General features: G+C 38.2%; 2 protein-coding genes across 4 annotated transcripts in view; both read right to left on the reverse strand.

The window, feature by feature from the left end:
* Nucleotides 1–6160: 6160 nt before the first annotated feature.
* On the reverse strand, nt 6161–47842 carry traf4a (tnf receptor-associated factor 4a). The gene is made up of 7 exons (XM_056243130.1): nt 47336–47842; nt 21610–21661; nt 16305–16409; nt 13695–13856; nt 11406–11567; nt 9891–10046; nt 6161–8525 (listed from the first exon to the last, which is right to left on the reverse strand). Exons 1-7 carry the CDS (start codon nt 47476–47478, stop codon nt 7893–7895), a joined length of 1413 nt encoding a protein of 470 aa, XP_056099105.1. The 5' UTR covers nt 47479–47842; the 3' UTR covers nt 6161–7892.
* Nucleotides 47843–49268: 1426 nt separating this feature from the next.
* The window catches only part of nek8 (NIMA-related kinase 8), a 23685-nt gene continuing 864 nt past the window's right edge, over nt 49269–72089 (reverse strand). The window contains exons 1-15 of one of the 3 annotated variants that reach the window (XM_056243174.1): nt 60086–60231; nt 58193–58398; nt 57621–57853; nt 57399–57530; nt 57084–57292; nt 56894–56973; nt 56511–56698; nt 56284–56431; nt 55626–55702; nt 54295–54412; nt 53973–54123; nt 51463–51626; nt 51216–51368; nt 49915–50073; nt 49269–49734 (exon numbers count right to left, since the gene is read on the reverse strand). In XM_056243174.1, the coding sequence (XP_056099149.1) occupies nt 49706–49734; nt 49915–50073; nt 51216–51368; nt 51463–51626; nt 53973–54123; nt 54295–54412; nt 55626–55702; nt 56284–56431; nt 56511–56698; nt 56894–56973; nt 57084–57292; nt 57399–57530; nt 57621–57853; nt 58193–58398; nt 60086–60132 (2094 nt within the window). In that variant the 5' untranslated portion in view covers nt 60133–60231 and the 3' untranslated portion in view covers nt 49269–49705. Of the gene's footprint in view, nt 49735–49914; nt 50074–51215; nt 51369–51462; nt 51627–53972; nt 54124–54294; nt 54413–55625; nt 55703–56283; nt 56432–56510; nt 56699–56893; nt 56974–57083; nt 57293–57398; nt 57531–57620; nt 57854–58192; nt 58399–60085; nt 60232–72089 lie in introns of those variants that run through there. The other 2 variants (XM_056243175.1, XM_056243176.1) reach the window with 2 other exon arrangements.

Below are 72089 nucleotides of genomic sequence, written 5' to 3' on the forward strand. Positions count from 1 at the left end.
AGTGTTGACTCTCTGCACTGTTTGGTAAAACCCAACAAAATGTAATTATTATACAGTATATAATTATATAGTTCAGGAACAACTTGCACAGCAAAGACTTAGGGCCCATTCACACAGCCAGCGCAATACGGCGTAACGCAAGTGCTAGTTTCAGCCCGACGTAGTTAAGTCAATGACGTATAAGGATTTTCAACAGGCCAATTTTAAAATACAAAAAAAATAATACCTGTTGCAATTGTTCAAACAGTAAGAATGTTGTGTACACATAAATTCATATAACAAATTTAATTTAAGTGATTTTAGTGTTTTTTCATCAAGATGAATTGGCCATAGCCTTAAAAAAATGTCATGTGGTGCGACAGCCTAAACAAAACAAGCTATCTTCCTGAAAAAGGTCACTATAAAATTTATAATAAAAATATATATTGTAGAAATAACTTTAATATACATTTTTTTAAGATCAAACCACATGACATCCAACTTTGGTAACTACATACCAACCATTACAAAGGTTTATTTTTTTTAAACCTGAAATGGGTTGTCTTCACTCGGACGCGCGCTTCAATCCGTTGCGGAGATTCTATTCGTTCCGGTGAAATCACAAATCAAAATGCACACAAGTTTACGTGTCCCTGCTTCTCTGGGTTCTAATCCGCACTCGTAGGCCTATAGTTTTTTTCCCCTCGTCAAACCCGATAATGTTTATGAGTGATAAAGTATATCAAGATTCGTGATATACAACCACTGATAAACATTATCGGTTTTGATGAGGGAAAAAAACTATACGAGTGCAGATTAGAACCCAGAACCTCCGACACGCTTGGCAAAAATTCTGCCACTGGACCATTACAGCACATACGCAACACAGGCGGACTAACAACATATATTAGATCTCATTGTAGGCTACGACCAATTAAACCCAAAGTACCATCACATTTTTGGTCGGACATCACATCTTTGTATACATTTTTATTTATTTACATCAGTAAGCAACAGGACATCGTCTTTCAAAACATGACCTGCGCGAAAGAGAAAAAAGAATGAATGCGTCATTGTACCCAGCACTTTTGAAAATGCCCTTCCGAATGCGTCTCTGTCCCCAGCACATTTCAAACCAAACTGACGCCCATGGCACGAGCTGATCCGTTTTCTCGCTAGAGAAGCATTCAGTCTTTCCACTTGCAAATTCCGCCATGTAAATAACAATCCGCCATGGCGCAAGTGCAACTGGCTTTTAAAGGGAACAGGAGATGAGACTCTGATTGGTTTATTGCACGTAACGCCCAAAACACCCATTACTCATTAAGAGAATAGAGACAACCCTTTTAGACCATGCGCCGGGCGTGCCGACCATTTTTCCGGTCATTAAATTAGCAAAAGTGGACTCGGACACGCCCTAAGTGCACTTGCGCCCTGTGTTTAGACCATGCGCTTAGATCGTTAAAATAGGGCCCATTAAGTGCCATAATTTTAAATCAGCTGCACATGGACCTCAACAACGGAGACAACTGACAAACATCAAGTAACTGACAACAAATTAACAGTGACAACAAAACAACAACAACATAAATAAAGCAAAACAACAATCCTATTATAGTAACAGCATCATTTATTCATGCTGCAATGCATGTTTGGGGCTCACAAACCCTTAACAAATCAGCAACATTCTATAATATGATATTGTTTGTTTAGAGAACTCTTTTAGGATAGTCTGTATATTTTGAAAGTAGGCCTATTTCAAGTTTATGCTGAATGAAATGTACCAGTTTGACGTCAAAAGACATTGAGAGTTGAACTGTTCTGTTTAGAAACACACCTCCTTCAGACCGTGTTTATCTGTGAGCTAGTGGTAACTCTGACATGCATGTTAAATACTGGCACCTTTGGTGAACGAGAAAAAGGATAAATTGAGCGAGGGAGAGAGAAAGAGATGGAGAAAGGGAAACTGAAATAGAAAGAGATCTTGACCCCCTGTTACTGTCACACTACAGGACGTCAACTTTGATTTGAACATCCTTTGAACTTCTATTTCAAAGCGTTTTACATCCAAGGACAGCAGCAAACCATGACCCTTCTGAAAGCATCCATTTTTGGAAGCAGATGAAACTCCAATTATATGCTTAATTTACATATTACACAGTCGGCCCAATGAAAACATTTCTGTTACCGAGATGAATGGAGTGCCGTCAGGTCAATCTCCCATCCACCATCTAGCAACCATATAGAACACCATTGGAACCACTTAGTAACCCCCTAGCAACAATCCAGAACAGCCTATAGCAACTGCACAGCAACATGCTAAAAACCACACATAATACCTTAGCAAATGCATGGCAAGACCCCGGCAACTATGCAGAACATGCATTTTGACGTTGAGTGTTCCACAGACAAGCACCACTCACTTTTTTTTTCTCCAAAAATGTAAAAACTGTAGGCTAGTAGCATCTTTTGCTTTTTCAGTGATTGTAGGGAAGGGGAAAGAGCGTGTATTTTGGCTCTGTAAAAAGGAGAAAAAATATCAATATAACAGCTTCCTAAATATACCAAAATAATCCACAACCAGGATATGCCCAGGATGACAACATTAACAGAAAGAAAGTGATAAATAATGTTAGGAAGTCTGTTTCTCCCTCAACCTTAAAAAAAAAAAGAAAAAAAAAGTGACTTCATATGCAGTGTTACTTGAGAATTATTTATATAGCCTATTATTATAATACTTATTCATGTTTTATTCAAATTGTTATTTTTTTTTGTTGTAATTTTGTTCTGTTGTCATCTTTTGTAACGAAACTGCATGTATTTTGTGGAAGAAAATAAACTCACAACAACCATAACAAACAACAACAGCCTTCAGAATAGATTAGGCTAATGCTTTACACTGACTGAACACTGTTAAAGAGCTACTAATGGCAATTTATATGTTCAATAAAATACCTTACTCACCTGTTGAGTGATAAAAACACCATCTCTGCGTCACTTTCACAACATTTCAAATCCCTCAGTTCATGCCATCTCCGAAAAGCCAAGCCAATGTTGATTCTTGTTTTACTACCAGCTCTGTCTAGTTGTATTTTTCTTCTTCTTCTTCTTTTTTTTCTTTCGTTTTCGTTTTTTAAAACAGGTGATTTCCGGAGGTTCGAGATTTGCGCAACTTTTCTGTATTCACGGACATGATGAGACATGCACGGGCGAATGACGTAGCCTATGTATTTCCCGCGAAAACCGCCGTCAGAAAAAAAAATCCCGTCAGGTCTAAAATAGAAATAGGCCTACTTGTAACAGGCTTATCATAGCAAATCAGGGTAGGACAAAAAAATAAACATGGAAGAAGGATTGATGATGTATTGATTTATTATTATTTTAAATAAGTTACATAACAGGCCTACACAATGTGGGCTATGTGTACCTAACTTATTTTATTTCAGTTAGTTGCTATGACAACATTTCATTTTTTTATTTATTGTAAGTTTTTCATCTAATATTTATATTTTATTTTATTTCAGATTTATTTCAATTGATAAAAGCAATTAATAGTTTTAGTGTACAATATCAAAATAGTTAACAATAACAACATTTATAAATATTTTACAATGTGACTTTATTTCTCCCTTTAAACTTTATCTTACAATCACTTTTTAAGTTTTTAAATTTTTACCTGAGAAAAAAAATGGCTTCTACAAACAATGTGCAGAAAACGGACACAAGTCGTTGATTGAACAGTCAATACCAAAGTATATTTTTGTTAGGCTAGGCCTATATACAATAAATATACAATAAATAAGAATATATTTGGAACCATTTTAATTGTGTGGGAAACAAAAAAACTAAACAATTAGGTGTTTATTTGGTGTCTCTCCAAATAAGCTAACATAATTACTCAAATCAATATTCAATTTAGTTCTTTGATCTGCCATTAATAAACACTATTTGTATATGATTCTCAGAACACTCTGCTGTTAGCTTATGTGCTAAGTTAATATTTTCAATATTCTTTCGAATATTTGTCATTATTATAAATACCCATTGACAGTGAGTCAGAAAACAGACATCCCATCCCTCTCCACACAGGGCTCAAGGGACTCATTCAAGCTAGCACACATCACTCATTGACATGCCGAGAGTCTCACCTAGGAAAACGTAAACAGAGTTTAGTCCTTGAATTTGAGAGAGAGGCGCTTTATTGTTGACTTATTGCATCAGTGACACACAGAAAGAGCGCTGAACAGTCTATAGCTGGGCTCTGTGCCACACGTGACTGTTCCACTCCGAATGGGGAACATGTATGAGCTAATGTGTAATTAGATGTTACTATTTTCACTGAACTCTGCCCTAGATGAGCGCAGGGCTACTCTTTGAACTCCCTGTGCCAGGAAACTTAGGGGCCATCAGTACGGCTTTGGGTTATTGCAGTTAACTTTAAATAACTCTGTGTTCAGCATTGCTGTGGAAAACGATACGGCTGGAGAAACTTACTCAGAAACATTATGAATGTCTTTACTGTCACGTTTGATCCATTTATTTGCTGACTAAAAGTATTGATTTCTTTAAAAAAATCTTACTGACCCCAAACTTTTGAATGGTATAGTGTATACATGACCCTTCCACACATTTCAAACAAACTTTTAGGTCTCAACACAAAGTTTGTAAAGCCTGTTTCAGGGTTGGCCTGTCTTAACTGCACAGCTTTTCTCCTCTGGGGGACTTGTGAGAAGCCTTTATATGCCTTCTTTTCTCCAAAAACTCCCATACACCCGTACAGAGTCCAGAGAAAACCTCTGGCACAACATCAAAGTTGAGCACGCGTCTGCTTCACTTCCTCCCCTTCATCTCTGGGGGAGATCAGCACATGTGAGGGTAGTAATGAGATACAGCCCCCTTTCACTTATTGCTAAAACAAAGCAATAAAAAAAAAACTGTGCAGACTTGGCACTCATCGTGACTGCTTGCAAATGGAGTGAATGAAATAAAAGCTGTGACATTGTGAGCCATTTCAGCCAAACTGTATTTGTAAAGACCTTTAGGGTTTCCACACCTTTTCACCAATGCATTTCCAGCGGTTTGTGATCGCTGAATTTAGTTTTTCTGAATCATTTCATAGAGATTGCACTCCAAAGGAGCAGCTGATGCAATATTTCAGAGCTAAGTGCAACAAGACAACGTATATTCACAATAGAAGTTTCCATTTTATAACTTTCCAGACCCAACTCTCTGTTATACCCAATCCCAAACGTGGGAACTTTGGCTGTACATCACTTTATTGGATCTTACTGTGGACACTACTGTATGTTCTATCAGTCCAAATCAGATTATTTATGTATCCGATTGGAATCTGAGCTCAATTATTGTATCGCACCTGTTCAAATGGTGCTCTTTTGTTTTTCGGAATATCTGAATTGGTGTCTATGGCAAAGACGTTGTGTTGATAGGCTAGTGTTGATATCTGTATTTCAATCAGATATGCACATAGACTAAATTGGATTTGAACTGACAGTCTGAACGAGGCTTATGGACAGTTTCTAAAGTTATTTAGCCTAGTTCAGACTGTGTCCAAATACGATTTTTGTGCATATCCGACTGAAATCTGATCAGATTTGTGATCAGAAGTGTGAACGGCAAAAAAAAAAAAAATCACATGAAATGCGTTTCGAGCTACATTCATATTTGAAATCGGATTTCACGTGGTTCATGTGACTTTCTCAAGCCACGACATAAACATGTCAGATGTTTTAGGAAACCCAGACAGCAACATGGTGTCGGCCCAGATCCGGCCCACATCTGGTTAGAGTGGTCAGACTAAAACAGAATTCCAGAAATCTGAATGTAGCACAAAATGGATTTGCATTTGCCGTTCACACTTGCATATGATTGGATTCCAATCAGATTTGCACCAAAATTGGATTTGGACTGACAGTCTGAACAAGGCTTATCGAAGTTAGTTGAGACTAAATTGAAGAATATGCAGTTCTTTTTTGGTCAACTGTGGGCTGTTTCTTCTACAAAAGCTTTGTGTCGCTGGTCTTGTGTGCGGCTCCTGAGGGATTGGTAAACATTTGCCACTGCGGGCCATGTAAACTTTGAGATGCCGACTGTCAGGTGAGACAAACCGAGAGCTCAGAGGGGTTTCCCAGCAACATTTAAGAGACGAAACCTGATCAGAGCAGACCTTGTAGACATTGTTTTATTTCAAGTGATATTTGACAAGCAATCATCAAATCAACATATAAAAACATCTGCACCATTTCTTGTCAAGCTTATGTCATGGCGCTTTAAAATAAATACTTCTTCAAGAGGAAATAATACAGACATAATATGCAAAATCCAAACCAGACAAAACAAAATGACTGAGAAAATGCCACAGAGGTGAAACATAAAAAGGGTCCATAAAACGTCAACGTACAGCCCCCGAAACTCATCGTCAAAAAGAGTTGTAGAAAACATCTGAAGTACTTTGTAAAATACAGAATCTTAGCAAAAATGTCTTTCGTTTTTGTTTTTTTTTCTCCCAGGTTTTCTCAAAATCATTGCAAAATATTAGCTGGTATCATAGCGAGATTAAATGTGAAGAAGAATGTGCTTTTTGCATGTTTTTTTTTTTTATTAGTATTCACATATAATATATAATAAGTATCGACAAAGTCCTCCACTGGTCTGTATGGAGCAATGGCAGCCATATTGCACAAGGCTCATCTTCCTCAGGCACATGGAAGAACTCTCCTCTCGTTCACATGCTGCTTTAACAGGCACGGGTAACCATGGCTGCCAGCGCCACTCGAATATGACGCCCTCGCACTCGACGCGCTTTTGGGCGGCCGTTGCGAGTGCCCGCACCTTTCTATTCATCATCTGCCAGCGTCCGACAGAGTGAGACAAAGAACAGAAAGAGTCAACTGAGCATGCGAGTCCAGAGTTCACATTCGAAATCCCCCTCTGTTTATGACACAAACGCAACAGGTTGCTCACATTTATTTTTTTCACATATTAAAAAAATTTGGTTCCTTATGCTCGTCTGTCAAGCCCTCACACGCTGGTTAAGAATACAGGTATACAGTACAAAAAACTGGTCCACGTCATAGATCATGTGACCTGTGAATGCAACCCTCACAAACACCCACAGACTGAATGTAAACAATCTCTCGCATGGCTTTCGATCCGAACCGAAGTGCATGAGCTTGAAAAATGTGTCGTTTTTCCACTGTACAATAACGAAAAAGCTTGCCACCATGCTTTAGCACCTCTGTATTTGTCCCAAATGTTATATAGTATTGAAAAAACATAACGTATCATCAAATACTACTATGCACCGTTGTGTCGAAGAAGTCTCGAACCGCTAGAGCGAGTTAAGCTACATTTAGTTCACAGCTGTTGTTAGTTTACTTGAAACGAGTTAAACAGGAAATCAACGCTTTTTTGAGTTTCTCATCAATGACCGGTGCTGGGCAAAAGCGTGTACACAACAGGGTAAAAAGAGGGTTAGTGTGTGTGTGTGTGTGTGTGTGTGTGTGTACGCCGAATGCCTGCCACCGTGTCGCAGAGCTCCGTTGCCTTGCCTCCGAAGAACATTCTCAAAGTGCAAAGGTTACGAATAGCCTTTCACAGTCCGCTTCAATCGTTCACTTGACATTTGCGAGAGAAATGACATAAAAATAACATTTAAATTAAAATAAATGTTCTAGGCACTACTGAATGTCCAAAGGCGTTGCTGTAAATTGAGGAAGAGAGTGTTAGAAAGCAAATCCAAAACGTTTTAAAGTGATGATTTTGCGAAACACTTCTACACGTGGATACCTCAAAACCAGCCAAATAACCAGATAGACGAGCTCTGAGTCTTTCGGTAGAGTTTCTGAGAGGAAGAAGGGTCCATAAAGATGTACGTCAAGACAAAACGTCCTGGCTCAGGCCATGATTTTTTGTGGGATCTCTATGGAAGCTTTGAGGAAGATGGAGTTGTCGCGGATGTAGTTCCTCTTCTTGATCTCCTCGTGCGAGATGAACTTGGGGTAGCCGAAACCCAGCGTGCTCTCGTCCAGCGAGTTCCGGCTGCTGCACGGTTTCTGGAAGTTCTTCCAGTTGGGATCAGGGTTGAAGGTCTCCGTGATATGCTGAGGTTTGGACAGCGACGGGTCGCTCTGGTCCAAAATGGAGAAGGTCACCTTGTAGGAGAAGGGCCATTCCAGCAGGTTGTCGTACTCGCCGGGAAGCACGCGGATGTAGATGGACAGGTGCGAGCCCTCTCCGCTGCCGTTGCCGTTCAGGAACGCGGACACCTGCAGCTTGTAGCCGTAGCGGTGCGTGTAGAAGGGCGGACTGAAGAACTCGTGGTTGTTGCGGAGTTTGGCCTCCTGCAGCTTGCGCGAGTAGTCGGTCAGTTTCCAGATGAGAACGCCGTCGTGACTCACCGACAGCTCCTCCATTTCACGTCTCAGCTCCATGATTTCCTGCCGCTGCCGCCCCACCAGATTACACATCATGGTTAGGTGGGATTTTGTGCTCTCCTCCAGGTGTCGTCCGATTGCCATCTTTGGGCACTATAAACCAGAGCGCAGAACATTTGCATAAGTATAATATGAATTTGAGTGCTGACTAAAATGTGCTCATCTTGTTTTGATCTGCACAATGCTATTAACATAACTATAGACCTTGATTATCACTGTAGACATCATATTTAATTTGACACGAATCAATGCATCAATGAATCAATGTATCAGTCTATTAATTCAAAAATATAAATGTAAATAAATAATGTTTTCAAGCTAACAAATAAACTGACATATTTAAAAATAATTAATGATTAAAAAAACTGTAGTTAAATAACGATAGATAAATAGATAATTAATGCAACATTTAAAAATAAAAAACATTTACAAATGACCTTTTCTGATTCATTAAATAAACAGTTTAAAATATCTACTTATTTGTCAATTTGAAATGAGATTAATTATTTTACATCGAACTAAAATTTGAAACATGAACTATATAAACAGTTGTAATATGTCTATTTATTTGCCCATTTCAAAAAGTAAGTATTTTACTGCTCCATTTACCTACAATTTTAAAACTATCAATGAACAAAAAATTAATAAATCACTTTTTAAACTGATAAATAAACAGACATATTTAAAATTAATTACTCAAAACATTATTCATTAATTATAATTAATTAATTAATTAATGCAACATTTAAGAATATAAAGTATTTACAAATGGCTTTTTTTTATTATTATTGGTCATTAATAAATTATTTTACTGTTACTTTTAAACTAATTCAAGTACTTAAACTTGAATTATATAAACAAATTGCAATACGCCTCTGTATTTGTCAATTTGAAAAGTGATTATTTAATTATTTTACTGTTACATTTACTTATATTTTTCAACGGATCAATAAAAAATAAACTTGTAAATAAATTATTTATTATTTTACTGTTACGTTTAACACAATGCTTTAAGAATAATTAATGAAATAAGTTTTACATTTATTTTTTCATTTGAAAAGTGCTTTATTCATATTTTTTAAGTTTTTTTATTTTTTCAATTAATAAATTGATCATTTCTTTTAGTTTTTTGTAGTTTTTTAACTAGCACTGCTAGTCCTCCATACTCTCGGGTCTATATACTGCAAGTAAAAACAGGAGACCAGAAACATGTTACAGTAAAGTTGTTGACAGTGATGCCTGCAAAGTGCAAAAAACGTATTTCCCCGAACTCCCTTGATCTCAAAAACTAGCAAATATGATATCTCACAGCAGACAGCCCATCCTTAAAAACAGTCTTCTACGATAAGCATCAAAGGAATTTTTTACTGACTCAGAAACATAGTTTTACAGGTGTGGAGGAAGGAAAACTGCATTGGGCAGCATATGAATGCGGTGAAGTTACAGCGGAGGACTCACTCTGTGTTTGCAGCCGGCCTCCTTGAAGGGGCAAAGGATCAGCGCGCTGCCACAGCTCTCCTTCACGTGGTTCGCCAGATCCTCACGTGCAATGTTCGGGGTGCCGCATTGATTAGGACACTGCACAGGAAAGCGAGGGCAGTGGTACTGGTGGTTCTGCGGGATGAAAGGCAACAGTCAGCATTGACGTGAATCAGTAGGTTGTGCTGTGATATCTTGAGCAATAACAGCTTGAGCTCTGAGATGCGAGAACTAAAATATGCATGGATTCATGAAATCATCATGAGATCATCTAAAGAGTCGTTGCACTCGTGCTCTTGTAGCGTGACACTAGAAACGCCAAAGTCATGGGTTCAGTTCACATACTGATAAATGTTCAGGCTTTGGATTGAAGTGTAGGCCAAATGTTAGTCATAAAGTAAGAAATGATGCAACAAAAGAAAAACGAAATATGAATCCTCCTCTGTATAAGGAAATTAAAAGACCAGTTTTTCGGTTCCAAAACCTACGGGTGCCTACAGAGACAGTATTTTAAGGCATCATAGGCGTTCACAACACGAAGTGCTGTGCAAAAAGGTAGGCGACTTAATTACGCCGCCTCCTATTATCCCTCGTTTGAACCAAATTCTGAGGCAGCATTAAATGTATCCATTTAAATGCACTGTGGCAAAGTCTTTTTAAGACAAGTCATTTCACTTGGCGGCCATCTTTGAAACGCCTCTCGGGCACAGGTCGAGTGCAGCTCCTATCTCTTTGAATGGGGAAACATCAAATTTGCCAATATATGCTATCAATGGAGGGAAATAAAGCTCTCAGATTTCATTAAATACGTAGATCTCCATTTGTGCTCTGAAGATGAACAAAAGACTTAGGGGTTTGGAACGACATGAGGGTGAGAATTAATTTCATTTTTGGGTGAACTAACCCTATATATAGGCTATCATCGTGTTCGCTTAGCAACATGCTAACATCAAAATGTATTTAAATCACCTGCAAATCTAGTCTTTCCTGCGGAGCGCTATTTGTTTCATTTGCTGCTTAAAAACACTCCCATTTTGGTCACTTATGAAGTTCCATGACAGATGTAGCGAGGCAGCGCACCACGTTTTGGAACAGAGCTAGTGTGTGTGTTAGCTGGGCTGCTGAATCTCACTGTGTTTTTCAGAATGTATATCTCTATGTGTGTGAACGCAGGTGTTATGAAAAGAAGCAAGGCCAGTCCAAGCTGTGGTTGGCACCAAACCTAGAATCTAGAATGAAAGCCAGCATTTATGTAGTCACAGGCCCACTGCCATCCCACCCTGTGGAGCCTCAAAACCCTTTTAATTCACCACTGAGCGGCTACTGTTCCATTAACACCAGGCGTTGGACGTGCGCACAGAAAAGTCAATAAGCAAACACTATTTGTATCCATTTTTCTGTCGTACATGTAAGACCACAGCTGAAGGCCGTCCCAGTCCAAGTCAAAGCACTGAATGATTTGGGTGTAGAGGTTCGCTGTGCCGTGTCACTCACCTGGATGGTGTCGTAGACAAACTCTTTTCCGCAGTACTTGCAGGGCTGTGTGCGTTTGGGGCATTCTGTCATGGTGTGCTGGGATAATAGTCTCCTCATCATTCTTGCGCCACACTTGTTCTCGCAGTACACGCTCTCCTGCGGACAGATGCCCTGGTGGTTCTGAAAGGAGATGGAGATGTGAGAGGAAGAAAAGAAACTAGATTTGCATTTTCTGAAGATATTGCCAGAGCTTGCAAAGAAAACCACTGCTGAAGATTTAGGTTCGTTTCGGTTTTGCATAAATGAAATGATCTGCTTTGTCGCTGTCGTGGCACTCTTTTTTGTCGGCTGAAACATAAACACCCATCCCGACACAGTCTTCACAGTGTAGAGGGGGCATATAGATGGTACATCAATGATTCCATGAAGAACCCCATTTATTGAATATTTCCATTGCACAAAAGGTTGTTTATAGTGGAATTCTTAAAAATGGTTTCAATTTTTTTAAAACATTGACGCCATAGAAGAACCAATTTTGGTTTCCCCAAAAAACTTTATGGGAATAGATCTTTAAAGTGTGAAGAACATTTGAATAATCTGAAGAACCCTTTTCCACTATAAAGAAACTTTTGTGCAATGGAAATGTTCTATGGATGTTAAAGGTTCTTCATGGAACAATACATGCCAATAAAAGAACCTTTATTTTTTTAAGAGTGATAAGAAAAAATGGTTCTTTTAAGAACTGTTCCATGAAAGGTTCTTTGTGGAACCCAATTTGTTCTTTAATGACACATCTGTTAAGAGTATATAATTAATGTCAAAAAGTAAGAACTCTAGGAATCATACACTTATTGATTTTTCTAAATGCGTACAGAGAAAAACTGAGCATTATACATTAAACGCCTCACTAACAGACCTTCCAAGTCATTCCAAACACAAACTCATGCAGAAACATGCAACAACGTACTAGGAGAGGAATGACAGATGCTTGAAATGACATTTTTTTTAAATCCTTTGACTAGATGGATTCATAGTCTGAAGCAAAAAACATCAGAGTCTGTGTCCGTCATACATTATGCGATTCTCTGTGAAATTTGTCAACTATGACTGCACAAAATCTGCAGACTGGCTTTGAATTTACTCTTTAGGCAACTAGTTTCGACTCTCTCAAACCTCAAATCGGGGCAATAGTCATGTGGTGTATTCTAGCCCTACCTAGAATGTTTGTTTAATATCATATCTGCCTTGCAAGCAATTTCATAGCGCAAAGAGACAGACAAATTTCGCCACAAATTTCGCCACAATTTCGCTATAAAGTGGCAAATCCCAAATAAAATAGTTCTTTAATCATAAACTGTAACAATTTAGTGCAATTTTGCAGCCTACCCACGACACACAAAAGAAAGATTCCCATAAAATGCAAATAAAAATGCTTAAATGCCACTTTTATACATTGTGAGGTTTGTATTACATGTATAAAAATAGGAGTGGCACTATATTAGCGAACAACCCTGGTCCTTGTGCTACTACGATAGCAAGCTGCCAATTTGCTAATTACGAATTCTTTCTTCACACATTGCAGAATTACACCATGGTGAGAAGCACACAGGCCTCTTCCTTCATGTAGCAATCCATATTATAGAGCAAAAACTCACAGTAATCAAATAAGAAAGCTAATACCCTAATGCATCCAAAAGGCTAATATTCCAAACAATAGAGTGCTGCAGGAATGAAGTTAGCATCACCCTGGTTCTCTCAACATTTTTTTTCCATTGACATTTGGATCGTTGAAGAAAATAAGCTCTGTGACTAACAAAATGTTATGATTTTTACACATTTTGTTCATCAAGATAATCTTCGCAAATGAAATTTACTGTAAATGCAACTGGCAAAATAACTAGTAAATAACTCTTTCAATCTTCCAAAAACTCGTTCAATCTAAACTTAAAATCTATAAGTTGAAAAGTTTGAGTAAGAATAGAGCGGAAGTATAAACACAGCAAGGTTAGTTGTGACAACCTCTGTAGTCCCATTCAGCCACTTGTTAGCATGTGTCTTTTTCAAGACATGTAAAAGCTTGAATTCAGTGTAAGCTATTACTAATGTATTTTGTCATGGTATAAAATGTGAAAATATCTTGAGCTTGTGTTAACCACAGACCTTATTTCAGGCATTTAACCCAAAGCACATTTTCAGAACGATGGAACCGGAAGTGCTAAAAGGATGAAACCGGAAGTGCTTAGGACTCTACAACATGCCTGCAGCACTCTATAACAATGTGTCTCTGATGTGGTTGGACCTCGGTACCTCATAGGCCTCTCCTGTGAACTCGCTCCCGCAGAACTCGCACTTGACCTTGCGTTTGGGGCAGTCGTGCTGCAGGTGTTCGGGCAGGTCTCTGCGCGTCAGCTTGACGGAGCAGCGGTTGGGGCAGGGGATCACGTTGAAGGCGCAGGTCGAGAAGTGGCTCTGGAAAAAAAACAGACAAGTATGCTTTGTAGTGTACATTTATGGTGACATCATTTTTAATTTAGGGTGAAATATCACTTTAACACAACAACACATTTTAAACAAATCAGCACTAGCAGATACTAATAGACACAATACAAGCAGATGCTATGTTACAGGGTTTATGCAGGAATCATAGAGATGAATTTACTACCTTTTACTACCTTTTTTACTACCTCCAGAATATTTTTTACTACCAACACGACATCAAGCAGCAGCCCTTTTTTGGGGGGTGTGGGAGGGGTATGCAAAGCACCACTTACTACTTACTATAAGGTATAAGTGTGACACTGTCACACACATCATACATATTAGGTACACTAATGTTTAATTGTGATCATTACAAAAAAAAAAAAACATAATTGACAATGACAATATTAGTGTCGAGTTGAGTTTCAGTTGTCCTTATCTTAACCCTAGCCCTCGAGTTATCCTAACCATAACGTTAGCCCTTAGCCCTAATAAGGTGAAGAAAAACCTTGGCACTTCTTAAAAACGAATGACACTTAACAACAATAAACATTAAAAAAAAAATTATAATAAAGTGTGTCACATCACACACACTTACCCACAAACACACATTCTCACACACGCAGACTTAAGCAGTGAAATTACTATCCCAAAACAGCAATTTATTTCATCACATCTCTAAATGTGCTTCAAATATTGCACTGGTTTGCTGCTGAGATGGTGCGACGACAGCTAACCTTAAGTTGGCATGATTTGCCGTGATCTGTGTAGTGCTGCTAGCATCAAAATAGGGAGCTGCTCCCCCCTCACCCTCACCCGTTAAATATTTTCAATTAGGGATGCACCGATACCACTTTTTGCAGAACGAAAACGAGACCGATACCAACACTTTCATTTGTGGTACTCGCCGATATCGATACCGTAACCGATCCCTGAATTTTCACTGCATTTGTAATTTTTAAATGTATTAGTAGATAAACCAAAAGAATATAAATCATATTAGTTGGCTTAATTTGTTCATCAAATATATATTTCCTTTAGATATTTTCATGCTTAATTAATCCTTCTAAAAAGCATGCTTCTGTTTCTGTCACTGTTCATTCTATTACTCTATCATATTTTATCTTGCATTTAATAGCACAGCACATATTTAGAGCTGCTCCAGCAGGGCTCAGCGCTGAGATTGGGTCAGTGGTACAAATGTTTAGACACCAGTGAAATACCAGTTATTTAATCCAATTTTGATACTACAACAAAAACTACCAGCCCAATAAAAGTAAGCAGTCAGTAACAAAATAAGAAAAAATAATCGAATTACAAATAGGACAAATAAATACAATAGAACAAAGAAAAGCTACAAATGAAATAAACAGTGTTTTTAGAGTTTTTCGGGTAGATTGGTACATACATTTGAATACAGTAATCAAATGTCCAAAAATTGCAATTCATTATTGTATAAATTAAATATAGATGGATATTTTTGTAAAGTTGAAAAGGGTAGACCATTTAGTCAAGAGCAGTGAGTAATTTATTTGTCCTTTGTTTGATTAACATTAAAACACAGTAGCAGGTATATTAAAGTGCTGCCCCTTTAAGACCGAACGCACATTTGAACATGGCTACGTTCACATGAGATATAACCAACTTTGTTTACTAGGATACTCGCCAAGACGGGCGTTTTTACATAATTTTGTGACGTGAAAGACAATTTTCAGTATTCGAGCGCTGAGGCGATGGTTTGCGGAGCGCGCGCTTTGGATGTTTGCGTTCATGGAACTTCTTGACCTGCACACGTCCAGTAATAATGTAGGGAACCATTTGTTATACATAAATCAGGTAACAGGTCATGTTTTACTTTACTTACATATACGATTTAGTTTTCATTCAAATAACACGTGCTGAGTGAACGATCAGGAGCATTCAACAGAAGTGCGCGCGCGCGCTCTCTCTCGTCAGTTAACGTAAATAATAAGCTAGATGACTCGTTTTAATCTTCTTTGCCATTGACATCCGACTGAACTACAAACTTTCCACTGATGTCTGTTTGAAGGGATGTGCTCGAGCTCGACCAGCTCGCGCGTCTGTGCCGCTGCGCGCTCAATCCACTGCTCGCGCACCACAGCTAATGTTACTATATTGCGTTTAATATTCCACTAATAAGACACATTTACGTCATAGACAGCCTTATTTTTTTGGAAAAAAAATGGAAACTCATATTGAGGTGGTGATGAAAAATTTACTACCAAGTCAAATTGCATTTATTACCTTTTACTACCTTTCAAGGGCCTTAATTTTGGTAGATTATTTTTACTACCTTTTACTACCTTTTACTACCGCGCGGAAACCCTGTGTTAGGAGACTAGTATTTTCACAAAGCATCAGAAACAAAAAACGACTGAACAAAGAGAATGCATCATAAAAAGAGAAAAGCATCATTACCTGTAGCTGTTTCATCTGGCCGGTCCAGCGGCAGCCCTCTTCACTGTGAATACAGCGGATGGCCAGCGCCAGTATCTGCTGCTCCAGCTCAGGGTCAGGATAGATCTATAACACACCATTACACCAAGGACACATTAATCAACGCTGTCTCCTCTCTTAGAACACACTCATACATTAACCACTCAAGGACAGGACAGAGGTCTGGATTTAAATGTTCACTTATTAACTATGGCACAGTATACGCCTGTGGCGTCTCCCATGCTAAAAGGGATTGTCTGTTGATATAATTTCAGTTATAGTCACGTCATTCATTAGGATAGGTGTGAGTAATTGAGTACTCGGAAATGACAGACATGATTGACCATAAAACACAATAAATGTGTAACTTGACTGAGTATTTCATAAAACTTCACACCAATCAAAATCTTGTTAATCACATTATTTGCAGTGGTATCTAGCGATTCTGACAGATAATTTGAGTTTCAGGGTTATGTTGTGTTTAGTTTTTGTTTTGATTGTTCCCTGTCACTGTTTGCCTGAGTTCTTGTTACTAGTTTATTTCCATGGTTTCTGATCGAGTTACACACACCCGTTTCTTGTTCCGTTAATTATCCCTGTGTGTATTCAAACCCTCTGTTCTTTCTGTTCATTGTACAGTTTTTGTCTTTGTTAATGTGTGGAAAGCCTACGTTTTTCTCCTGAGTGTTCGTCTAGTTAAAGGTGGGGTAAGCTATATTTGAAAAATACTGTTTGAAAGTTGGTCGGACCGACACAACCAAACACAACAACAAACGTGTAGCCAATCAGCATTAGGGGGAGTATGAAGGTGGACGAGGAAAGAGAGATGCAGATTTTGGGAAATTCTGCATGAAAACTAAAATGCAAATAAATATATAATAATTAAAAACATACAATAATAATAAAATAAGTAATCTAAATAAATTTGATTGAGGTACATACGTTTTCATCTGTCATTTTAACTTAGATTTTCATTTCTATTTTGCGGCAATTTTCCTGGTGAAGTAGTTACATTAATATCACTTAGTAACTTATTTGAGTTAGTACAATTAACTACATGTAGGCCTACCTACTATAGAGTTTTGGTTAGTCTTTGGTTTTTGGTTTAGTTACTTGTAATTATGCATAATTTACTTTTATTACTATAGTAAATACATGTAGTAATGTGTTACTACGTCGCCTTAAAATAAAGTGTTACCTTTTCCTGGAAGTCGCAATATTGTTCACTTGGGATGAAAACTGATCAATTTAACTGAAGTTAAATTAAATTCACAGCCAGCTTTTGTAATTCTGACACAATTTGAATCCATACTGACACTGTGGTGAAAATTCACTAATAATGAATTGTTCCTGTTGTTTTAGCGCTTTATTTAGTAATTAAATTATTCAAATTAGGTAACAAAATGTAACAAATATACTCACAAAATCTGTGCTGAATGAAGAGCAAGATTGCATACCACATACCTGAATTGGTAGCCTGGTAATACCAGACTCTGCTACTTCACTTTGCTTCGTACACAGAGTCTGGGATAGCATAATAGAGAAGTGTTTTCTCTCTCGCTAGGGGGCGCGTACTGAAGTTTAAAATCATTGGTTACCCGTAAGCCAATCAGATAAGTTTGTTTATGACGTATGTTATGCTCCGACACAGCCGCATCGAACCACAGACATCATGCATCGAACTCAAATCTATGATCGAACTTCCACTGTAAACACTTGATGATGCGAGCGAAATACCTGAGTGAACATGGCTGTAAACGACTTTTTTGATCTGTGAGTGATGTAATAGAATGACTGCTGCGCTTGACAGGGCACAAACGAGCAGAGAGAGAGAGAGAGAGAGAGAGAGAGAGAGAGAGAGAGAGAGAGAGAGCCCCGGCCGCGCGCGCGCACTCCCACGTCTACAAACAACACGAGCGCTGTCTTGCTCTCTCTCCCTCGCGCATATTCATAAAAATCATTCGACAAGATAGTAAGAGGTCGGAAGACCGCGGTTTCACGTGGAGCATTTGGAGATTTTTAGAGATTATAGACTCTAGGAACAACATCTCAATGAACAACATCTCAACTATAAAGGCCTGTCTCATATAAGTTAGACGCCTATCTCAAGTACAAGCCGGTGCAGTTCGACGATTTGGGCAAATAAAAGCCCGGGCTATTATTTGAAGTTTTACGGTATTTAAGACCTGGAAAAGAAAAGAGACACTGACCTGTCAAAAGGCTCCCCAGTTTCTCGCTGACGATCGGTAATAGTTGATAAATTAAACTTTTCCCAAAGGGAGTAGGGCCACAACATCACCTCCATTCAAAATGTTTAATACACACTCTTCGTGTTCGGGCTTCAGTTTGCTAATGCCGGGAATATTCTCCACAACAGAGCGAATTGCATCCGCGTCTCCATATCAGCGGTCGTTTTCGATTTCCCTGACCTAATCTTAAACACGGCGCTTACCGACTACGTCACGGCTTTCAGCCCGCCCTCTGTTCGTTGATTGGCCAGGCTGTTTTCAGGCCGGTGGAAAACAGAAAGATAGGCTGCTATCTCAGACTGACTACAGGAGCGAAATGAAATTAGCGGAAGTAGGAACTGTCTGACGTAGTCAGGCTACTGAATTGGCTCAACAACGTCTAAATTGAAGATAAACGTCTAGTTATAAAGCTCTTTCCATATAAGTTTATTATAATTTGATGAATTACTGCTGCCATAATAATTTTCAAGTGAAATTTCAGATATAATCATCTATAACGAGCCTAATTTCTAAAGAAAGATGACCATCTTGATTTCTAAATTTAAGTTAAAGAAATTCTTCAATATCTTTTTTTTTTATATATATATATATATATATATATATATATATGTTTAAATTGCACTTTTGTAGTCATTCATAGTCAGTTGTACATTGATGCTTTTATATTGTTATTTTACATAAACAACAATGATGCACCATGAAAAAAATAGCAAAGCGTACCGTAAAACGGATTTTGAAAGACAGGGAAAAGAATAATGTTTTGTCAAAAACACAAATGCAATGCCGCACGATCAAATTCAATTTCACGGAGACGGATGGCCTCAACTAGAGCCCCGTGAAACGAGTGTGTACACGTGCGTCTGTGTGTGTACGTCACATTCAGCGGCTATTGCATCTTGCCTTCAGCCATAAAGTCGATGAAGGATGAGACGGTACTCCATCCAATCAGCCCAAATCCGCTGCAGGCAGGATTTACATACACACACACACACACACACACACACACACACAGATCTGCTGTGTTAAGACAGCACGTGAGGCAGCACTGAAGACGTGGCCGTTCGCCACCCATGTCATCCCATACGGAGCCGCCCCCCCAACCCTCCCAACCACACACACACACACACACAAATTAATTTTCATTGACAGCTTTTCTGGCATACTAAGATAAACAACTGTGCCATGCTGTCATACACACAACAACTGATAATTGTTGGAGGATTTGTAGATTAAAAATAAATAAATAAATACAATACAATCCAATACATATAAGGCGGCAAATCTTCAGTATAAAAAATGCGGAATTGTGCTGCCGCTAATTTTCATAAGTTGGATAACTTCAGGGCGCTTTGTCACTGTAAACCATTATCAATATCGAGGTTCCAAATTTAACGCATCTTTTCTGAATAAAAGTATTCAATTCTTTCAAAATTACATCGCAGCACTGACCCCAAACTTTTCAATGGTACTTATTCACTTGATAGCTTTGACAGAGTAATACCAAATGAGACATGAGACGTGTGGTGAACCCAACCTCAAACAGGCAAAGACAGGCACTGAACAACAGCCCTGCGGAGGTGGATGGGTAATCTGTGGGCGACTGGACGGCTGTCGGGTCTTTAGAAATTACTGCTTGTGCTATAATTGTGTGTGTTTAGGCCTCATGAGCATCAGACACCCCTCTTGCAGCAGTCCAGGCTTTCCAGGATGAGTAGAGTTATCCCCCTGACTTCATGCAAATCACAGTTTCAATGGATTAGTGCGCTAAAGCTCTTTCCAACACAGAACAGGTTTAACTTCGTGCATGTGCCCTTCCAGAAGCGTGTCAAACACACTGCATGAGAAGATGACTCAGATGTTAGGAGTAATAGGGCTGAAAGTTGGAGATGAATTATTTATGCCACAAAAAAAAAACCCACAGAGACTGATTTAACGCAGTTTTTGACATCAGCAACAAAGTATTTGGGAAACGATTGTATGTACGATTGTGTATTTTATCACTGGCAGCCAATCACTGATTTAGAGTAGCTTTAAATTCGCTGTTGTTAAATTCAAGCTACAATATGTTGATCATCTGCAGAGAACTCTTCTCAGCTCAACGGGATAAATTAACTAAAGGCTAAAATGAAAAATTAGCCAAAACTTTGATTAAAGATTTGGTGAAGTTCCTTCTTTAATGTGGCATGGTGTAAATGAGCTAAACCACAGAAGAAAATTGCCTAACTGAAATATTTTGCGAGAGGAAATGCTTACAGCGGAGGCTACTGTATTAATATGTAACGCCTTCATGAAGAGATACATTTAAAAATGATTTAAGGGTTAACACAGCATCCGTTTTTTGCCCTTCCTCTCATCCTTTGGCTAGTGTTACAGTTTATGATCATGCTGTCTTTTTTATTTTTAAATCTTTACTTTTTTCCATTCTAGTTCTAGAGAGAAAACATATTTTATGGACTTTATGTTTTTTTGTTTGTTTTTGAATTGATGCACATTTTATGTCCAATTAAACATGCTAAATGACTAAATCATTGTGAAAACAAAAAGAAGTTGAGACTTCTTATTTGTCCAAACAACCTAGGACTGTTTATATGTATATTTTTATTATTTAGAAATATATTTATATATATATTGCAATTCCATGCAGAAAAACTGCAGCATTAAAGCAGCATAAAATATATTCTGTCATATTCCAAGCAAATCTATGTGTCATCTCCATTTCTTTCTTCATTCCTTCCTTTCCACATTCCCAGGGAAACGAGTGGCCTGTGGTAGTTCATTAGTGTGATTACTCGGGTGGTTTGAGAAGCGTGGACGAAGGGTTAGCGCCTGGGGCAGTCACTGACTCACAAACATAGCCTGCTATTGTTGACACATTAGCATTTCGTACACTCTTGCAGAGCCACTCACGGAAAGTTGTACAGAAAGAGGCCCCTGTAACTCCACTGTATAGTGCAGGGATGTAAATGACTGTGGGAGATTGAACTGTAATCTGTTCCACAGCAGAATGCATGAGAGATTAGAGCTGAGTGCATTACTACCTTGGCGTAATCCAGTGGGAGCTGGTCCTCCGGGCACTTGAAGACCCCCTCACTGCAAACACAAGAAAAGATATATTTTCAACTTCACTGAACAAATCAGATACAAATAATTGATTCTGTTCAGGGTTGTTATAAACAGCAGATTCAGTGTGAAAGCATCTGAAATTAAATTGTGAGGGGAAACTAGATTTGACATATTTTTCTTGAATACATGTGTGTACACATCTTTAACATCATTTTTTTTTTCAACACAAAGTAAAAAAAAAAAAAGATTTTCCAATGTTTTTTCTTCTTCTTTTTTTAAAAACAAATAGCATTAATCATTCATTCAAGTTTTTGGGGACATTTACCAACCTGAACTAACCTTGTCCTGTCATAAAAAGGTCAAATTATCTGATATTTTAGGAAAGTTATTGACCTTGACACAGTCAGGAACTGTCTGCAGGGGTCCCTCTGTGATGTCATTTTTGTCTCTGTGAGACATAATAATAAAAGATGGTCAAACGTCATTTTAAAATTTTGTATTCTTTCATTTTTTCCCCCATTATGAATTCAGGATATATTTTTTTTTTTTGACCTCAAAAAATAAAACAGAATCAATTTCAATATAGAAATAATAAAAACATGCTCATCACAGAAAATTTAAAGTCCCTATGAAATCAAAATCGAAGTTTTTTTGGCTTTTTGTATGAATATGTTAGCCTTAAGGTTATCTATAAGCTAGAGTGCTCCAAAACAATGACAAAATTCACATTTAGAAGATATAAGCATTCAGACCTTACAGTCTCTTACTTCTGCCAATATGGAACAATGATTTTGATGAGATCATTCGACACCTCAGATTTTCTGTCCAATCAAATGCTCTCTAGAATCTAAAGCGTTCCGCCCCTACACCATAAATAGATGCTGAAGCTGCGGCTGAAATCGGTCAATTTTTCACACAATTACTATTTCCTATGGTGAATGGTACATATGTCAAATCACCTTTATTTATATAACGGTTTATACAATACAGATTGTTTCAAAGCAGCTTTACAGTGATAACAGGAAAATAATGCATTTCGGCTGTTGTTCAGCTGAAGTTCAGGGTTGATTCAGTTCCATTGTAAAGATAATCAGTTGTCCCGGGCTGAGCTGTGATGTTAGCAAAAAAGCTATTGGCTATTTTAAAAAGGGGGAGGGGCTGCTCGATATGTCCTGCAATGTCTTCCTGTTACAGTGGAAATTACATCAACACATTGAATAACACAGCGTTTCAAGGCACTTCAGTGGGACTTTAATATAATGTATGCATGCATTGGATTTTAAAGTATATTTAATAAATTAATAGATGGGACAAAAAAAGGCCGGTATTCATGCATGTAGTACAAACAGTGCAAGATGATTTTCACACTGAAGTCTAATACTTAGGATTAGGGGTTTGTTCAAATCCCTTACTTTAAGTATGCGCACCAGTAATAGTGAGTCATGCCTTGGCAAGCACCACTAAACATTGCCTTTCTGTCTGACTGGAGGAGTGCCCTAATCTGGGCTCTTCGCCACCCCCCATCCTTTTTACTAGGATGAAGGTTAATTATGTACCCTAGTTGTGAACTGCTTACAACGACGCCAAAAGGAGCCAGAGAGAAAGACGCTGTGGTGGGACATAAAGAAGAAAAAGGAAGACATGAGATTTAGCCCGGCTGTGAGGCGACCAGCTGAGAGGGGCGTCGTGCCTCATTAGCGGGGCCCCTCTGGCGGCACTGGACGTCCAGAACACTGATGTCACCATGAAATATTCACATGGTAAATAATGGAAGTGACTGCAGATAGCAGTGACGGCGCAGGGGGAGGTGTGTGTGTCATTGTGTCCTACTGTACAGCACTGCTATTTACATAGAAAGAATCCAAAAGGACCATCTGTGGAAGCGGTCCCGAGAGATGTGTTAATACGACCCCTCAACTGCCTGTTACTGCCAGCAGACAGTATATAGGGGCCATTAAACTGTGCTTATGAATGTGCCACATACCAGCTTTATTTTAGTAGGCTATTATTTCTATACTACCATTACAGTTTTTAATAATATTTTGAATTAGCTTTTATTAAAACATTTTCAGTCATTTTAATTTTAGTTTAAAAGGTAGGGTAAGCAATTTCGCTAGCAATAGCAAGTGAGACAGCTACAAAAGCTACAACATTTCCATTCATTGATGGTTCACCTAAAATAATAATAAGATGTCGCATGACGTGGACTGTCCCGGGCTGATTGGGGCCAGATGGAAAGGGTTTAACGCCTCAGGTGATGACAGAAACATCCATTAAGGTCAGTGTGTCAGTAGGGCTGCAATTAATACAACAGGCTTTAACAAAAAAAAAGTCAATCAATTACCCACCAGAGGCAGACCTACTAATGCAAATGCATGTTGGACTATATTACTAGACCATCAATGCGGTTCCATTGGGACTGTTCAGCTTTTCAGATGCGCTCTGATATACAGCCGAGTACTGCCCCTTGACTGATAAACAAATATGAGACAGAGAGAGGTGGGGAAGGTAAACTGGATGCTCTTATTTTTTTACCATGGTAAATAAATGGCTTGTCAGACCGATTGTTTCCAGAGAGGAAGAGGATCCCAGCAGCTACAGTATGCATTCATCTGCTGAACGCCTCTAATTCAGGTTGACTCTGAGGTACTGACTCATTTGTTAAGACTCATCATTCTGCTTCAGCGCTTTATTAGTGTTAGCGTGAGGAGGACAACATCAGCAAATGCATTTCATCTTCAATGCTAAAGCAAGTGTGAAAGAAACACTTCACAGTCCTTAATGCTTCTCTATGCTTTGAAAGTCCTCTCGCATGGATTCTCTGAACTATACAAAGAGTGCTGATTTGACAGATTTGAGTTAAAGGGATAGTTCACTTAAACATGAAAATTCTGCCATCACTCAGTCACCCACTTAGTTTTGCGCCAGACCAAACATAAAAATCTTATTCACGCTTGCACATGATACAAACTTGCCACATCAAGATACAAAGGATCAAATTTCAATGCTCCTCATACAAAAAAATGTCAGTGAAAACTGTACATTTAGGACTGTCAAAGTTAATGTGTTCACTCACACAGCCATAGAAACAAATATTTTTATTCAGCAAGGATTCATTAATATCTTAAGCAGCACAGCCGTTTTCAACATTGATAATAATAAGAAATGTTTCTTGAGCACCAAATCAACATATTTGAATGATTTCTGAAGGATCATGTGACAAGTCAAATAGAAAGCAGTTATTTTAAATTGCAATACTATTTCACAATATCACTGATTTTACTGTGTTTTTGACCAAATAAATGCAGCCTTAGTGAGTATTAGAGACCTCTTTCAAAAACACTTACAAACCTTTGAACGGTAATGTAATATAATAATGTAATGTAATACGGCAGACACAATATGCTTTTAAGTTACTTGACTACAATGGGCCAAATAAGTGAAAGCTCAGTTTCCTCCAGCACGCAGGCCGGCCTGACAGATGTTTTGCTAGAAAGACGACCAATTGAGACGAAGGCCCATGTGCTGTAACAGCAGGACAGACGAGAGTGCCTGCAGGCTAATATATATTCATGTCCGTCCCCCTTCACCTAACACAGAGCTCCAGCCCTCTGATCTCTCCTCGAACGTCATCTTCTACATCCCATAGGCACATTAGGGTCAGCTGTGTAGCATTAACAGAGCTGTTCACTTCTCATCAATGATTCTTGATTGCCTCCCAAGATCCTTAAAATATCTGCCGTGACCCACAGGTCAGATCAGTAAGCCGTCCGTTAGCAAAGTGATATAGATGAGGACAGGCGTCACAACACTGCACTCACACCTTCTACACAGCCTTTGACAGGCAGACCACCGGGAAGTGGCCAATCGCTGTAGAGAAAGCTCAACAAAGGAAACCTTAGAAAGGCTGAGAGCGAATCTGATTGCCTTCTTTATGATGAAACATCTCTCTCTTTCTGTCACAGAATTGTATGGAGGTCTACAGTCATCGATTCAACAGACATGAATAGTAAGTGCACTTGAATACGGTTGAAGACAGCTAAATGAATCTCTGCCCTTGAAATGTGCACTCGACGTTCATTTGGATAAAGGAAGCCAGAATTGTGATATCTCAAATCTTACAAAAGATCTTTATGTTGTTCACTGCTAACTTTCCTATGAATTCCATTCCCATTTCACAGTCAAAAAAGAAAAGAAAAAATGATTGACTTTATTTCTTATCGTTTCATCAATATATCTTACAATCTGTATTCTTATATCTTACAATGCCAAACTTTATATCTCACACTTTTTCTCGTAATACTGTTTGTCCCGTTTATTGCTTATAGTTGTCTTTATTTCTGACATTTCACGTTCTCATAATCATCACTATATTTCTCGTAATTCTCACTTTTATACATCACAACTGGGACTTTCTTTCTTGTAATTGCAGCTGTATATCTTACAATGTAGCTTATAATTGCACAACTGCAACTTTTTTAGATTTGCGACTATTTCTCGTAATTGCGAATATATTTCTCATTATTTTCACATTTGCAACTCGACTTCATTTCTCATACTTCTCACTTAATTTCTTGATTGTCAGTTTAGATCGCACAACTGCATCTATATTACTTGTAAATATAGTTGACTATTTTTCATAATTATGATGACTATCTCACAATGTGACCAACTCACAGATGCGATTGTCTATCTCACAACTGCAACATTCTCAAATTTATGACTATTTCTCATCATTTCAACTTTATTTCTCATTGTTTTCACTTAATTTCTCACATTTGCAACGTTCTTGTAATTTCTTGTAACTATCACTTTATTTCTTGCAATTGCAACTTTATATCTCACAAAGTGACTATATCCCATTCTCATAATTGAGACTTTTACAAATGTATGACTTCTTTGTAACTGCAAATTTATTTCTCATCTTTTTCACACAATTTCTCACATTTGCAACAACTTCTCATAATTGCAACTTTATTATCACTTTATTTGTCACTTCAGATCTTCCAACTGCAGCTTTTTTCTTGTAACTGTGACTAGGTCTCACAACTGTGACTTTGTTTCTTGTAATTGTGGCTTTATACCTCAAATTTGACTTTATTTACCAGATTTGACCAGATATGCAGATTAAGTTCCACCCTGTGATCTCATTCCTGCTCTCTCTTCCCAATTATCTCCCGTTCACTCTTTACTTTCTCTATTAACAAAGTGAAAAAGCACAGATAAGGCTGTAAGGTTTCCGACTTGACATTTAGGATGGACAATGGTGTATCAGATCACTCCACCCACCTGACTATGAAGATCACAAACCCCCGCAGGCGGGCTCAGGTCAGCACAACACCGTGACTGCTTTTAGATTGTGAGGGCTTGACCATCATAAATCTACCATGTCTGTTAGTTTACAACACAGCAGGAGCTGGGCACTTAACACCAGTACTTAACTGATACTCACTCACTGCTGCCTACCCTTTTCATTGAATGTCCTAGGCATTATTTATGTAATTTACAATAGCCAAGTCAAATAATCTTGACCTTGATACAAAACATTGCAGATATGCTTTGATATGCACTCATAATGCAAATCCTGTGCGTGGAGAAGCTGAATCGACTGTACATTTATGATGACGCACTCAGAGGAAGTGTGTGTGGTGTCTTGGCACAACTCCGAAATCGCAATGGTGGGCAACAACCTGTCAAAATTCTGTGCTGCTATGTGACAAGTAGCATCATGGGTCACAAGGGTTCACGCTTACGCAAAACCCTTCAGTTTTTCTCCACACTTCTCTCATCACTCTCTCCTCTGACATTGTTGAGATAAGCCATCTGTGATTCACACAGTCCCTCCGTATTCAAAGGTTAGCAAAATATCAGTCTTTACAGGAATGTCATATTACTTACATAATCTACATTATAATAATCACAGTTATTTAAAACATATTTACTCCTAAAGACCCCATGAAATCAAAACGAGAGTATTTAGTGGCTTTGAGTGGCTGTTTACACGACACCGTTTAAAAAAAACTTTAAATACGGAAAACTTTTAATGGTTTTTGGCCGTTCATTTACTCGACAACAGCGTTTTCGGGGTCTGAAAATGTAAACTTTTGAAAATGGGATACATAGTGCAGGTTTTTGAAAACGATACCGTTCTCATCTCCATGTAAACTGCAAAAACGCAAATTTGTGAAAACGGTGACTTCATGTACTTGGTTCAGCCTATAGGCTCGTAGTGTTTCTTTACAAAGTGACATCGCCAACTACTGGCCTGGCATGAATAATACAGCGTTTTAGTTGTTTTTTAGTAGTTTTGACAACGTAAGGAAAGGAAAAACTTTTGCATTTTTAGTACATCTTAGTTGTGTAAACATACACTTGTTGGTATGTTTACCATGTTTGGTAGTTTTGAGGCCAATTATACGCTACTCTACTCCTAAAGATTTGACATAAAGTATATTATTATTATTATTATTATTATTAAGACGCTATGGAATTGTTTCATTTCCTGAGTTCCTGATATATTTCTGCAACAACAATAATAATAATTATATTTCTTTTTTATAAAGACACTAAGGAATTGTTGCACTGCTTTCTTTCACGTGTTCCTGATATTTTTCTGCAATAATAATAATAATATTAATGCAGACAACTTCTGAATATACTGTATATACAAAGATGATCTAGAACAAGAAATGTGCTAACTATTCTTATTCATAACCGATGGCTTGAAGTGTACTTTAGAAAAATATGTGACAGAATGAGGATAGTGGAAGACAGAATCTTTGATGGGAAGGTTTTTTTAAGTTTAGGGCTTAATATACTTCATCCATCAGCAATGATGAGGATGCCTGGAGGAGACAGGCATCATTAAACAGTAAAGGTAGGAGAGCCGCAGTGAAAATAAAAGTACTCCAAACCTCCATATTCTGCTAAAGTCCCAACTGATGTTTTCTACACTCGACCTTTGTGCGTCTATCAATAAGTTCATCAGCATGCTTTTAGCATGTCTGTGCAACTAGATGAGTGACTGAACATTTGAAGGGCCTCTAATCCTCATACACTATAATGACAAAAGAGAGATTTTCTGCCTTGCTGACTGTAATGGAAACCACAGTCAATCGTGAATCTACTGTGTGACCTCAATGACAATCCACACTTAAATCTATACCCACAATTACTGGAATGACAACAACAGTATCCAGGTAGCAGGAGCTCAGGTAAATTTGAACTGAATGTGAATGATTAAAATGAATTTTTTTTGAATGCATGAATTCCTTTTTAGGGAGCACCAGAGTGTAGCAAAATATACCAAGGCCACTCAAGGGGCATCCTAACCTTGAATTCAACATCTGAACGTAGCTGTAAGAGGTTTCAAGAGCAAAAGCTCACTCAGGGAGTCTCTTTATGTAATTGGTTAGAGTACAGATGCATGAGGGAGGCAAAGGAAAATCAATTCCATCTCATTAAATGATCTGCACCAGGCCGAGCGGCTACTATTAGTCCTGATGGAGATGCCATGCGTTTACCTCCCCTGTCATCAACTCAGTCCAGCAGAACCAGCATGTCCAGTTCTGCAAGATTCTGCAATATTTGTAGGTTTGTAGATTAAAATACGCAAATGTGTAGCATTCATCATCATGTCACACGTGTGGCGTTCATGCAGCTTTAGTGCTCCTGCAATTAAAGTAAAAGGACATCCTCAAAAGACTAAAACATTATGAAAATAATATTAAATATTCACTCAAATTGTAATTCTGAAAATGTAAAATATAAGTTGTAATGAAAAAAATATAAAATCTAGTCTAATATTTGTATAATATAATACAATATATAAATATATATAGAAAACATATAATTTGTAATGATTTAAAAACAATCTAATCTAATATTTTGATAATATAATACAATGTAAAATATAATTTGTAAAAAAATAAATATAAAAATCTAATCTTAATGTTAAAGGGGTGGTTGATTATGATTTCACTTTTCTAACTTTAGTTAGTGTGTAATGTTGCTGTTTAAGCATAAACAACATCTGTAAAGTTACAACGCTCAAAGTTCAAAGCAAAGGGAGATATTTGCTTTTAAAGAAATTGCTTTTTAAGGACTACAACAAACGGCTGGTAGGGACTACACGAGCTTCCACCCGGGTTAATGACATCACCAACCCTAAATTTACATAAACCCCGCCCGCGGGAACACGATTTATAGATTATCGTGACAGAATATGCTAATCAATGACTAGAAGATAACTACACAAATTCATCAACCAACCATTCAGAAATGTTGTCTACATGTGGTCACTTCTTGAGCCTCTCCATCTTTGTCTGACTCCGGTTTGAACATAAAAGATTTTTCAGGGCACAAGCTGTTGTAGCTCCGCCCCCTGTGCCGGGAGCAGCAGCTTATTTGCATTTAAAGGGACAGACACAAAAACGGTGCATTTTTGCTCACCATCAAAAAGGGACAATTTTAACATGCTATATAAAAAATATCTGTGGCGTATTTTGAGCTAAGACTTATTTTATCTTGTGAAAAGGGCATTATAGCTACCACCCCTTTAATATTAAAATACAATTGTTACATTTTCACTCTGTACTTCTGAAACTGTACAACTGTAATTCTGAAAATGTATAATTTGTATTGAATTTTTAAAATATCTAATCTAATCTAATACTTTGATAATATAAATGTAAATTTCAAATATAATTTGTAAAGAAACAAATATTATCTAATATTTTAATAATATAATACAATATAATTGTGTTAAATTTTGACTCAAATTCTAATTCTGAAAATGTAATATAATTTGTAATGAAAAAATAATCTAATGTAGTTTTAATATTATAATACAGTATAATTGTCTTAGATTCACTCAAATTGTAATTCTGACAATTTTAAATGTGATTTGTAATGAAAAAAAATATGAAAATCAAAATCAAATCTAATATTTTAACAATATAATACAATGTGATATACTCCTGAAAGTTCACTCACACTATAATGCTGAACATTTAAAATAGAAGTTGTAATCTAATCTAATTTGATATAATATTTTAATAATATAATACAATATCATTTTCCAAAATGTTCTCTCAAATTGTAATTCTAAACATTTAAAAAAAAAAAACTATTAAAAAACTATTTTTTAAACCTAATCTATATTTGCTATTTTCATAATACAATATATTACATTTTGAACAATTTAAATAAAAAATAAAATAAAAATAAATATTAATAATAATATATATGAAACTGTTATTTTCTTATTTAGCTGTGACTATTTTTTTTGGCACAATTATTACATAAGTAGACAATCCTTTAGTGACAAACTGGTGCACACTAAAAATGCTGTGATGGTCCTAAACATCTCCTAAAGTGTCTCACAAGACACATGCGACCTAGTGCTGTCCACCTGATCAGATCCCCGAGAGAGACCGACAGATGCTAAAATCAGGTGTAAATGGGGCCTGGCATTAGACCTGGAAGTGGTGAGACTATGAAAGGTGTCAATCGCTTATAATGGTTCCTGGTGAGCTTTGATGGTGACTTGAAAGAGCAGTGGGGAGAGCCTGATCTCATATGTGAATGTTCAAAGTGGTTAAGGAGCGTTTCTCCATTAGACTTTGCACACATGTGAGAAGGAGACACTGGCCCGTGTAGAGGTGCTAAAAGCTACAGTCAAGTGCAGATGTGAAACAGCCACAGCCTCTGCTTTTGATGTTCACTCGAAATGTCATCTCCTTTTCCACAGCTTTCTCCCACTCGTTTTACTGTCACTTTCTTTGTTTGCATCTCTTTCTCCCTCCTACATAGCCATGCATGCATATGTACATGCTGGCGCACAATCATGAAAAATGGCATGAATGGCAAACAAAGTTCCTCCGACAGGCTGCTTTTGCTGTTTAATTACAGACGGCAAGTCTAATTTTAGCTTCCTCGGTAAAGGGCAGATGTTTGCTGAACGTTCATCCATGAGAAGGCAAATGCTTTGAGGGGAGGCAGCGAGCAGCGACGCTATAGATTCCTGAAGAACGCAAGCGCATGACTTCTGTGCTGACAGCTTTATTAAAAGAGACACTGTCCACACGCACCAAAGCGCTTTGATGTGCCTCGGCGATCCCCCTTTTTAACGCTGTCAAAGGTCACCGGGACGCTAACTATCACGATCGGGTAAGACGGGGCACAAGGAAGGCTTTGATGGGGTCAGAGGAATCCGGCTCTAAAAATAACAGAAGATATTAAAGAAGTGTCACACTAATCCCAGATACTGAGAGGACGGATAACCAGCACATCTGATGGATGACTCAGTTTTATGTTAATCCTAAGATTTAAGACACTAGAAAACAGCAGTTCTCCCGAGGATAAATGATGGAGTCTTAAAGGAATAGTTCGCCCACAAATGAGAATTCATGTCATAACAAACCCGTTTGACTTTCTTTCTTCCGTGGAACACATAAGGTGATTTTTGAACAATGATCTGGTCAAAATAATGAATGCAAATGAGGACTGAGGCTTAAAAAAAAAAAAAAAAAATCAAAGTAGTTCTTTATGACTCATGCACAATATTTAAAGCGATAGTTCACTCAGAAATTACTTTCTTTCTTCTGTAGAACACAAAAGAAGATTTTTTTTTTGTATATACAGTTATTGTATATGCAATGAAAGTCATTGGGGTCCAAAACAACATGGGACTCCACTGACGTTTATTGTATGAAAGAAAAAACAGACATTTTTCAAATATCTCCTTTTATGTTCCACAGAAGTCAGTCAAATATTTGTGGGTGAACTGTTCCTTTAAATTTTGTTTGAAGAACAAAATAAGTTATTTAGTAAATTTAAAGTTATTCAGACATTCACCATGTTATTTTATTACTATTATAGTTTTTATTCATATTTAGTTTCAAATTTTTATTAGTTCATTTTAATTGCGTGTGCTTTTGTTATTTTTTTATTCGTTTTTGCTTTTTGTAAATATTACTTTTTAAGTTTAATTTATTTTTATTTCCAATTAGTAATTTTAGTCCTTCAATTTAAACTTATTTCAGTTAGTTTTAAAAAGTTGTTTCAACTTTATTTCAATGAACAAAAATGGTTTTAATAGTTTTAGTTAACAATAATAACCCTGATCTGCCCTGATAAATAGTGATTTCCTATTTGTGAAAGAATCATTCTCTTGAGTTGGATCTTTTTAATGATTCAAATGAGTCGGTCTGAATCATTCATTCCCATTTTGTAGTCTCTGGCTTCACATGTAAACAATGAAACTGTGTGACTGTGAGGAATTATCACAGTAAAATAATTTGGCATACACAAATGTGACATTTTTATAATGTCTCTTGCTTTTATCTCCTGCATGTCTTGATTTTGTTAGTGCCGAATTAGATATGGAGTCCATTCTGACTAAGGTCTCTATAATAGGATTGAGATAAAGTGGGTGGACACACGTTTGAAAGCTGTCAAGCAAAGTGTTATGAAGCCCTGAATGTGATAAATGCTTAATTACAAAGCATTTAATTCATGAAAATGACATTTAGGGCAAATTCTCACATCACATCTGTCGCTTTTGAGGAGTTGATTCAAGTTTAAAACGGACATAATGCACATGACAAAGACAAAGCCAGTCTGAATTAAAAAGCTCCTTAACAGTTCGAAAGGATTGTGAATTCAATGATGTGGAAACTAGTAGGGAAAGTAGAAGCATAAAGGACTGCGGGATTAGCTGTTTCTTAGCTTATCTTCCAGCTGCGAGCCCATCTTGCCCCTCTCATTCGATAGGCGCGATGCTGAAAAAGGTCCGGGTTTTCAGATGGCTATGGGGCTAGATGCAAAAGAGTAAGCTCTCGCAGCTCATTCTGGGATGAATACATAATTCATTAAAATGAGAAGCTCTAAGAACAAGCTGATAATGTCTGTTGGATAATCTCGCAACAGCTTGATAAATTCAAAGGGTTTATTTTGGAAGAAAAGTAAGTTTGAGAGCCTTTGAGCAAGTTCAGAGCTCTGGGTGGAAGATATGAAGCTTATGGCCGGCTCTAAATGTTCTCGACTTTGTTGTTGGGTCCAAAAGATAAAGGAGCTAATGGAATTGGAGATTGTGATCATATAAAGAGACACCAGCAAATATGAGGGTGCATATCAAATGATCTGCATGTTTGTTCCTGATCAATTCCTTTAAGAGTGAAGCAGCACTTTAAAATACTGTGTCGCATAAAATAGAAGTAATGAAATTTGACACAGTTTCCGTTATCTTACCATCACCTCACACTCCAGGCTGGCTTCTGTACTGAAAAACTATCAAGACTCGGGGACACAAAACAGACTCCACAACCTCGGGCTTGGCTAGAGGCAAATTAGCAGCGTGATAATCCTAAGCGCCGGAGACTGAGGATGGGTGGATTACCTTCCTGAATGTCATGCGCTGTCCTACCATGACAGCAGGTGGAACGGGACAGATAATCCCGGCCAATGAATACTTATCAGGCAGAAATATTGGTCATTAGCCTGCAAAGGACATACTTTTCTCTCCTCGGAGCACAACAGTGACTCATGACTCTCTAAAATACTTGCTTCTGACTGGTCAGTCACATCATTCTGTGGTAAATTATTGTTGCATAATGACCACTATACTATATAATTGGCCACTGTACCAAGCAATTAATTTTCTATAGATGCACTAGTTTCATGTCTTACGAATCACTCCACAGTTTCCTTTTTAATAAAATATCAATTTATTTTTTCATTTACTTATTTATTCATTTATTATGTTTGGTGCAAACAGGGATAAAAAGTACCCCATACCCGCAGTTAAATATACTGCTGGATCTTTATTGTTGTGGATTTTTTTTTTCTGCTGGAGGTCCTGGACTTGTTCGGATACAGTACATGGTATCATGGATTCTAGCGAATATCAACAGATAAAAAATCAAAACCTGACGCCTTCTGCTAGAAATCTTATAATGGGCCGTAGTTGGGTCTTCCATCAGGACAGTGATCCAAAACAAACATCAAAATCAACACAAAAATGTGTCACTGAGCACAAAATGAAGTTTCTGCCATGGTCATCCCAGTTCCCTGACCTAAACCCAATAGAAAATAAGTCGAGTGAACAAAGACAAAGTATTTAATAAAAGGGCGCCAATAATTATGGCCAACATGTTTTGGAGAAAAACATTTATGTCATAATGTGATTTACCCCCCACTTTCACTTATCTTACTTCAATGAAAAGTTAGATTTTTGCACATTTTTTGAATGAAAAATCAAAAGGATAATTATAAACAATGCAGATTTAGTTTTACAGCCATTTTTGATCATATTTACCAGGGGTGCCAATAATTCTGACCACAAATGTATTTATTTATCATTCTCAATATCTCTTTCCTCTCCTGTTACTCTGCCTATTTGAAGTGATAACGGCTTAAATTTTAAACTTAAATGTGAAATATTTTCTTTATGAGTAAACTAAAAAAGAAATCAGAAAAGAAATCATGACACTGATTTTTTAAATCTATGAGCTAGATCTATTTATTTTGATATCTATTTCCACCATACATATTCCACTTATCATCAGCTCTTCATAATGCTGCATTTTCCCTCGTTTAGAGAGTGAATAAAAACAAATAGCTGCCTTGTCATCCAGTGAGTGAATGTATTAAGCATCAACACAAAGCTTCTTCTCAGTGAGTCGAGTTGTATTGAGCCTCACAAAAGATGGCTTGAATAAACTGTAAATGAACTATTATCTATTAGGCAAGACTTGAGCGTGACACGCCATTGACTGACAGAGCTCTTTATTGTGCGTCTCTGCACGAGACGGTGTACAGTACCAGGTGCTGAAAGAATAAATGAATATACGTGTTGTGTGGGAGGCTTGATTTACCTCAACTCCATAGACGCTCCAGGGAAAAACTCAACCACACCCCAATAGCACAGTTACACCGTCTAATTATACCATGCATTTCCTCATGTGACCAAGAACCGTTCTGAAAGAGTGGGTGAAAATATCCACTTGCGGCTGCAAATACAGACAGCGGCGTTTATGATGCAGCGGTAAAAGTGACTGGAAAGTGGGTGAAATGCTTTGTGAAAGCAAAATAATTTACCCTTGTTATCAGCTGTCTGAGTCACCGTGTGCTGGTGGACACAAACTACGCACCTAATACGGGATGAGTCACCTCCAGCGTCCCGAGACAACACCTCCCGAGCGTTCTCCGCCTGTCTCGGAGTCACTGACTTCAAAAAGTTTGAAAACCAACGTTAAACTCAATGACTCCCTATGTAGGAGGATTATGTAATTATAATTTGAGTTCATTGATTAGAGGGAGACAGTCAGAGAAAGCCGAGAGGGCGGCTCGTCAGTACCTCATCAGGGATGCTGTGTGTGTGTGTGTGCCTCACTTGTCAGCGGTGCCACCGATTGGCTAGGCCCGGAACTTCAGTGGCCATGGTAACGGGGTGAAGGTGAGGCTCTTAATGCCGGAGAGAGAGGTGTGTGTGTGTGTGTGTGTGTGTGTAAGGGAGCGGCGAGTCTGTTAGGAAGCTAGATGTGCACTCATGTAGCTGATAAGAACATGCTAGAACTCCTGTGCTCGCCATCATCCCACAGCGCAGGCAGTGAGTGTACCCTCACATGGAGCGGAAACACAATCCTCTCGTTTTCTCTCCCACATAGGCTCTGCCTTGACATTCCCTTTGAATGATGGGGTGTTCTTTTTGCACATTTTAAGATGTATGACACGACCATCACTTTTTTTTTTGCACCAATATATTTACACATACATACACACACACATACACACAATACATGCATGCATACAAATACACAACACATATAAATAAAAATGCATTTACATACAGTATACAACCAATGATTTTCGTGGGACATTAAAAGTGTCAAGGTAGTAAAACCGCTTTAAACAGAGCTCAAAATGAAAAGTAAAAGTAAATTTTATTTTTAATCTTTAAATAATCTTTTTAAGTAATAAATATTTAAAAATAGTCAAGGACTATAAAATAAAAACGATTAAGACATTACAAATGTATATATTAGGATATTAAAATATTTTAAAATAAAATGACAATTTATATTAATAAACTATTATTATTATTAATAATATTATATGTTATATTATTAATATTTTAATAACATGTGACAAGAAAATATCACAAAAAAAGACATGACAAGGTAATTTCAGAATGTCACATGGTATAATTTCAATAAATCTTTACAAATATAAAAATAGGTAAAAATAAATAAATATATATATTAATAAATAGCATATTGAAAAAATAAATTAACTGACTAGCGAAATAAAACAAATAAATATTGATTTGAGTTTATATTATGCAAGAAAGTGATATGCAAGACATGATACTAGCACAACTATGTAGAAAATTGGTTGTGTGGGACAGCGGTCAATTATATACGGTTATACAGTGGTCATTATGTAATAATATTTTACCACAGAATGATGTGATTGACCATTGTCTGTCCTTTGGACAAATTAAATTCTCCAAAAATGAGTTCAAACAGGAAGCTCTTTAACATCTCTCTCATCTCCAGCGGAAAAAAACGACCCACGTGCCTGGCCTTGAAAATGAGGAAGTGGCTTTCTCAGTCCTCTTTCATAGGATCAGTGTCACTAGTTTAGAGCCGGGTTAGGACGTGGGAGTGCGAGTTTGTGTTGCGCTGACACATTTGAGAGTAAGCCAGGGGAGCGAGATGAGGGTAACGTGCCATGCTGGAACTGAAAGGGTGTCTTTGAGCTGTTATATAGAGCGGATCTGCGCAGGGTAGGGTAGGAAGGAAGCGATCACAGTGCCTCTTTCACCAAGGGGAACCAATGGCTTTGACCTTCAATCCGGCCGGCCTCCGGAATTGACAGTCAATAACAGCGAGTGAGTGTACGCTTTAACCGAAGAGCTTAACCGCTCTGCCAACACCTGTTGCGCTCTACAAGAGAGCCTTTCACTGAGACAGGTGCCCTCGGAGCGAGAGACACCTCCTTCCTCAAGATCTGGCCACCCCAGCTGCTCCCTCACCAGCAGATTCTTCACATGCCTGCCTGTCAACTACACAACAGATAGCATTCTCACACCAGTGGTCTCTCAGCTGTCTGAGCCCCCTTCAGAGCCCAGGCAAATGCAATCGGTTTTGATTAAACCATGTTACTCATTGGATAAGGCATGATGGAGTTACGGCAAAATGAAAAACACACAAGCTGCGTGTGTGGAACCGGATGAGACTGGGATTTAGAGGTTTGCATTAGCACAGAATAATTCAGCCGAGAGAAACTAATTGCATCTAGATAAACTGGGTCTAAAATGTTTTGAGCTTGTCCACTTTTGACCACTTTCAGAGGTAGTCGAAAAAGCATTAGACCAGATTGCTTTCGTAAAGTAGACGCTCATGTGGTCGAATGTGTTGGAAGAGCACTAGCCAGACGGGATTTAAACTTTGTCGGCTGAAGACCCAGGTTTGGTTTGAAGACGAAACACGTACCAAGCACAATGTTCTCTCACCATTCCTGATTTCTAACAAGCACTCACATCGTTCGGCATGGTCTTGCGGCTGTCAGAGCAGAAACTAAAGCTGATGCTCTCCGTATGTTTTTCCGTCGTCTCTGGGCGTACGCTTATTTTGTCCATTAGGTCGAAAGATCTGAAAAAAAACCCATACATTTACCTGCCCATACACCCTCCCCTCGAATTGAATCCCTATGGATTAAAACACCAGGTGTAATCGGGAATGTGTCTCCCTCGTCTACATGTGATCCGATCAACCAAAACGCATCTTAATACCAGGTGTAAACAGGGCCTTAGAGTGTTTCTATGTGGTTTGGTTCCTAGGGATTTATGGGTAGTTGCTAAGTCAAATAGTTGCCTCCTTCAATGAGTTTTATCATCCACCAGAAAAAAATCAGAAGTCTACTACCTTGACAGCACGAAACATAACAGCACACAATTTAAGGCAATCAATCACATCCATGGCACATAGGATGACATATAAATACCTAGTGTTAGGGATTTTTTCGTTTCCCAAGTATAAGCAATAGTAATATCACAAATTAGCTATTGTTTGGAGCATGCCAGCTTCAGGCAGGTCTAGGTTAAAGCAACGTGAGTGACAAACTGCTGTACTGCATAACTGAAATAGCTCCCTGCGTATCTGCTCCCAAGGGGAGTAAAGGTATGATTATTTGATTTCTCTTCAAATATAAGCATGCCCGGGCAAGTCCTGGATCCCCACGAACACTTCTATCGACTTTGTTTATGAACCCCTCAGTAATATCACTGAGCGTCCCAGGTCGTCAAGCACCACGGTTTTTCACAAAGGAATGTTGTCTATGCGCTTGCAGACGATGGACTGAATGGGGCAGAAAATCCAGTCAGGAATGTTAAGAGCTCGCCCACTTTTTGTGTCGCCCTCATTGAACCTCCTTTAGCTCCTAATAACACCCTCTACAATGATAATTAACACAGAACCCTTACAGGACTTTCAACCAAAGAAGCGCTGATGCAAAACATTTAAATGAAATGCATCGATAACAGCCTCACCCCACGTGTGGAAGGGATGGAGAACTTTAACTCCAGAATGTCCCGTTTACAGCTGAAGTTGAGGTCCACTGCTCTCATAACAACATCCCTAAAGACTCATCTATGACATCACTCAGCCAAGACCTGATCTCAGTTCATGCACACTAAACTACACTCTTAAAATTAAAGGTGCTTTATTGGCATCAGTGGTTCCATGAAGAACATTTAACATCCATGGAAAATTTCAATTACAAAAAAATTATGTTCTTCACTTTAGAAAAATGGTTTACTGAAAGTTTCTTTGGGGAACCAAAAATGGTTCTTCCATGGAATTACAGCAAAGAAAAAACACACACACACACACACACACACACACACACACACACACACACACACACACACACACACACACACACACACACACACACACACACACACACACACACACACACACACACACACACACACACACACACACACACACACACACACACACACACACACACACACACACACACACACACACACACACACACACACACACACACACACACACACACACACACACACACACACACACACACACACACACACACACACACACACACACACACACACACACACACACACGCAACCTTTTGGAAGCTTTATTTTTAAGAGTGTACATTTTGTACATGTATGAAAATGATGTGAAAATCATATGATGAAAATGTTTTTAATTTATGAATTAAAATTAATTTCGATATGGGGAGGTATAAAGTCAAATTAGTGTAAAAACTATACAATATTAGAAAAAATATACAAAATATACAAATAACAAAATTGCCTATTAATATTTGATAAACTTTTTTCCACCAAATCAAAGTCTACATACTAACATACAGAAAAATGCAGAAAAAATTATATAATAGAATAAAATTACGATTCATTAACACAATGACTTGAATACACCCTTGCAGACTCTTGTGACCAAGTCTCTTAAAATATCATATAATTTGACCTTTTTATGAAAAGACATGGTAAGTTCTGGCTATAAAATGTCATGTGGAATGACTCCCAAAAAAACAATCAGCATGCAGAAAAAAAAAAAACAGGAAATGATATCATAGAGTCTCCCAAAATTTAACGAATTGAATGATTTTGGTGAAAATAAAATATATGATTACTTTATACTTGATGGTTACACTACATGACATTTTTGGACTCATTAAATGTAAACTTTTCTTTTAAAAGTGTTTGCCTCCTTGAACCTTATCTTATCTGTCATGCACCCAGCTAACAGATGACTTATATGACCAGTGGCACCTGTGAGAGGATGTGAGGGTCTTTGATGAGGCTGCGCAGGAAGTGAGAGAGGATGCCCAGTCACTATTCATCTGACTCAATGGCATGAATCCTGAGGGGGGGATGCAGACTCCCAGCTGTCATACCCAGTCTGGCTTCCTCTCAGTGCTGGGCACCAATGCTTCCTCTAAATCTCCCATTCCTCAAAGAACCTCTCACTATCTGGGACAGGCCAAAGAGGCTCCTTTCTGTATCTCAATAGACAGAGGGCAATTCATTTGAGCTTTAATGTAAAAAAGATGTTGTTCACACAGATGGCCCTGGCTGGAAAGAAGTCAATCTTTCTTTTCCCACTTTGCCCGTCACCAGTTACCCCGTTCTACCCTGATTAAACCCATCCTTCCGTTGCAAGGCTTTAGTGTGCACATGTTGCAGACCATCAGCTCTCAAGAGAACGCAGGAGGGCTTGAGTTCAATAGAAGACACAGAGAACTCTATTCAGACTCTCTATGAAAAAAAGACAAAAAATTAGGCTGTGAAAACTGAAGCTAAGGTTTTGTGCTCCTTACACCAGGATATTCACCTTCTGTACTTTCTTTGGATACAAGTAGCTAGCCTTGTCACGCATGCCTTTTAATAAGGCAAGAATATGGTCAAACTTTGAACTAATACTCTAGCTATCACCATACTTCCCCAGTTGACTAATCACAATACATTAAGAAGACAATTGTTTTTGTATTTCAAGTTGTTCTGAAATGTATGTTTAAATATACAAATAAGGGTAGTTCAATTCTAATTAAATACTAATTTGCAGGCATTTCCATAACCGAAATCTAAACATTGGTTAAAGCCAGATTCAATATTCTTAATTTTGTTGAGATATCATAATAAAGAATTTTACAGAGGGGATTTTGGATATCTTTCTTTATATCAGAAAAAAGATGTCAGATGATATCACCATATCAAAAAATACCGATAACAGCCAGAAGAATAATTTTAGGAATAAAATGTTACATAAATCAACTGAATATATATATTTGAACAAACCCTTCTGTAACAAGTGCTCCTGAAGTGGAGATTTCTGACTCACTTTGAGAAACAGCCTTTATTGTAATAAATAGATAAAATGTAATAAAATTAACACTTTAATATGGATTTTGGATTACCTTAATGCGTCACCCGAAAGTGAAGCAAATCGTAGATGGAAAACTTCTTAATGTTCTAAAACCTAGTGAGCTGCCGACCTAGACTACATAGCTTCATAGACTGCTCCAAAAGGCATAGTTTCGGACAAATTCTAAATAACCATCATGTTTATCCATTTCTGAGAAGGCAATCCTGAGAAAAATGGTAAGAAAAATAATCCATCCAAGATGGCAGACTGAGCAGACAGAAATGCTGCCTACTAGAAATTAATTTCTTTTTTATTATCAAAAAGAAATAAAAATAGGCCACTTGAATTAAAAACGGACTAATTTAAACTGCCTACTTTATTTGCGTGTACTATAAACATTGTTAGCGTAGCTGCATGCTAGCATAGCCACATGCTAACATCAAATGCAACAGGAATTTATAATTTTGTCCCAAATGGCATACGTACTAGTACTCAACTGTCTAGTCTAGTGTATGACATTCAGACAGCTAGTTTGTTGCCCAGCATGGAGTCTGATAGCCCTCCTTCTCCGCTATGTAAATAAAGCTGCGAATGTTGAGTGTATGAACTTGTGTCTAACATTCCAAACACTTTGTTTTTTCGGTTAATTAAGTGTCTCACCTGGGTTTTTGAAGTGCAATTTTAATTGTTGGAATTTTCAGTTTAAAAACACAGCTTCCACTATTTATAGTACAAAACAGCAGAATAGTGTGCGAATTGGGACACACCTAATGTGTATTGTGAGCAGAATATGTACACAAAAAGTTCAGACCCAAAACAAACAAAGCTAAAGCTTGAATAAAAGACTACAAACCAATAACCGTTATCTCACAAAGCACCAAATGATAATATTCTGGAGTTTATTTGACTGGACTCGCCTAGTCTAAACCATTGATTTATGTTATTAAGGGTGCCCTTGTGTGCATTCAGAGATGTTAGCCCATATTATGAGAACTTCTTTTGTGTTATGCCGGTGAACCAAATGCCCTCAGTTCAAGGTTCATCTACTCTGCATTAGCGTCACGTCATGTGACTCGAGCTGATTGCGGAGTGATAAACCCTGTGGGTCGGCCCCTCCTGACCCTCCCGGCGCTGATTAGGTCTTCTGAGACAACCGCCTTCCTTACACATTCCTTCTTCAGCGGAAACACGCTCCATTTACAACGCAAATATAGCCAACAGCCAAAGAGTGTTGCCATGAATGGGACAAATCCGATGCTTTCAGATTCAGACCTGAATCGAGTTTTAAGGGGCAAGTCTATAGGTGTACACGTAGCGTGAGACTCAACCTGAAGTAGCTGGAGGCCCTTTTCCAATAATGGTTAGAATGCAGCAGATGGTGAATCATAGTTGGGTTTTGTTGTGCAAGAGCATAACCCATGTAAATCCTTGCACATATGGCAACATTTCCCAAAGTGACGGCAGGTCTGAACTGATCAGAGGCTGACTGAAATAACGGATGGAATAACTTTGAATGTGTGTACTGTACACAAGAAAGAAGAAGTAAACACACTGTTATCACGCAATGTCAACAAAGCACATACTTATCCTGCTGATCTGCCATTTGAGTTTGTGATTCTGATCATCACAATACTCATAGACCATGATTTAAACATCCACTTCAAAATAATGCTTAATATAATGTTTAGATCACGGGTTCTTAACCTTTGTGACGCCAAGGCCCACCAGTGATAAGCATGAAAAAAATAAAATAATAATAATTATATTATAACATTTTAATAATTTACAAGACATTTCCAGGTCTATAAATCACACTTTTAAAATTAATCTACCTCCTCCAGATATCCAATACTGGTCTTGTTTTGTCTTAAGCTGGGTGCACACTGTACGATTTTGGCCACGATTTGGCCGTCTGAGAAAATGTTAAGAATCCTAAAATATTCCTCTAATCCTAGGCCAAAACCTGAAGCCTTTGATCGCTAGTTTGACATGTTCGCCGACAGCAGATCAATGACCGTTGTAATCAAATTTGACCTCAGATGAAATTCTGGCAGTGTCAGAAGATTTGACGCACAGTCCTGCAGTGTGGCTTCTCCTACGACAACCGTCAAATCAAAAACCAATAGGAGCGCAGAACCTGATGATGCAGTTAGTGAGACGACCATAAACCACCACTTGCTCCACACACATCGTCTTCGCTTTTTTACATTTTTCTTTTCAAGACAAGCCATGATCAAAATTAACGCTAGAAATTGTTTTTGTTTGCTAGCCACCATTTAAGGGTGTGTTCACACTTTGCATGTTTGGTTCGATTAAAACTAAATCTGCTGCGATTGCTCTGTTAGTATGGTTCATTTGAATAAGTGTGAACGCTGCCATCCGAACCCTGGTGCGCACCAAACAAGTGTATCGAGACCGCTAAAAAGTTGCTTCCAAACAAACTCTGGCGCGATTCAAATGAAACATGAACACAACACAGACCAAAGAAATATAAACAAACCATAAACGGGATATGATGTCACAAGATGCGCCCTAAAATGGACAGAATGCTCAAGCATACTTGTTTTTTCTCATCATAGACGCGATGTTGAACATCACAGCTCGGTACAGGCATCAGAACCGTGTCTCCTCGAAGCAGAACTTTGTGTGTGACAGAGAGATTCCTGCCTCTGTTTTGACTCCTTTACACATTTTATAAGCTCTTCACGAGTCCCTTCCCTATGCCTTTAGGTTCTGTGTTAAAATGCTAAAATGAACGCTAAGCATACAATGAGTAGGCCTACTTTTTTTTTTTGGTCCAGACCAAACTAAAGCGAACTGAACTACAAGTGTGAACACACCCTAAATCGTGCATGTAATGCCGCTCACATGTCATGGATTGATGTAAAACTCCATATGAGTTTTCGTGCGTGCGTGCGTACGTTTTTAACGCGTCTTGACAGTCGTACAGTCTGACATTAATGACAACTGAGATCCGACAGTGGCTACAGTGGGGATCATGTTCATACAGTCTGACAAGCAACAATCGTAAGGCACTATTATAAACCATACAGTGGGCACCAGGATTTATTTTAAGTAATCTTGAGGTCTCCTTGGAAATTTGTTGAGGCTCCCTGGGCCCCGGCCCTCTGGTTGTGAACCACTGATTTAGATCAATTATTTGCGTTGTGGTTTTAATGCAAATCACTTCTCAAATTCTCAAAAGACCTTTCTAAAAAAGAAACTGCATTTTGTGCTTCTAGTCCCTTTAAAAAAATACTTAATCGAGTAGCTTTAACTAGTGTTAAAAAGTCACTCATTATCTGGTGACATACGTTGGTAAAGAAAAAAGGTTACTTATAAAGAAAAGTAGATCAGATTTCTTCCCGGTGACACACTAATGACCCAATGACTCATAAGCATTGTCTGCTTTCATTTAGTCTCACATGAAATGTCTTTTATTTGTATTATCTCAAGCAATCCTGAGAAAATAAAACTGAGCAAAGCTTCATAGCGTTCTAAAAGAATCTGTCTCCTATGTAGGCGTGAGAGGAAAGAGGTTTACTGAGAATAGAACAAACATAAACACACAGAGCCTTAGGCAAAATGCATCATGTGCTTCATTCTTCCTCCCAATATCCAAAAACGCACATGATAATTCAGTTTCTATGAGTGTCTATCTATAGTGGACCTTGCATTCACTGTAATCTGAACGAGATGCAAACCTGAAACCTCTTATCTTTCACCGCAGCATCAGCACAAGTTCTGTTTACACTCCAGAACAAGCAGACAGGAAAGAACCAAAACCTGTTTGGATATGTGAAAAAAATAGATAAGATCTTTGTGACTCGTATTGTGCCTTTGTTGCTATTGTTCAGTGTTGAATTGATCATGTATATCAAAAAAATCAATTCATGCACTCATGTTTCTCTGCTGTGTCCAGATATTAGTGTTGGCATGATACAATAATCTGTCAACTTTCTAAACATAAATACAAAGATATTCTGTAAGTGTGCAACATTTATGAAGGCATAATGTGATTGCACTGACATCCTATTCAACTGGCTTCCCACAGGCCAAATCAGGCCCACGTAAGCTGCCAGATAACTCACCTTGTTCAAAGGTTTGTGTTTACAGTAGGATTTTCTAAAGAAATTAATACTTTTATTCAGCAATGCCACATTAAATTGATCAAAAGTGTCAGTAAATACATTTACAATGTTTTAAAAGATTTCGGTTTCAAATAATAGATAGATCTGCCATGGTTTACTCAAAATATTAAGCAGCACAACTGTTTTCAAAATTGATAAGAAGTAATGTTTCTTGAGCAGCAAATCAGTGTATTAGAATTAATTCTGAAGGGTCACGCGACACTGAAGACTGGAGTGATGATGCTGAAAATTCAGCTTTGCATCACAGGAATAAATTATATTTTAAATTGCAATAATATTTCATACTGCTTTTTACAGTATTTTTGATCAAAAAAATGCAGCCTGGCTGAGCAAAAGAGCATAACACTTCTTTCAAAAACATTTTAAAAAAAAAATCTTACCAACCATAAAGTTTTTAATAATAGTCTATTCAGTACCAATACTGCAGCTTATTTTCTCATAATATTTTCTCATTTTCTCTTTTTTTTTAATGCATGATTAATGCTGTCAATGTCACAGGTGAGAATGAGCATCTCAGCTGTCAAACATTTAGTATGTCATGTTTACAGTGTCATCATGGCATTCCCCAAGCAAATAAGTAGCCAAATGACTTGATGATATTGCATAACATTATACACTTAGTAGTGAAGTCATTTAAAGGGCACTCCTGCTTTATAACTGTTAACTGTAAATGTTCTTGTTTTGAATTTCCTGGAAGTTGAAACTTAAAGCTATAAAACCGATGTTTAATATACATGTCGACAAATACTAAAACTGCTGCAGAGTTGTTGTTTTTTTGGCCTGCATGCCTTAACAAATTTTTCCATTAGATTTTTATTAAATTTGAGCATGTCTGTTGTATGCATTAAGTCGTTTCTACATGACCTAGCAAACAAATCACATATAACACACTGATTCCAATAAAGGTTTCGCTTCCCAATCCCACATGTGAGACTGGCTGCCCCCCTCAAAGAGCCTTGTAGTGCCTCAGGTCAAAATGACAGACAGGGCCAGAGCTGAGGGTCTCTACTGCCTGAATACACACACACACACACACAGGTCTGAAAATATTTTTCTCCCACGTTTATAAAGGTAGACCACAACTGGACAGGCTCAAGGAAAAATATTCAAAATATTCTCTCCACACTTAGGCTACTTATTTTCTGAATGTGACAGGAAATGCTCCGCTAGTGATGGCCCTGCTCTTATTTGGTATACAAGCTGGAACTTCTGCAATAATGTTGCAATGCAGATTTAGACAGTAGGATTTCATTAAACAGTAAACACTTTTTCTAAATGGTTAATGTTGCATTTCCCTCCCATACACACCCATCTGTCAGTTTATGTCTTGTGACACTAAACAGCAAACTTCATTTGCAATATATTTGCATGCAGAACACCCCCAGTTAGTATCCTTTTGGCCGCCAAATCAACTCAAGGCCTACGGGCAGAAATAAAAATGTTAACTGTAGCGCAAATATGACTGACTGCCATGTGTCGAAACGATGATTGATGAAACTCATTCGAATAGCCTACACTCCACTGCTTACAAGGTTGGTTGTGTGTATCCTATAGCGTAGTTGTTGTTGCCACAGCTCATTACTTACGCAAATATACGTTTCTCAAATACGTTTCCTTACCTGAGAAATTCCTGCAGACAGGTATCGCAGAATCTGTGTCCACATGTGGAAACTTGGACGGGTTCCCTCATTGCTTTGCTACACAGAGGACACTGAAAGCGTCTCTTGGGCTTCTCCAGGAACTTGTAGTCGAACCCCGGCATTGCTGGTTTTTACACTAAGCGTCTATAGAGACTGTCGTTTGTTGTCCTCTGCAATAAGGCGCTGACAGAGCGCGTATGAAAACTGATATTCACTTGCCAACGACACACGGGCTTGCGCTCCCAAACCGTCGGTATTGTTCCTTCTCAGCTTCCTCTTTCGAGCAACACGGCTCGATCCACCATCAGGATGACAGCTTAAACCCGACGATCTGTCTGTATGACGAGGCTGTCAATGCAGCGCTCGAGCTCTTTGATGAACCGAGATGATGCACGCGATGAGAAACATTCACACTCACAGTGCCTGTCGAGTATAACACTGACAGCCTGGAGACAAAGCTCGGATCCCATCTGTTTAGGTATATCAGGCCCCACCCACTATTCATGAGGGAGGAGCCACGTTTAAATCCCTCTCAGCCCCGCACAAATCAGAAGGGCAGGCCTATTTACAGTTATCTACAGTAATACTGTCTGTGAGCGTTATAATGTAGCCAAGTAAGTGATTATTTTAATAGAATGTATGTCATTAATGGCCGGGATTTCTCTTGAGGTCCCTCTCGCAACCGAATGGTTTTTAAACAAAACTATTTTTGTGGTATGCATGCTTGTAATGTATTATCAAGTCAAAATAGGCTAATAACCTCTGTGATTACACTTAAAATGAAAGGTTTCAAAAGTGGGTTTTTGCAGTAGGCTAATGAACAGTTTTTGGTTCGTCAAAGAACATTTCAATGAACAGTTCTTTAAATTAAAGATCAGATTAAAGAACCCCTTTCCACTTTTAAAAAAACAACTTTTTTTGGAATGGAAAGGTTCCACGGATGTTAAAGGTTCTTCTTGGAACTATTATGTCAATAAAGAATGGAACGGTTCCATGTAAGTTAATGGTGCTTCATGGACCCATTATGTCAATAAAGAACCTTTACTTTTTTGAGTGTATAAAAAATCGTTTAAAATGTATGTGTGCTTATTATGTAAAAAATCCCCTTCCACATCTTGAATAGCCTATAACTATACAGAAGTTGTATTCCTGCCCATTTGTAACCTATGAAGATATTTTTTAAATATTAAATGTAGGCTACATCAATACACACGCAGTATTAGAATATCAATAACGACATAAAAAGCGAATAAAGAAGAAAACGTTTTTTTATTTATTAAATAGCACTCCAAAAGTGTGCATACAAAGGCAATCACTGGTAACAAAAGGTTGCAGAAAGTTATTTGTAAGGCAAACGACTCCCTCTATCGGTGAAAAGCGCACGACATTCGTGCAAGAGCAGACATTACGTCAACAGAACAACAACAGCAACAGAAATCATGGAAATAGAGTAAGACAGTTTATTAGAGTAAGACTATTTAATAGCTCGGCTTCATTTAAACACATTAAACTCTCGTCAACGGTAAATATGTTTTGCATGGAAAAGCGCGCGCTACATTAATGACACGCTCTGCCTCTGAGCATCACGTATTGCACAACAATTACATCATAGCATGATGGACGCACGAGCTCTCGATGGGATTCAACTGAAAATAAAACAAGAATGTGCTTTTTAATATGCAATATACATTCATATGCATTCATATTAGAATTGTTCTAGCTAAAAATAACATTACTAAATAGTTAAATATAATTGTCAATGATTAAAATTACATTAAAAATAAAATATTATTATTATTGGAAATATAAAGAATATTTTATTCTAAATTATAAATGTATATTTATTATTAAAGCTTTTATTTATTAAAAAAGTATTTTGGCCACAAATAAGAACTGCACAGTAGAAGTCATAATGTCCAGCAGGCATACATTTATGATATACTTTAGAAATTGTGCTTTAACTTCCAATTAGGTGGAAACATAAGCAGCACCTTATTATCTTGACAAAAATCATTTAGCATTTTTTTTTCTTCCATTCAGTCCTGCCTCAGTGAGGAATCAGGCATTATTTAACATACTACAGGATTAATTTGAACCTAATTCAGTCTAATTTATGTACACAAAATATGTAATACTGAAAATAGAGAATTAGTGCAATTCTGCTGTTATAAGTAAACAGTTATTTACATATGTTCAAAAAAAGCTTTACAAGGCTGGAAATCATGTTACATTGTAAACCCAACTGCATGGCTTATAATTCTCAATGAGGCGACAGTATCGCGTCCAATCCCTCAATCCTTATGCCTCTTCTGCGGAGTGTGTGGAGGAATTTGGGCAGAGGCAGCACTGTCACTTTGGAACAGGCTCTTCAAAAAATGCTGAGGAAAGGAGAGAAATGATGAGTAAGAATATAGTCACTGTGTTTCAAGGACTGATGAGAGAAAAATGACGACAACATTTGTAATGCCAAATCAACAATAGATAATTGCAACAAATACATTACAATAAATGCCTAGATTCTGTAAACATTAGTGTAAGTAATTATAGCTGCACATTACGTTTCACAGCCAACAGTGTGTTTCCATGGCAACAAGCCACTGACGTGACAGTGAAAGGGTGGCTCTCATCGAGCTGCACTGTCTTTGGTATCCCAGAATCCTCTTCTTTCCTTCCAAGTCGACCACGTGCCCCTTTACCCCAGGTGTACACATCCCCCTCTGCCGAATGAAGGAGCAGAACATTTACTCACAATTCTGAACACAATTTGGCTGAATAACATCTTTGTCAGTCTATTTCTCTGCATGTCAGATCCTGTGAGAATCATGAATGAACAAAGACAACATGAAACAATAAAGGTCTTCAGAGTCTTCTAAGCCTCTGGGACACAGTCGGGGTTACATGCTGACCTTTAGCCACATGTCACATTAATTAACCTACCTGCCCCCACTAGAGCACATTCTGGGACGGAAGAAAACGATGGTTTGATAGCAGCCTTGTCTGGGATGCATTGCATTTATTTTGAGCTGATGTAGTTTGGTTGTCCAGTTCATTGTTTATCCCACTATCAATATATATATATATATATATATATATATATATATATATATATATATATATATATAATATATTATATTTATCTTTTTCTCTGTTTTGGGGCCATTACATTCCTTTGTATTGCGACAAAAATGTCCCTCCAATTGTCATTAACAATGCAAAACTAAATGGGTAACACGTTATTTTGATGACCCACTTTAGACATTCTAACTATAAGTAACTTTGCGACTACATGTCAACTTATTCTACTTATACGAACCCTAACACCTATAACCCTAACCTAACAGTTAACTAACAGTCTACGAATACTCTAATGAGAGTTAGTTGACATGTAGATGCAAAGTTACTTATAGTTAGTAGAATGTCTAAAATGGACCATCGAAATAAATTAGTAGCATTAGCATTTTTCTAGGCTTTTGTTGAATTGATACTTTTATAAATAAAAACCAAAGCCAAGAGGTTTTTACCCATGCTGGATTGGATGTAACATCAGATTTACCAATAAACATTAAACCTGAATGGTTTAAGATAGCTTTTAAAAATGAGAGGGTTAAAATACATTGTATTACAATACTTTTTCACACTATAATACTATAAAAATGACTGTATTACAATAATTACAATACACACTTATTAATCATGGGTGAAAAATCAGGATCAGAAAGTGGGGCGGGAGTATACTTTGTTGTCATGAAAAGATTCATGACAATACAATTTTAAAAATCTTAATTCTCCTAAAAATAGGCTTCATCAGACTTCAATGTAACCTGTTTTGTGAGATTCAGTAGTTTAATGTCTTGTTTACCTGCTCCAATAGCCAGAGTGAACGCATCGCCACACGCGGCCATGGTGATTCCCTGCAGTCCTGAAACTTGATAGGGCACTCGACTGGTTCTGCGGGAACTGCAGCCAAGCTGCCCATGCTGGTTACTGCCGAAGGTGAAACACTGACCTTTCTCTGCATTTAGGGCACATACTCATAGACTGTGAGTCGGTCCTCAGTCTAAGTCAAAACAGCACATTGAGTTGTAATGTGAATGAAGTGCTCTGACCTGTGACTGCGACAGAGTGTGCTGTGCCGATGTCTACATAAACAATCTTCTCAACATTTAGAGGAGCAGACTGGACAGGCTGGAACGTGTGGACCTCCTCCACCTGACAGTGAGATGAGGGCTCCTCTGTGCCTGAGACCTTATCCAAACCCAGCTTGTTAAATCTGCATTTAAGATGGTTATTTATTCATTCAAATATCACTTTAGCTGTGAAAAGTATTGAATGTGCACTTGTAGTGTACTTCAGTATATCAAAAAAATCTACTTGCAGATAATATAATATTTATCAAATAAAAGGCCATTTAAGTGTACTTAAAGAAAGTACGTTTAGGCCTGGTTTCACAGACAGGGCTTAGATTAAGCCAGGATTAGGCCTTAGTTCAATTAGGAATTTAAGTAACTTTTCGAAACGTGCCTTAGAAAAAAAAACATTACTGGTGTGCATCTTGAGACAAAACAATGGCACTGAGATATTTTTAGATATGTTAGTGCAAGTTGCTTTCAGTTAAAACAGCTCAAACATGCATATTAGTCCGGGACTAAGCTTAAAGCCTTTGAAACCGGGCATTCAATGTCAATGTTTCCTAACAGACTGAAGAACACTTTTCAAAAGTGCACTTTGTAATCATGTCAAATTAAAAGTTTTACTGTCGAGTGGATTTTAATTTTGAATAATCGTTTGTCGTGCTTACAAAAGAAGTGCACTTACTTCCGATGTACTAACTAACATACTAAAGCACTTGATTATAATTTTAATGCAGATTGCTATTTGATATTACATTTAAAGTTAATGTTTTTTAAATGTAATAAACTGCAACTTCATCATTACAAATGTAAATGGCACATATATTACAAATATTTGTATAATATACAAATATATTTAAATACATTACTTACAGTACAAGCTCCAAAAGAAATGACATTAAAGTATATTTTAGTTTTCCATAAATGCTTGTCAGTACATTTGGCAGTACACTCTATTTTAAAGACAATAGAAGTAATTGTGAAATGACATATAAAGATGTACTTAAGTCTAAAGTGGGTCAAAAAAGCACTCTAAAGTTCATTTAATTGTATTCAATTCGAAATTTAAACTATACAATACATTTTTTTAATTGCCGTTAACATTCAATTTAGTGTCAACCAGTGTTCTTTTTTTAAAGTATGCTACAGTGTACTTCTTTTTCACAAAGGGCAACGGGTTTATTCAGAAAATCTGCTCTAAGTCTGTAAGGGTCATAAACAACGATATTTAGCACTCAGATGGTGCGGCTGACAGGGTGTGACTGTTATTTAAAATATGGTCATTGTGTTGGTCATTTCCTGTGATGAAATGTCTTCATAATTCGCAGTCTTTTCAAATGCTGAAGCAGGAATGAGGAGTGTTAACTCCCTAAACTGGTTTGGCAATCTGTGAAAAACTGCTTAACATAAGCAAAACTGCTTAGCAAGACATTCATGGAGATTTTTTTTTTTGTTACATTTTGAGATGCATTATTATTTATAATTGCAATTAGACTCATACCAGGCTTTTTCAAAATCCACTTTGAGGCTCATTAACCATTAACATGTCAAAATATAGACACATTTGTGTATCTGTGACAGTCAACACCTCAACCAACCACATGCCGTCTGAAGCTTTGGTGAGTTATGCTGCATTCACGTCATGAGCGCACATGATGTCATCATTACTAATGGGAAATCTGGGTTTTTCTGCCTTAAAGACGATTAAAGAATTGTGTCAGTAGCATATTTGAACTGGAAAATATTTTTTTATTAATGCTGATTATATAATTTAACGTACATACTTTGAACTAAATATCCACATTAAGCATCATTCAATGTGGAAGACCGAAAATAAATATAGTAAATAATAAATAAATAATGATTTACTGTGCATTTTGTTGCAATAAAAATTGATCATAAATTGATCAAAAGTGACAGCAAAGGCATTTATAATGCTACAAAAGATTTAAAGATATCTATTTCAAATAATCACTGTTCTTTTGAAGAATAATGATTAAAAAAAAATGTTTCACAGTTTCCACAAAAATATTTAGCAGCACAACTGTTTTCAACATTGATTATAATAAGAAATGTTTCTTGAGCAGCAAATCAGCATATTAGAATGATTTCTGAAGGATCATGTGACACTGAAGACTGGAGTAATGATGCAGAAAATTCAGCTTTGCATCACAGGAATAAATTACACTTTAAAATATATTCAAATAGGAAACATTTATTTCTCATTGTAATAATATTATTTTATTTAATAAGTTTTACACTATTTATGAATAAATAAATACAGCTTTGGTGAAAATAAGAGACTTCCTTCAAAAACATTAAAAAAAAATTACTGACCCCAAACTTTTGAGTATTATATTAATAAAATATAAGCATCTAGCCAAAATCTCTTGAACAGACATTACTCCAGTTTTCCCAATGCAATATAATATGTTTTATTAAAGTAATATGATATTTTTCATACTGTTTTTGTACATATGGAGTACCTGTTGTTCCCAGAGGCCAGGATCTGGTGCTGTGTGCTCATGATCATGGAGCAGTCCACCCCACACAGCACACGCTGGGCTTCAAAATCAGCTGGCAAACTCACCTGCTGCGGAGAGTTGTGGCAGTCTAGAGTGGCCAAACCAAGCCGGCCTGTCAAACAGAGACATCATACAGAGTGAGTGTGGCGGAGAGAGAGAACGAGAACGATGAAGCACAAAATGCCAGGTCTGCCTGGAGGCGCTGCTGCTGCTGTCTGCAAGAGTACAAAGAGAAACACAAAGAAACACAGTATTCAAGTGACAAGTGATGTTGCTCATTTACCGTTGTCTCCTCGCCCCCAGGAGAAAACCTCTCGCTCATTGGTAACTGCCAGAACGTGGGATGCTCCACAGGACACTTGGACCAACTCATAACCCAGAAGAGCCTCTACTATCTTGGGCTGAATACAAAGACAGGAACATGGAGAACTATGAGTATAATTAACACTAGATTTTGACATTTTGTAAAGAAAACACTAGAGGTGTCCTGATTTGTCGAGCTCCATTCCTGGATCAACATATTTTGTTGATCCTGGAACAACATTCCGGTCCGAAAATGTAATTCTAAGCATATCCCTATCCTTAAGCCTAACCCTACCCACAAATTATCCCTAAAATCAGAAGGAAATGGTAGGTGAATAACACTGATATAGAAGCACCCAAACCTGGCTGTAAACCTAAACTTGACATAAACTGTAAACTTGTCCCTCAAATCTGATTGGTTGATTGGAATGTTGTTCTAGGATCAACAAATATGTTCATCCAGGAACATGTTGCACTTGGTGAAATCGGGATCTGTTTGCCGGACGCCATCATGTTGCTATAGGAGAATTGTGGGTGGTTTCCAATGTGTCCTATGCAGTGGCTAAGATGTTTTTTTTAGCACATTGCTATGCAGTTGCTAGGGTTTTCTGGTTGGTTGCTAGGGTTTTGCTAGGTGGTTGCTTACTGGCCCAAATCTCTATCACAAGCCGAGGCAGGATTTTTCTGATGGCAGTTTTGGACCCAGCCATTGTTTTCACATAAATTTACATTTTATATTTACATTAATTTTTTTTAAATGTCTATTTTATTATAATTATAACATTCATTATTATTTATTTTTGATTTAATACTAATATGTAATTTGTTTATTTTATTTTTTATTTTTACACCTATAAAGACAAGCTTTCTTTGGAAAAAAAATCTAATTTGCAATAATAGCTTTTATGCAGTTATTATTAACTGTACAGGAAACTATTCGTTTTTTAAGTATTATATGCTATTATAGTATTGTTAATATTTTGTTTTTTTATGTTTTTATTTTAATTTTAGGTTAATTTAATTTTGCTATGTGCTTTTAGTTGTTTTTATATATTTCTATTAGCTTAATTTTAGTACTTGAACTTATTTTATTTAATTAATTTTATTTGTCTAAGTTTTTCATCTAATATTTATATTTAATTTTCTTCGTTTTAGTTTCAGTAAACAATGAGAACTCTCTCACACTGATTCCAGGCCAATGAGGTCAATAATAGGGTCATTTTGTTTAAATCCTTAGCTTCCCTGAGCAAGCATCTCTAAATATACCATTGCAAAAAAAACCACACAAAAAAACAGATCATCTAAATCTACCTGTGTCACATCGTTGGAGTTCCCATGTCCAAGACAACCATTGCTTCCACTTCCAAACGTCATGATTATACCTCTGTCTGCAGAACCGAAAGCAAATTAGGCAGATTGTAGTTGCTCTTGCATATAAACAAAGAATTAAACAACAATTGTTTCTCCGTCAGTGCAAACCGCTGCACAAGAAGAGCAACTGAGCTGGAAGTCAAGCCCTTTAATCCTCTATATCTGCTGGGGACTAATGATTCCCCTGCAGAGACGAATAGTTATAGCATATCCTTTACTCTAGAGCAGACAAATGTACACCGCTGTGCTACAATGCCAGAGGACAAGAGATTAGCTTTTGCAGTGTGAACAAATGCTGCTTAATGAGCTCTGTAGGAAGGATAGTCAAAAGGGGTGATTACATCCTCCTTTCATCCGTTTTTCATTTTATCGTAAACATTTAAATCACTTTGTGCTTAATTTAGCAGAGACAGGATTAAAGTCATGTCCACTTTGCAGCTTCAGTCTAAGAACTGCCCACTTAGGCAGTTTGATGGACATGTAAAGTGACTAAACCTTGTTTGTTTTGGTTGTAAAGTGGATGTCGTTAGGGCCGGTTGATTCTGAAATCGATGATGCCACAACCTGCTCGGAAAATTCTGGATTGTAAGAAGCATACCTGTTAGGCAGGTGGTGAAGAGATCACCACATGAGACAGATTTGATCGTGACACCAGACTGTCCCTCCAGGAAGCGGGAGATAAACTGGGGCTGCATCTGCTCAACAGCACCGGGCAGAGTGGGCTCAGTGGATCCAACCGAGGGGGCCTGGTATAGAGTCAAGCCGAAATAAAAATTGAAAACGTAAATAAAATATGATTGATACTCAAAAAAATGATCATCTCACCTCCCATGTGATGAGCCTCCCAGATTTGGTGATGCCCATCTTCTGTGTGCGGCCCAGGGACACTTGTATAACCTCTGTGTTTAACATGGGCAGACGCAGAGGAATGGAAATGCCACTGCCCCAGGTGTACACTGAAGATAAAGGCAATGGGTGCATCATCTTTGTTGAAGATAGACAGGACAGTCCTCCTAGTAGATGAAATGGAACAAATGGCACCAGAAAATCTTCATGCTGACAGTCAAACCAGCAGAGCTAAATGAAAGCTTACTATGAACTCCAAACCTGATGTTTAATCAGCAAGGCCCAGGTTGGATTAATAAAATATTCGATGATGCTTTAAAACATTAGTAAATAAGCCAATATTTAGGGAAATAACACCCCACCTCTGGTTCTGGTACTGGTCACGCGTCCACCAGGTCTTCCATGATGGCCTGTCTGTGCAGCAGAAAGTGGTTTTTCTATTCTAAAAAGAGAATAATTTAATCAATTTAGTAGCCAAACAACGTGTATAAGTGCATTTACAATACTTAACGTGTACAATTAAAAGCGATAAATAAAATAAAATAAATCTACCTGCGCATTTTGACGTTGCCTATGTCAGTGTAAAGATTGAGCAATGGCCTAATGCAGATGGGATGAGCCATAATCTCATTGAGCTGGGGTCTTTTGGAGGGGTCCAGATTCAGCATGTTGAGAATGAGTTGTCTCAACTCTGGGCTGTAACGATCTGAAATGGGGGCAAATGTGCCACTCATGATCTTCAGCACCAAGGCTGGCAGGTTCTGGAAACAGAGAAGTCGCTTAGCGTGTCATTCAACATTATTGTAATTTGCGATGTTCGTATTCTAAAAAATCAAGACAACCAGAAAATAAGAAAATATGTCTTACTGCTGCCTCAAAAGCTCTCTTGAGACTAGCAAGCTCATAAAGCACACAACCTAGGGCCCAAATGTCACTCTTCTGGTTGTATGGCTTTCCTTCACAAAGTTCTGGAGAGATATAACACGGTGTCCCCACAACCTGTCATGAGAAGGAGAATCTGGACTGTAACTAAATCGCATGCTGTCAAACTCAAATCATTGCAGAAGTACAGACAATTTTGTTACTTACAGTATAAGCTTTGCTCTTGCTAACAAGAATTTTCGAGATTCCAAAGTCTCCTATTTTGACTATCATCTGGTGCTTGTCTAGGAGTATGTTCTGGGTTTTGAGGTCCCGGTGTAGGATGAGTTTATTGTGCACATGATAAAGGGCCAGTAAGATCTGAACAAAGAAATGTAATATTATATCCTCATCTAACAAGGAGTTGCAGCGTTTCTGTATGTAATCAGCCAGGGTTCCACCTAGGATAATCATAAAGAGAAAAATGATAACATATCCTAAGGTTATTGAACCATAATTCAAAATGCTTATTATATTACCTATTTTATTATATTTTGCATAAAGAAAATGATTGTCCATCATATTTAAAAAAAAAATTTGTGACATTACTGTGATGATACTTTTTTTTGTATTAAAAGGAATGCAAATTAAAGGCTTTAAAATAACTCCTACCATACACTTTAAATAATTTGTATTATTATTTTTGCATCACAGTAATAAATATTATGAACTTTGTCCTTGACTTAAACTGTAGGAACACGTTAAGTGACCATCAAAAAGTGAGTGAAGAAAGTGTATACCTGGAGCATATTCCATAGCGATCATTAGCGCCTTGTCCTCCAGGAAGTTCTCATAATACTCAATTATGTTGGGGTGGCTGAGTAACTTGAGGACTTGGCATTCATTCTGGGCCGCGAGACGTTCATCACGGGACATCTGCTCAACTGGGATTTCCTTCAAGATCACCAGCGCGCCATCGGTGCGTCTGCGACAAAGGTGCACTATCCTGTATCAGATAAAAAGTCAGGGTGCAGGTCAATGTGTGGATGTTACATTCACAGAATTTAATAATGTCAAGTTTAACAGCTGAATTTAAAGTTGAACAATTTTAGGTTTCAGGATAGAGGTTGAAATAACAGGTTAAAGTGTACTGACGAATGTACTGACAAGCATTTATGGTAAACGACATTATACTTTAATGTCACTTCTATTGAAACTTGTATGTTGTGCATTCAAATATATTTGTAATTACACTTTTGTAATGATGAATTACTTAGAACTTAGGTAACACTTTATTTTAAGGTGACCTTGTTACGGTGTAATTACACAAATTAGTACTGAGTAATATTAAATGCATCATTGTTTTTACTATAGTAAGTGCATGTAACTTCAGTAATTATGCCAGCTTAAAATAAAGTGTTACCGAATTTAGTTTAGTTAACTTTAAATTAGTGCTGTCTAATCGATTAATTGCGGATTTTAACACACTAGTTCAAATTGCAATCAGGTATGTGTCACGAGTGGCTGCACAGAAGCGCACGAAGAAGACATCTCTGGAATAATACAAAAACTCACAGTACAGGCAGACAAACTCAGGGAATCACTGGAGAAACAAACCACTAACATTAACAAGACAAGACAAAGAACTGAATCCTAATTTTAAATGTACTGGTTACACTTTATTTTAAGGTGTCATTGTTACAGTGTAATTATATATTTAAGTACTGAGTAATATTAAGCAACTACATGTACTTACTATAGGGTTAGGTTAGGATTAGGATTTGGTTTAGGGTTTGTTGCATGTAATTATGCATAATTTACTGTTATTACTATGGTAAGAACATGTAACATTATGTAACAAGGACACTGTAAAATAAAGTGCTACCAATGTACTTCATAGTAAAACTGTTAATATGACATTATTACAAAGTGCACTTTTTGCGTTACTTTTAAGATTTGAAGCAGCCTACACTACAAGTATCCAGTCAATCCAATTCAAAGCACTTCTTTTACCACAAGGTTTTGGTTTTGATCAGTTTCAAAAGCTAAAAAAAAACTTTACTTTTTAATTTACTTTGCCTACTTTACTTAAATAATAAATGTTAAAATATGTTTACTTCTCCAATAGCCTATATGGGTTTTTTTATGCTAGAAACTTTCACACAGAACAGTACCCACATTTTAACTTATAGCCTATAAGTGAGAAAGTGTCATTTCTAAGTAATTTTTTACATCATGTTTGCAACTGGACCGTTAAGATTCTAAATTTCGATAGTAATTTCCATTAGGAAAGCTGTAAACATTCCAGGGAAATTTAAAACGAGTATACTACTGACTCATTACCCAACAGTTCTTTCTTTTTTTTCATTTGAAAGGGAGAGTGTCGAAATCTTATTCAAACTCTTAATGCAACTGTAACTCGTTGAATAGGGTGATAATGGCTCTGTAACTGTAGGCTACTGATGGAATGCGGAAACGCGAGACAGGGATGCGCTGTATATTCCGCTACAGCTCGTGCTGATTCTGAGAGGAGAGCTGCAGATTTAAAGCTCTTCAACTGAGTTTCTCAAGTAAAACTTCTAGCGAGTTTAGAGGGTACAGTAATATTTTTGTAAACCAACTAGTTCAAACAGACGAATGCACATCACTAAAACCATTTCGCGAACCAATAACGCGTTCGTTGTTTTATTTACCCGAATGCTCCTCTGCCGACCACTTTAATCTTCTCGTACTTCTCCATGTTTTCGGGATTCTAAACGCGCCCCGTCACTATAGGCAACACTTCCTGTACCCCTACAGAGATCTAGAGGGGACAAAATACAGCAAATGAGCAGGGGGAACTGACTGACACCAGGGCTATGTTACTTCAAATGTCTTATTTGTGAAGTTTGTGTTCAATTATTACCCAGCTTACAAAAAAATAGTCTTAAGGTTTTGGGAACATTACTTTTATGTTCTCAGAAGTTTAGAACCATCTGAAAAAAAGTAGGCTAACAGTTTTACGTTTAAACAGTAGACTAACACCCAGTTAAAATGTTTCAGAAAAACATTCCATGAATTATATAAATAACATTTTTGTTGTAGCCTAATGTTTTGATTATTACATTTATTCATTTAGCAGACGCTTTTGACCAAAGCGGTTAACAATTGAGCAAACAACAAGCGATTCATCTTAAAGAGGCAATAAACACGAGAAGTGCTTTTCAGCCATCGCTCAGGTCTGTGTTTCTTAAAAGCATTGTGTTGAAAAGGCTCTCCAATCTGTACTAGATGTATAAAAGAGACACTAATGCCCCCTTGTGGCTAAATGAATATTAAGTTAAGAGATTGAAGACGTGCATTAACGGAACAGTTTAGTCATTGGGGCGTGGTCTATAGCGCATACAACGAGAAAGTTTGATGGAGTTATGCTGCTTGTTTTGATCGGTTTGACAGAGTGCGTTCATATACCAGTGAGTAATCTTTGTTCAGTTATTGATTACCTCTTACGAGTTGTATTTCAAGTATTACTATTTTGATGTTAAACCGGTAATTTGATATCTTTTGATGTTACGACGCATGCAATGAATTGTTTATTGCATGCGGAGATTATCTGAGGTAAATACATGTAAAAGAGAGTTAAATATCTATCTGTGATCATATAATCTCAAGTTTTAAGTAAAGTTGAGTATGTATATAGGATTATCTATGATAGAATAAGGATATATGATGATTATATCATCTCTGTACGATTGCTTCTATTGAGATCACGTGTTAGAGAACGTGACACCATTTATCTGTGTTATTTGACTCTGTCCTTATGTTACGTGATTTATATTTGTATACCTGTGAGATATTGAGTCATTGCATACATAATATCATTAATAGTAGTATTTATTTGGTACTATTAGCCAAATTTGATGACTCTAGATGTTACCATGTATGGATAACTTAGTACTACAATGCTTATTTGTGTTCTTCTGTGCATATAACCATATGAACAATGTTATCTTGAATATGTTATAATTTGAATATTGTAATTTCTATTATATTTAGAACCACTACTGTTTAACTGTGGCTGCAAATTACCACCCATTAAAGAGATATAAGTCTCTGACCGGACGTCTTGTGACTGCTCATTTTCCACCAGAATATTACATAGTCTTCATTACAAGTGGTCCTTCGAGCCGGATAAGGAGCTGTCACAAGTAAGATGTATCAGAGTGATCCTGATACCAGACCTGGATCTCCTGAGCCCAATGTCAGACCCCGGAGATCAGTGCGTTTACCTAGTTATCTATCAGACTTTGAGGTCACCAGATATCACCCAAGGCTACAGTCATGGGACAGAGCAGACACTTCTTCTCCTGAACTGAGTGAAGATTATGAGCCACCAGGAGCAGCCTCACTCAACATAGCTGCCACCTGCCATGAACACAGACCGAGTCCTCAGCCTTGGCAGCCAATAGAATGGAGCTCTATCAGGGAAGATGAACAGCAGCATAACATCTCCTCTCCACATCCTGAGTTGTCATCAGTAGTTCTAGCAGAGTTTCAGCAGCTTAAAAAAGAGAATGAGGAACTGCGGCATTATACAAATGCACAGATGAGACGGTTAGAGAAAAGGAATGAGGCTCTAGAATCACAGGTGAAACGGCTAGTGGAAAGCAACCAGCCCAGTCATCATTTAACAGGTATGTCCTCACCAATCCCACAGCCTCGTCTTCATCCTCCACAAAATGCCAAAGAAGCTAAGCCTATACCCTTACCCAGATCAAAGCTGCCTAAAAAAGTGAATGATGGTGCAGATGATCAGGTCAGACATGACTTCCTTTCTCACTTAGATCAGAGGCTTAAAAGGCTTGAGATGACTTCACAGCAGACCTGTTCCAGGTCTATCTCACCTCGACGGTCTTCCCCTCAGAGACCCTCACACCATAGCAGAACAGATGATAGCAGAGGTGTCAATCGTCTCACAGAGCAACGTATCCCTTCCAGCCAAGAGAGCACTTACCGTGGACCAGCTCCCACCATTCCAAACTTCGTAAAGCCAGACCCAAGAGAGTTTTCTCGGTTACGAATCGCGTTGGAGAATATCTTACCAGCTGATGCCACCGAGAGATTCAAGTTTCAGATACTTGTCGACCACCTAAAATTGGAAGAAGCTCTGCTTATAGCAGATTCTTACAGCAACTCCTTGTATCCCTTTTCAGATACTATGGAAGCACTCAATCAGCAGTATGGACAACCCCACCAGCTGGCCCTTCAGAGAATAGCAGAACTTATGGATGCCCCTAACATCATCAGTGGAGATGTGAAAGCTTTCAGGATGTTTGCATTAAGAGTTCGCTCATTAGTTAGTATGCTTCAGCAGCTGGGCAAGAAGGGTTATGTTGAATTGGAGTGCGGATCCCACGTGTCAAGGTTATTGTGTAAGCTACCACATGATCTGCAGACAAGCTTCAGAAAGTTTATCTATCCCCACCGAGTATCTATCCCTACATTACTGGATTTCTCAGCCTGGCTAGAGTTCGAGCTGAAGGTTCAAGAAGATCATTCCAGGTTCTCTCTTTCCACGAGTAAGCCAGTAGCCATGAGCAGAAAGGGACAAATTAAGGATTCGAAACGTCCAACCAACCCAACAAGTATATTCCTTGGTACTGAGAAAAGCACTGTCTTAAGAGACATGCCAGTGAAGGATACTGAGTCGAAGTCCAGAGAGAGAAATATCTTCTGTCCATATTGTGATGGACATGATCACTACTTGAATGGCTGTACTAGTTTCAGTCAGTTGAACAGAGATAAGAAAGTGAAATGGATTCAAACAAACAATCGCTGTTGGCGTTCTGGGCGAGGGCACCAAGCGGCAAAATGTAATCTCAGAACTCTTTGCAAGATCTGTAACCGCAGACACTTGTTGGTCCTCCATGAGGTTAATATTCGACTCACCACAAAGACAAATGATTCCCCTGATCCTGGACCCTCTGAGAGCTGCCTAGTGAACACCACCACAGAGACCTTGTACCTAGATCGACCCACTGGCAGCCGCCAAGTTTTGTTAAAGCTTTGTAAGGTGATCTTGAGAAATGGCGATCATTGCTTGGAAACTTACGCCATACTAGATGATGGGTCCGAACGTACAATACTCCTTCACTCTGCAGTTCAACAGCTCAAGTTGATGGGTCAGCCTGAAGAACTAGTTTTACGTACAGTACGTCAAGACCGCCACAATCTACAAGGGGCTGCTGTGGCTTTTACTGTGTCACCTGTCTTCCAACCTGAGATTTCCTTCAAGATTCACAAGGCCTTTACCGCTGAACCACTCGGACTGGCCGAACATACACATCCAGTCAGTGAGTTACAGAGCAAGTATCGGCATCTACAGGGATTACCGCTGCAACAGATTGATTCAGTACAGCCACTCCTCCTCATAGGTTCTGACTACCCACACCTCATTACACCAGTTGAACCAGTTCGGTTAGGCCCTCCAAATGGACCTGCTGCCATCAGGACCCGCCTGGGTTGGACACTGCAGGGTCCCACTCAAGAAATTAAGCATTGTCTCTCAGAACAACAGTGTCTTTTCACTTCTACTTCCTTTGCCCCTACCGACCTGTATAATCAAGTGGAGAGATTATGGCAATTAGATGTGCTTCCGTATCGCAGTGAGAAACTCATCACTCGATCCAAGCAGGATCAAGAGGCCATCGCTTTACTTGAGTCAAAGACGACTAGAGTTCTGGTAGATGGAGTTGCTCGATATGCCACTCCGTTGCTCCGAGTGAAGAACACGACCATACTGCAAGCCCCAAAGGATAGTACCCTGCCTTGTCTCAGAGGAATAGAAAGGAGGTTAGCCAAAGATCCAACTCAAGCAGAATCTTACAGGGCAGAGATGAAGAGGTTGGAGGAGGAAGGATATACTTCAGTGATATCTCCAGAACATGTAGAACAGACAACTGAATCATGGTATATCCCCCACCATATGACTCAGCACAATGGAAAGAACAGAGTCGTTTTCAACTGTTCCTTTCAGCACAGAGGGAAGAACCTGAACCAACTCCTACTTCCAGGTCCTACATTAGGCCCTACCCTGATGTCTGTTCTGCTGAGGTTCCGTGAGCACACCGTGGCTTTAAGCAGTGACATCAGGGGAATGTTTCATCAGGTGCGTCTACTGCCAGAGGATCGCCCTCTGTTACGTTTCTTGTGGAGAGATCTCAAGAGAGAAGAGCTTCCCCAAGTCTATGAGTGGCAAGTCCTTCCCTTTGGGACGACATGCAGTCCATGTTGTGCAATATTTGCACTACAGAAACACATCATGGATCATAGTCAACCAGGAGAAGATGTCCGTGAAAGCATTGAGAAATCCTTCTATGTGGACAACTTCCTCCAAAGTTTCAGTTCTGAGGAAGAAGCAGAGTCACTGGTGATAAAGTTGCGAAACCTCTTAGCTACAGGTGGGTTTGATTTAAGACAATGGGCTAGTAACTTCCCTAATGTCCTGAGCCATGTCCCATCTCATGCAAGGTCCACCAGTATTGAATTGTGGCTGACACAAGGTCAACCAGATGCTCAAGAATCCACACTTGGACTACACTGGCACTGCATATCGGACACACTGTCGTACAAGTACCGTCCCATTGACTACTCAGTCCCCACAATGCGCAACATTTATAAGGTCTTGGCTAGCCAATATGACCCATTGGGTTACATTGTCCCTTATACTACCAGAGCTAAAATATTAGTACAGCGACTGTGGGACAAGAAGAGGGAATGGGATGATCCCCAACTACCAAGTGAGTTACTCCACGCCTGGCAGGCATGGGAATTGGAGTTGCCAGACCTCCAACTCATCTCTCTCCCCAGGTGTTATGTTACTGCAGAGTTAGACAACGCCCAATGTCTAAGAGAGATACATATCTTTTGCGATGCCTCAGAGCAAGCCTACGGCTCCGTAGCCTATCTACGGACACAGAGTGCCCAGGGAGACATAGAAGTAGCTTTCCTGACTGCCCGTTCAAGAGTTTCCCCAAAAAAGCGGCAGTCAATCCCTCGTTTGGAGCTGTGTGCTGCCTTAACTGGAGCTCAGCTGTCTAAACTTCTGAGGTCAGAGCTTAGCATTCCAATCCAGCATGTCACACTCTGGTCTGATTCAACTACTGTACTAACCTGGATCCAATCTGACTCATGTAGATTTAAGGTTTTTGTTGGAACGAGAGTCGCAGAGATACAGGAATTGACCGACCCAGGGGCTTGGCATTATGTAGATTCCAAAACAAATCCAGCCGACGACATCACACGTGGCAAAACTTTGGCTGAGTTGTCCAATCCAAGCCGGTGGAACCAGGGTCCACCTTTTCTCCTTCTGCAACCAGATCAGTGGCCTCAGAGTCCACTTCTCCATCTACAGAGGGAGGATGAGGAGGTGAAACAAGCTACTTTTTGCGGGCTTACTGTTCCAGCCATAAATCCAGCGTTGCCTGATTGTGGTCAGTTCCAGTCCTATGACAATTTGCTCAAAACTACTGCCCGGGTATTGCATGGGGCGGCTGAGGATAATGATGTTCTGACTGCAGATGAATACCAAGAAGCAGAACTAGCCCTCCTCCGCCTGGCACAGAGCCAAAGTTTCCCGGTTGAAGTCAGCCATCTTAAGTCAGGTAAACCTTTACCCACGAGTAGCCGTCTCCTGTGCCTTGCTCCGGAATATGATAGTGATATGCAGCTCCTTAGGGTTGGTGGTCGCCTCAGAAGGACCGAACAACTAGAGGAATTTGCAATTCACCCCATCGTTCTTGACTCTAGACATCCCCTGAGCAAGTTGATCATTCAAGATTTTGATGCAAAATTGCACCATCCAGGAGCAGAACGTGTATTCGCAGAAGTGCGACGTAAATACTGGATCTTAAAGGGCAGGGAAGTTATTCGGCAACATCAAAGATCTTGTTTAGGCTGTAAAACGTTGAGAGGTAAGCCAAGCACTCAGAAGATGGCTGACCTTCCCCCATCAAGACTGCGCTTATTGCAACCTGCCTTCTACTCAACGGGGGTAGATTGCTTTGGACCCTACCTCGTTAAAATTGGACGGAGGAATGAGAAACGATGGGGGCTTATATTTAAGTGTCTGACAACACGAGCTGTGTATTTAGACATCCTCAGCAACATAGACACTGACTCATTCTTAATGGCCTTCAGACGATTCATCTCCCGTAGGGGGAAGCCATTTGAGATCATCTCAGATCATGGGACGAATTTTCGGGGTGGTGATCGGGAGTTACAAGAAGCTTTCTCTGCACTTCACCCAACATTAAAAGAGCAGTTAGCCAGCCAACAGATTCGATTCAAGTTCAATCCCCCTGGTGCTCCACATTTTGGAGGCTGTTGGGAAAGGGAAATTCGATCCCTTAAAACTGCCCTCTGTGCTACTATAGGGGATCAGATTGTAACCGAGGAAGTCCTACGAACTGTACTTGTTGAGATTGAAGGAATTCTCAATTCCAAACCCCTCGGTTATACCTCGTCTGATGTAGCTGACTTGGACCCAATCACTCCTAATATGTTGCTTATGGGGCGGCTGGACTCATCCTTACCTCAAGTGGTGTATCCACAATCAGAGATGTTGAGTAGAAGACGGTGGAGGCATAGTCAGATTATGGCAGACCACTTCTGGAAACATTTCATCCGCAATTACCTACCAGGACTTCAGTCACGCCAAAAATGGCACAGAGAGTCAGAAAACTTAACACCTGGAACTATTGTCATGATAGTTGACCAGCAGCTCCCTCGGGCTCTGTGGCCAGTTGGACAAGTTACTAAAGTTTTCCCTGGAGAAGATGGTAGAGTCAGGGTGGCCGAGGTTGACGTAAAGAACAAAATCTACCTTCGCCCAATTTCCCGTCTTATCAGCCTCCCTAATCTGCCAGACTGATTACCCTTACTATTGTGCCCAAATTGCGATTGCCTTTTTTAAGGTACACATTTACAGAGGAAATGTGGGGGCGGCTGTTGAAAAGGCTCTCCAATCTGTACTAGATGTATAAAAGAGACACTAATGCCCCCTTGTGGCTAAATGAATATTAAGTTAAAGGTTCTCTAAGCGATCCTGGGTGACGTCACTTCTTGTTGACGTTCGAACTATTGTCAAACAAAACGGAGGCTAGCTAGACCCTCCCTCCTCCTCATCCGCACACTAACCCCCCAAACCACACCCCCAAACCCTTCTTGTCGGTCATTGGCTGGAACAGTTTGTTATGTTTTGGGGAGCGGGTCGCTGCAGTTTGTTTTTGGTGCTGTTTGTGAAGCATGGGCTGTCTACAGAGATCGCGTTTCTTTACAGTGTGTTCAGGGGACAGGCAGCCAGCGGATAGTGAGGAGATGTTTGCTGTATGTGACAAAAAATGTTTTGGCCTAAAAAACACATGACATCGCTTAGAGCACCTTTAAGAGATTGAAGACGTGCATTAACGGAACAGTTTAGTCATTGGGGCGTGGTCTATAGCGCATACAACGAGAAAGTTTGATGGAGTTATGCTGCTTGTTTTGATCGGTTTGACAGAGTGCGTTCATATACCAGTGAGTAATCTTTGTTCAGTTATTGATTACCTCTTACGAGTTGTATTTCAAGTATTACTATTTTGATGTTAAACCGGTAATTTGATATCTTTTGATGTTACGACGCATGCAATTGTTTATTGCATGCGGAGATTATCTGAGGTAAATACATGTAAAAGAGAGTTAAATATCTATCTGTGAGCATATAATCTCAAGTTTTAAGTAAAGTTGAGTATGTATATAGGATTATTTATGATAGAATAAGGATATATGATGATTATATCATCTCTGTACGATTGCTTCTATTGAGATCACGTGTTAGAGAACGTGACACCATTTATCTGTGTTATTTGACTCTGTCCTTATGTTACGTGATTTATATTTGTATACCTGTGAGATATTGAGTCATTGCATACATAATATCATTAATAGTAGTATTTATTTGGTACTATTAGCCAAATTTGATGACTCTAGATGTTACCATGTATGGATAACTTAGTACTACAATGCTTATTTGTGTTCTTCTGTGCATATAACCATATGAACAATGTTATCTTGAATATGTTATAATTTGAATATTGTTATTTCTATTTCATTTAGAACCACTACTGTTTAACTGTGGCTGCAAATTACCACCCATTAAAGAGATATACGTCTCTGACCGGACGTCTTGTGACTGCTCATTTTCCACCAGAATATTACATAGTCTTCATTACACATTGTGAGCTAAATTGATCGTGGAGAACATTGGTGAGTGACAATGGTCAAATCAGTCACCCTAATTTATATGGGGTTTTTACAATACAGATTGTTTCAAAGCCACTTTATACAGTGAGTGATAACAGGAAAATTATAAAGAAAGAAGGAAATAGCATCATAAGTAAGTTCAGCGATTCTTCTCAACACACATAACACTCGACCAGTGGACTGCCTTTACACAACCTTACTATGGTGTCACTTGATTCTCAATAAGAAGATTGTTCACTGGTGATTTAATGGCCTATAGCTGAGATAAAGTGTCCACAAAATATTTTCTTGGCTTATCTGTATGGTAACCTCCTGACCTTTTTGGCCGTAGGAAGTGATTTAGACCTCAGTCAGATGCTTTTGAATCTCAGGAGCACATACAGGACCATTGTTTGCTCTTTTTCCATACATGGGAATAGCAACATTTTTAGTTCCTATAAATAAAAGAATTATGTTTGATTCATTTCACAAGTTTCAAAACAGGATAAATTATCTTCATCATCTGTTCATGCTGACAAAGTTCTAATTAGCCCAAGATGAAACTCTTTCATTTCAAAGGCTATTTTTAAATTATCCAAGAGCATTTAAAAAAGGTAAAAGTATCAGTAAAGAATTATAATAGGTATAGATATGTTTAAAAAGAATTAGCAACGCCTGTGAGAATGAGTTTCGGCAGTGTCCTTTCGCCTCATATTGTTCTCTTAAATCACAAAGCAGTTCCGGTGAGTATACAAACACTGAACATTCCTGATCACTGACTGTCACATGAAACATTTCAAACTTGGATCACAGTGCTTTATGGGATGAACCAAATATGTAACCAAGCTGGTTCTGGAAAAGTAAAAAAAAAGCATAGTTATAAAACAGTGAGGACAGCAATAAAATAAGTTTCAGCCTAAGGTTCTTTTGTGTATGAAGTTCATAATTTTGCTGTATTATATGACCCAAATCTCCTAAAAATATCCAGGTCTTAAAAATAATCTTAGGTTGAGCACAACTGACCTGAATGATTGCATGGAGGAGGGCTGGATAAAACACTGACCGCTGTGAAGCAACCTTGGAGGTTTATGCTGTCCTGTCATGCAAATTACTGTTAGTTTCCCTGAGAATTTCTGCAGTATCAGCCCGGAGCAATTTCTCAGTTCTCACACTTTAGTGAGACTATGTAATTTTAATGCTAATCTGAATTAATTTTACACTAATTAACACAATGTAATATCTTTAATAAACATTTCAACTAGAGAGTATTGGCCATATTAACATTGGTGTAACATACATTATTAATCTGAATAAATAAGAATGATCTGTGCATTTTCATCTTGATGTAACAGACTTATTCATAAACATGGCAGTAATAACTAAACAGAGCAAAGAGACTGTGGTTTAACAGAAATAGAAGTGGTTTGAAAGGACAAAATGACCTTTTCAAATGTGCTGAAGCCTTACTCTTGGAAGTGTATTTTTATATGCTGTAAGTCTTGACATTTAAATATTCAATTACTATTTAAACATCTCTGCTTCAGTCCTCCACAGTCAGAATAACAACATTAAACTGAACAATAGGCTATTAGAAACTACAAATGTGAATGAATAATGAAATGGTTATGTACATGTTTTGAAGACATACTAATAAACCATTAGATGAAAAAGAGGAAATTCGTATTAACCTGAAAGTTAACTAAAAAAGATCCAGACCTGTCCTTATTGCCGAGTCATGATTAATAGCCTATGCAGCGGTTCCCAAACTTTTTTCCTTGCGCACCCCCTTCTATGTCCCAACCGGGTTGGCGCACCCCCAATCCCCACTTAATTTTTTTTTATTTTTTTTAAATGCAACAAAACTTTGTTTTATTGCCATATAAAGACTCATGTTTTATCATGCTCAAATAACCAGAACACACATGACAATAACAACATCAACAAAGTTTCAATATAATGCAACAAAGCTACGCACAAGGGGGTAATCCATCGACCGGAAGTTGAAGCCGGCCGGGTGCCGCCATGTTGTAGCAGAACTTCACTTGCGTTAGCATTTCCATTGACTCCTAGTCATTTTGGCGTCACTTTGACAGCGAATAACTTTATATCTGAGGCGTTTAAAGACTCCATTTGTCCATTATTTATTTCTAAAGAAACACGACAATGTATAAAGGGCTCCATTACCTTCTATGTTACATTATGGCCCCGTAGAAACAGATTTAGTAAAAATAGGCTAACGATTGCGTCATAACCACTCGACTCTCTGTCGCGCTGTACAGAAGTTACCGTACAGACAGGAGGAGAAGCTCGCAGGCAATCGGGGGGACGTCCCGTCAAGGGAGAAGCCCATAGATAATGAGTCCATAAAAGCAACGGAATACTTACTCCTGCTCACTCACGCCAAATAACTCTTTGCTCAAGTTCCCCGTCTCTGCAAGATTAACGTTGGCAGTTTTCACGCACAGCTACTAGAAGATTAACGTCTGTCAGACAGGTTGCTCACGTCATCAAGCTTAGTTTGAGTCGGTCTGAGTCTGCGCGTCAGGAACGGAAGTTCTCAAAAATCGCTAAAAGTGGGCTTCAACTGTCTCAACTGAGTTCCAATGAGATCGCTCTGTCCATTTCTTTTACTGTCTATGGCTACGCACAAGCTTCCACTTTTAAACCTTTCACACCAATGCGACCGTTATTTAGAATTTGTCACTTTAATGTTTCCATGGTGACGCGTCATTCCTTGTCACGGGACACAGCGCAACCACAACACAGCGCTGAATGGAGGATCTGCTTTTATGTCATTTTTCCTTTTTTATCAAAAATATTCACAAATGTATTAGCTATACATGAAACACTGATATTCCGATTGTCAAATATGTGTAAGTGGACGCGTTGTGTTGTTTAAACGCCTTCATAACGATTGCGTTAGTTGAGCTGTATGCGTGATGGGCGGCGTCATGTTAGTTTGTGCCACAGTTCAGAGAAGAATCGGATCTGTTGGATTTACAACACGTCAGTTTCTCCCCTTCTCACGAAATACATGAACGTACAGTAAGAGGCTGGTGAACTGGGAGAAGAATAGGGTAAAATCTGAAGCTACGTTCTCACAATGAATAAAACGTGTAATCTTATAATGAAAAGGATTATTATTGCCTTATCCATAGATATCAGCAAAATCAAAATCATTGTTTTGCTAGTACTTATGTGTATTTAAATGTGTGAAACTTAAAATAAACATTATGTGGTTGAAAACACTCAATAGTTGTGATATAGGCTATGACAGCACTGGCTAACGCGCGAAAGCACATTTGAATTTAGAAGTTGATAACGTGACATATTATAGCCTAACGGCTGCAGAGCAGTGTTTAAAAGAGCAGCTGTCTTATACGTTTCTATTAAAAACTAATAAATAATATTTTATTATTTATTTCATTTAAAATAATG

The sequence above is a fragment of the Rhinichthys klamathensis genome, unplaced genomic scaffold, assembly GCF_029890125.1.
Source record: "Rhinichthys klamathensis goyatoka isolate OS25496 unplaced genomic scaffold, OSU_Roscu_1.1 h1tg000781l_1, whole genome shotgun sequence".
Taxonomy (NCBI): Eukaryota; Metazoa; Chordata; class Actinopteri; order Cypriniformes; family Leuciscidae; genus Rhinichthys; species Rhinichthys klamathensis.

What these genes read in the sequence shown, in the direction of transcription:
- traf4a (XM_056243130.1), bottom strand. Translation starts at nt 47,478, where the DNA reads ATGCCGGGGTTCGACTACAAGTTCCTGGAGAAGCCCAAGAGACGCTTT. An exon ending in GCCAGATGAAACAGCTACAG is followed by an intron (nt 13,857 to 16,304) that starts GTAATGATGCTT and finishes TTTTTTTTCCAG; the next exon opens with AGCCACTTCTCGACCTGCGC. An exon ending in TTGTCTACGACACCATCCAG is followed by an intron (nt 10,047 to 11,405) that starts GTGAGTGACACG and finishes TTCATCCCGCAG; the next exon opens with AACCACCAGTACCACTGCCC.